The 53,398-nt window shown below is 54.6% G+C and overlaps 1 protein-coding gene and 1 long non-coding RNA gene across 11 annotated transcripts; one reads left to right on the forward strand and one right to left on the reverse strand.

Annotated features, from left to right (window-relative positions):
• Positions 1-2,365: 2,365 nt before the first annotated feature.
• On the reverse strand, positions 2,366-26,630 carry LDLRAP1 (low density lipoprotein receptor adaptor protein 1). Of its 4 annotated transcripts, none has more exons than XM_058718577.1 (9): positions 26,457-26,630; positions 17,233-17,375; positions 16,277-16,389; positions 14,239-14,353; positions 8,671-8,743; positions 8,185-8,271; positions 7,509-7,639; positions 6,039-6,070; positions 2,366-4,436 (listed from the first exon to the last, which is right to left on the reverse strand). In XM_058718577.1, the coding sequence occupies exons 1-9, from the start codon at positions 26,542-26,544 to the stop codon at positions 4,292-4,294; spliced, it is 927 nt and encodes a 308-aa protein (XP_058574560.1). In that variant the 5' UTR covers positions 26,545-26,630; the 3' UTR covers positions 2,366-4,291. The 4 variants fall into 4 exon arrangements, with proteins under 4 accessions (XP_058574560.1, XP_058574559.1, XP_058574562.1 ...); XM_058718576.1 differs by having other exon boundaries at positions 6,039-6,073; positions 26,457-26,628; XM_058718579.1 differs by lacking the exon at positions 26,457-26,630 and adding an exon at positions 20,599-20,902 and having other exon boundaries at positions 6,039-6,073.
• Positions 25,488-52,690, forward strand: LOC131505253 (uncharacterized). 7 transcript variants are annotated; one of them, XR_009258328.1, is made up of 8 exons: positions 25,488-25,903; positions 29,347-29,423; positions 37,535-37,715; positions 40,007-40,063; positions 40,602-40,784; positions 43,349-45,283; positions 46,457-46,674; positions 51,385-52,690. It is a non-coding gene; the product is annotated as an uncharacterized LOC131505253 (long non-coding RNA). The 7 variants fall into 7 exon arrangements; XR_009258330.1 differs by lacking the exon at positions 25,488-25,903 and adding an exon at positions 26,692-26,786 and having other exon boundaries at positions 29,347-30,997; XR_009258329.1 differs by lacking the exon at positions 25,488-25,903 and adding an exon at positions 26,704-26,786.
• Positions 52,691-53,398: the final 708 nt, after the last annotated feature.

Below are 53,398 nucleotides of genomic sequence, written 5' to 3' on the forward strand. Positions count from 1 at the left end.
CTCAGAGACCCCCAAGCTCACTCTGGCCACCCCTTCCCTGCCTGCCACAGGCTGGGCAATGCCCACTGGGGGGTGGGGTGGGCACTACCTGGCGCTGACGTGAGGAGACACGGCTGCCAAGCGTTCAACTGGGCATGTCCGGAGAAGCAGCCCCACAGGGCAGCTACCTGGTTACAGGCAGGCAGGACGTGTTCGGACCAGTCTGGAAGATGGCCCCTGTCCCAGACCCTGCCACTCTGCCCGTGGATGCCCCCACTGGCCGGCAGCTCTCATCTGTCCCCTGGGAGAGGCTGCCCATTGCTGGGTGCGGGCGGCTCGGCTTGGACTTGCCCTTCACTCCACAGGGTGGGTAGTGCCGTGTAAGTACACAAGCACCGCAGTCGGGCCACCCCCCGGGGTGCGAATCCAGGTCTGCTCCTTACTGGCTCTGAGACTTGGCTCCACTCATTTATCCTCCCTGACCCTCAACTTGTCCCATCTTGAAAATGGGACCGCGACCACCCATCTCCTAGCACGGTTGTTACAACCAGTATCACCAACGTTAGATGTAGAGGACCTAACAGGGCCTGGCAGGTATCCAACACTGGAGAAAGGTTCACATCCTCTAACAGATAAAGGGGCCGCCTGCTGTGATCTGTACACATGCGGTGGCAGTGGGGGAAGGCCCAACCCCAAGCCCTAACTGAGGGCACGGAATCCACCCCAATTCCTTATCTGGGCTTGTTGAGAAGTCTTTGGAGAGGTTTAACTGGGATGGTATCTCCTCCTGGGAGAGGAGACCTCAACACCCACCCGGTGAAGCTGAAGGTCACATCAAATCTGAAAGGCGACTCTGTTCTTCCCGGCTTCATCCGTTATGCATGAAAGAGCAGACGGCGGGTGCTCGGGATTCATAATTTGAGACATCCGGAGGCTAAAGGCACTGGCCAAATTTAAACCAAAAGATGAACTTGTTGGGTGTCTTTTCAGATTATGGGAGAAGAAGAAAGGAGAGAATTTCTTAGTCATCTACGATCCACTCAGAATTCACAGTGAGTCTGCCTGACCGGCTGACATCACAGGGACCTGTGAACCACCTCTGGGTTCCAGGCATTTTAAATATCACTGTTTGGAAGGGACAAAGGGATAAATGTTGGACACCCCCACCGGAGCCTGAAGAGAGGGGGCTTTCTGTGGCAGACACCGTGGGGCTCACAAGAGGCTAGGAGCAACAGGACTACTGGTGTGGCTCCAGGGAGGTCAGGATGTGGTGGGGTCAAGGGTCAGACAAAACTGAGTCTGCCCTATGGTTCTGCAAAGTACTGGGCACATGACTGACTTTCTCCCCAGCCTTAGTGCCTGCAGCAAAGGAGCTAAAAAGCACCTGGGCTCAGATGAGATTAAGTTTAGCACAGCACCAGGCACATAGTAAGAGCTCAGTTAACAGCAGGTGCCTTTGCTATCAATTTTACTTGGACTTCCTTAAATGTACTTAGCCCAGGGGCACCTGGGTGGCTCAGTCAGATTCCGACTCTTGGTGTCAGCTCAGGCTTTGACCTCAGGGTTGCAAGTTCAAGCCCTGCATCGAGTCTTGATCTCTGGGTCATGGGCTGAAGCCCCAGGTCAAGCTCCACACTGGGTGTGTAGCCTGCTTAAATGTATTTGGTCCAAATGCCTTTTGCTCTGAATGAGCTTTGAGCCATCTCAGTAGCCACAATGACATAATGGTCCCCCCCCCCCCCCGAGTCTCACAAAACCCAGGGAGGGTGGGGGGCATGGAGCTTGTTGAACCCTCTTCCCAAAGAGGGAAACTGAGGCTCAGGAAAGAAGTGACTGATCCAGTGTCACAGCCTGAGCTAGACACTTCCCACTGTCCTCCACCCTGGTCCCTAGTCACACCAAAGCCACACCTCTGGAGTCCGTTTGGACCCTGTCTGGACTGCCAGCCCCAGCACGGAGCCCCAAGCCCAGTTGGTGTTTAGCAATAGAGTCCATCGAATGAATGAATGTCACGGACCCATGTGAGAATGAGATGGAAACGATGGTCATCCTCCCCAAGAAAAGCGCACATGTGGACACACACGTGATCATATGCACATTCGATGGGTTCATAGACCCCTGACCAGGACGCCCCGACCTAGGTCTCTGTGGCCCTGGATCACTGGTGTGGCCTCTCTGAGCTATCCAGGGACGACCTCACCACACCCCACATCTGCTGGGTGAAAAGGGGCTCCCAGCTGGGCTTCCACCAGGGGACCACAGAGCACTCCCCACCACCACATCTCGGCCTGTGGTCACTGCTGTTATAACCACTAAAACCAGGAACTGCCAAACCAACCACGCTCCCACAGGGCCCCAGGCCGCTCCCTGCAAGTGCTCTTTGTCCTTCAAAAAGAGAACCTTTATTACTTATTCTTTTCCTCATTAGAACAACTTTAACAGCAACACAAAGTAAAGCATAAGACTTATCTGCAGACACACTGGAGCATACCCAAAGGCTTATCAGCCAAAGACCACTGTGAAGGTCAAGTGTCAGTGTCTCTCTCTCTCTCTCTCTCTCTCTCTCTCTCTCTCTCTCTCTCACACACACACACACACACACACACACAAGCATGGCCTCTCTTGGGGCTCCCAGATACATACATACATACATACACACACACACACACACACACACACACACACAAGCATGGCCTCTCTTGGGGCTCCCAGATCCTCCTGCCAGGGACAGCTTGTCAGGCCCAACACGTGCTGCCGCGTAACAAATCCAGGGGCCAATACCAAGGAGGTCTGGGGTGGGCAGCAAGGTGCAAGAGCTGGGCAGGGAAAGAAATGACCCCATATTCTGATAGACTCTACAAACGCCACCCCACTCCTTGCCCAGGCCCTTCTGTCTTTGTGCTGATTCAAGTGCTTGGACAAGCAGATTCTGAGAAATGGTGTGTGTGTCTCCTGGGCTGGTGAAACCTGCTCGAACTGTGATCAGCGACTTGAACTTAGCAAAGCCAGGCCTGGGAGGCACCTCTGATGGGCGCCCCGAGGGGTGACGTGGGGGGGGGGGCGGGAGGGGGGAGGAAGGGAGACTGAGGACAGACTGCTGCTGACATGTCCCGACCCAGGGGTGAGAGTCAGGAAGAGGGTGACGCTTCCAGAGTTTGGTTTTGTTTCACCCTCCAAATTAGCATCAGTACTTCCATTAGCACGGAAGTCGGCAGCCAGACAGCTAGCAGGGCACGGAGGCTCAAGCCAGTTCTGTGTGGAAAGGCACCAGATGGTTTGTTATGAAACACATTTTGGTCAGAAAATAGCTGGGGTTTTTGGTTCCTGGGAGGACAACAAAACCAGAAAGGAGGTGCAAGCTGGGAGAAGGGAGGGTGAGAAGGCAACTTTGGCATGGGATCTGGTTCTAGTGTGCGCTCCACCCCTTCCACGTTTGGGGCCCATTTCCTTGCCTGTAAAACGGCGACCAGATAGTCCTGACCAAGTCTAGGTGTTGGGCTCCACGCACTGTCCCAGGGAGCATGGGGACTCGGGGCTCAGACAAAACAGGAGAGTGGGCACAAGCTCATCGACGGGGGGCAGGGCGGGGCGGGGGACGCCGACAGGGCAGTCACACAGAGATGATTTCCACTGTTGCAGTCAGACCCTGGGAACCTACGGGCAGCCAGACAGAAAGCTCTATGCCAACAGCACCATCGAGGAGCCCCCAGGGGCCACACCTGCCGTGTGTGCTTTAAAGTGCCAGCTACACGTTGTCTTTGGTCAGGGGCTGCCCCTCTGTCTCTCAGAGCCCGGGGGGGCCAGGGGCTCAGGCCCACACCTGCTGGGACCCCGGCACAAGACTCAGGGCTCCCCTGAAGCCACAGGGCCCTCCTGTGCTCAAAAATGACAGCTTTCTGTAAGGCGTGGGGATGCCTCCAGGGAAATTTGGGTCCTTAGAAAAAGAGAAGGGACAAGAAATGCTTTGGTCACCGTCCTGATACCCACAGCAGAGCAGAGCTTTCTCAGGACAGGGCAAAAAGCTGGTTAAAACACTGCTCTTGTGCCTGATGCAAAACTGGCTCCTGAGGTGAACCAGGAGTCGCTGAATAAATATTCAAGGCATCCTTCAGTTCTTAGGATAAGAGTGTGGCAAAAAAAAAAAAAAAAAAAAAACTTTTCCTTTCCCCCTGCTTGACCGGATGCGGCTTTGATTTGCAGGCCAACGGTGCTGCCAACCGGAAGAGGGTGGTTGGGGGCCCTGGAGCTGCCCCCCCCCCACCCCCGCCACAAGAGGCTTTGGTCTGTCACGTGTCCCGCCAGCCCCGGGACCTCAGAAGCTGAAGAGGTCATCCTGCTCGGCGCCGCTGCTGTCAGGCTTGTCCCAGTCGACAGGTGAGAGGCACTGGGCGTAATGGATGTCCTGTGCTGTCAATCCAGTGTCCAGGACCTGAGGGTTCGTCCGAGACTGGGCAAGCCTGGAAGGCAGAGCTGTGTGAGCCGAGGGTCCCCGAAGGGGCTGGCGGGGGCCTGAGCAGCCAGTCCAGGGTCAGAGTGAGAGGGCAGGGATGGGAGAAGGCCAGGACACCGGGCCCAGAAGGGAAACCCCAGGATGTCAGGAGAGGTGGAGCCTCTGACCAGAGTCTACCCTTGAGGGCTAATGGCTCAGAACACTGGAGGGCAGTGGCATTCCCGCCACGGAGAGAGGGGCTCCACACCCCCGGCTCCACCAGGAAAGGGCAGGGAAGGGCCGTGCTGGCGAGGTCAGTGAGGGGCATGTGCGGGACGGAGGCGGTTCAACTAGGAGACTACTGGCTAGAACTGTGTTCAATACAGTGCTGTTCAAAACACAGACTTAAAAAGGAAGAGAACCCAAACATCCAAAGAACAGGGGGGAGTTAAGTAAATTACGACTCAGGTCCTTAGAAGCACATGAGGGAGTAGTGAACAAATGAGGTGTCTACAAGGAGTTGTTAACAGCCTGGGGAAACACTCCTGGTATGTCAACGGTAGGTGAAAATCGGGATCCCCAAATGCAAATACCATGAGCTGATCAATGCCAAAAAAAAAAAAAAAAAAAAAAAAAAGAAAAAAGAAAAAAGAAAAAAGAAAAAGAAAAGTGTATATGTATAGGATTAGCGTGAATTAAGCCCAAAAGTCTGGGCTGTGGGATTATAGGATGGTGTTCTTTCCTGTTTAATGCTCTGCTGATTTTCGAAGTTGTTAATAAAGGGCACATGATACTTAAGTAATCTGGAAAAAGCGAACGGAAGATTTTCTTAAAATGAGGGGGTTGCAGTCAGTTAGTGAAGTTAGTGAAGCAGGGAGGACAGTGAAAAGAATGTCTTTGCCTCCACGAAAGGGCCAACCGTGCTGACCCCCCCCCCCCCAATCTTCCCTGGGCTGCGCCGAGGGGTATCTACCAGGCTCCAGCAGGAAGGGGCTGGGGAGGAAGCAGAGGGCTGCAGGGGGCTGCCCAGGGTCCCCAGGGAGACAGGGGGTCCTGACTGCCCAGGCCCAGTGCTCAGAACCCTGAGCTGCCCAGGCCTCTCTTCAGCCCAGCCTTCTCAGTGCCATGTCCCCAAGCTGAAGGTAGTCATGGCTACAAGGCGGGCCCCTGGGAAGATGGGGAAATGCCACCACCCTCGGGCAAGACCAAAATACCTCCTTGCTGTGCCTGACATCCCTCCTCTGTGTATCGCTCTACGGGCTTAATTAAGCATTGCCCCCTCCCTGCCCCTTTCCACAACTGCAGAACCTCTGGAGGGAACAAAGCCTGCAAAAAGCCAGGTTCTGAAGGCTACACCAGGTGCAGGGCGAGGAAATCAGCCTGAGCTGCGGAGTGTTCAGTTCAGCTCAGGCTGTGGTAGAGAAGCCACAAGGAACAGCTTTTGATTCAATAGCAGGAGCTTTTTAGCAGACACGGGCAACCCCGGATAGTGAGTTCCCCATCCCTGGAAGTATCCGAGTTGAGATTTTTGCTCTGGAGAAGATCAGAGTTCATGTTCTCAGACAGGCAAAGGACCCCGGAGAGCAGCCCACACCTCCTTCCCCAGCACGAGGAGCCCAGCTAACGTTACCTTGAAAATGCTTCATCCAGGCCGTCATCCAGCTCCTTGGGGAAAACAAAGCAGGAGATATGAACCCTCAGTGGGGGAACACATGCTCACAGCCAGGGTGTCCCAGCCCTGGATAAGCCACAGGGACTCTGGACACAAGCATAGGGGTCTGGCGGGTGCCTGGGGAAAGAGGCACAGGCAGACCCCCCACCTGGCGACTGCCGCAACCTGGGATGCGGAACAGGAAAAAGAGCACAATTGGGTGGGTACAATTCCCAGCTCTGCCACTAGTCGAGTGACACCTTGGGCAAGTCGCAGCTCCTCTTTGGGACTCAGCTTTTCCTTCCGTAAAATGAGTGGGTTGGATTGGATGAGGTCTATGGCTTTCAAGTTCCAAGAGCAAGAGGGTAGGGAAGACGGTGTTCTTGCTTTCATCCACTTCCAAGAGCCATGCCAGAATTCCAAGCTCATGAGGGATTAAATGATGGCAGGAATCCCAGAGCCTAGGTGGGAAAACACTGGCAAGGGCTCCCTGCAGCCTCCCTGAGTGGATGGGTGAGTGCCAAGGGTGGATCCCAGGCAACAGAGAACAGGTTCGCGGTGCCTACAGGTGGCCCCCAACAGGGACCAGGATATGAGTTTTCAAGTCTGCCAACATTCCAGATTCTTTAAAATTAAACAGACATGACAAAATAACGATTCTGCAATGGATTCTAGATGAGGAAAAGGACACAGGGAGGCGGTCGGGGGGGGGGGGGACACGTGGAGAAATGTGACTATGGCCTGTAGATTACGTAACAGTATCAGATTGATGTTAATGATTTTGATCACTGTAACGCAGTGATGTTAGATGCTGACATTTGGAGAATTTGGATGAAGGGTGAACAGGAATGTTTTGTACTATTTTTACAACTTTTTTGTAGTTCTAAAATTATTTTCAGACGAAAAAATTTTTTCACTTTTGATAAAAAAAAAACAACCCAGGTTCCTCTGGGAGACTCTGCAGGCAGGGGTCATCATCTTTATTGAAGGGATGAAAAAGTTGAGACACAGAGAGGTCAAGGGGCTTGCCTGGAGTCACAGAGCGAGTCAGAGGCCAACTGCTGACCGCCAGGCCTCAGACTCCTCCTTTAGATGGTGGGGCGGGGACGGGTGTCAGGAGCAAACTGTGCCCTCACCAAGAACAAGGGAGCCTTTAGCTGGTCCTGTGGTGGGCCGACTATGGACGCTCAGACCAAGAGGCTGGCCATTGTGAGGAGACAGCTGTGTTGGGAGCCACGCCTGCTGGGGAGGCAGCCCCGAGTTCAAAGGGGACATTGTTTGCCCCCCACCCTGGGCCTGGGCGCTGCTGGGCTGGGTCTGGCCCGCCCAGAGGACTGAAGTCATGCGTGCCAGGTCCCAGGTCCTGGAGCAGCCTTAGGCCTCAACCAGGATCAGGCTGAGGCTCGCTGTGAGATCCCTATGGGGTCCCCAGGCCACATGACCACTCACCCAGACAACGCTGCTATTGTTCAAGGCTTGAGGCCTCGGTGCCTCATCCATGTTAGTGGTATTAGCGCTGACTGTGGACAGCGGGGCCTTGGCCGTCTCTTCCAAGTCCAGCAGGTTCCCAGTGGCAACCACTATGAGGGGTCCAGTCAGGTGTGTCAGTGGGAGGAACCGCCTGTTTCCAAGCCCCATCTCCCAGCCCGATCCTGGAGCCTCCTGGGCTGTTGTGGTCTTGACTCCCTCCTCAGGCATGGCCTTCCCCGGCCTAACAAGCAGACCACCCAGAACCCCACCTGGGCACCTCCCGAAGCAGCTGGACGGTGAGAACCTCTACCCAACTAACATTTTAGGTTGAAACTTTTACATTCGCAACAGGTGTTAAGTTTTTTTTAAGCGATCACATAATAAGATGTTAAATGTATACAGAGAGATGTATACATACATTTATATAGCTGCACAGGAACATATTTGCAAGAACATGCACCAAAATGAGCAATCTTCCCTTCTAACAACATGTTCTAATTTATCTATAATGAACATGTATTATTTATTTAACAATAAAACACAAATAAAAAACCAAGGGTTTGCCCCAGCCCAGGAGGGAGGGGGGCCCTCAGGATGAAGGGCAGACCCAGAGACATGCAGCTGATTCTGGCCCCACCCCCTGCCCAGGACTCACAGCTCTTCAACGATGGGGTGTTGTCACGGAGGCCCCCACCCAGGACGTCCCCTCCTTCTTGGCTGGCTTTCTCCCTCTTCTCCTTCTCTGTGGGACCAAGGCACAGGGCGTTGGAGCCCCACTCCCAGCACTCGCTGGGCAGGGGAGGTCTGTGGCCACTCTCAGGGGGCAGGCATTAGATCTCCAGCAGAGAGGAGAGAAACTCTGTAGACTTAATCCTCACAATCACCCTGGGGGCGGGGTGGGGGGGGGTGGGGGGGGGAGAGCTGTTCCCATTTCTTCACAGGGGGAACAGGGACTCACAGAGGTGAAGGGACCTGTCCAAAGTCACCAACCAGGCAGCTGATGAAGTGGAGAGTCAGGCCTGGACTCCAGGGACTTTACCACCCACCCCACCCCCTCCCCCCCTCCCGCCAACTCCTCTCTACTCTGTCAGCTTCCCCAGCTCCACCCCCACCCACCACAGTGTCCCTGAACAAGGCTCACCTTCCTTGGACACCTGCCAAAACTCAAAGGCAACTTTGAAGGCCTGGGCTACTGTGAGGGTGACAGCCTGGGCCTGAAAAACAGGAAGCGGGGTGGGGGAGGAGTACAGGTCAGGCAGGTAACAGCAAGTGAGAAATGTACGCCCGGAGGCTGAGGGTCCGCTCCTTCAAGGCTCTGAACTTCCAGACAGGCAAAAGCAGAGTCCTGGCCCCGCCCAGGTCACCAAAGCAGCCTGGGGTGTAATGAGGCCAGAACCACTCCAGGCAGCTGGGGGCCCCAGGTTCAGCACCTGTAGCCCAGCCACGGCTCCCACCTCTATTCCATTCCCAACCTTTGCAATGACTGCTCACCTCCACCTTTTCCCCTTCCCTTTGGGCTTCCCTATATTCAATTAACTAGGAGGCTTACTTCCTCCAAGAGCCCTCCCTAATTACCTGAGGACTTCACACAGAAACTGAGTCCTTGAAATTAGAGAACAGAAAAGCCAGAACTGGAAAGGGCCCAGTCACTGCCTGAATGAGCCACAGTCAGAAGCAAAGGTTACACTCTGGTTAGCCCTATGCTGGGTTGGAGGGACTTACAACTGGATCCCAAAAAAGGGAGGAGGAGGCTTGTACATTGCGTGACAGGAGCAAAATGTCAATGTGTACCTGTGTCAGGGTACCAAAACCATTCAGCGCCATATACCTGTAAGAGGGGGCCACATCTTGGCCTTTCACCCCTGAGGAACTCCCATCCACCCCTTCGAACCCGACTCAGACGTCACCAGGTCTCTCAGGTCACCAGCACTGGTGCCCCACAGCTCCACCTACCTTTCTCTGGCATCATGCATATGGAAGTGTCACCAGTTCACATGCCTGTGTCACCCTATCTGGGCCGCTGCCCAAGGGCAAGAATCTAGTCTAAACACCCCTGATCCCCAGAGCAGGCCAAAGCCCTCCAGAGGTGCAATAGGCTGGCTGCACTCCATCTGCCCAAGGGGCAGGCCTCCTGAGGCCTCGCTTGGCCAGGACCTGCCCCAGCCCGCATTCATCTCAGCCCCTTCCTCTCTCTGCTTCCAGTTCAGGGTTAATCACAGTCTGGCTTCTGGGAGCGGGAGTCCCAGAGCTCCGCTGTAGCCGGAAGCGGCATCTAGTTTCTGTCTGACAGCCTGGGCCTAGGGAAGAAAGCACCAGATTCTTTCAAGTGCACAAGTTCAGGCCTAACCAGTCTCAGACCCACTCTCATACCATCCACCAGACAACTTGGTTTAATTGAGAAATGAAGCTGTGGCTACTGCCTTCAAAACGCTTTTTTTTTTTTTTAAATTTAAAATCCTTAAACAAGCTGACTGATCCATGCCAATTAAACTTCACGAAGTATAAAATCTCATTTGAATGTCTCCGTCATTTACATTTTTGATGGAAGTACTGGCGCTTTATGGCAAAAACCTAAATATGGTAATTAAGTATGAAACTCTTCACAGCTGTTTACAATTTAAGCTGTCACGTCTGAATCAAGTTTAATAGACCCAGTTACCATTGAGAATTGCCCATGAACTAAAAATATGGGCTGATTAGCAGCCAGAGTCAAATCACTATACACCCAGGAAAGGGCTGGTCACCTAAGGTGGCAGGGAGATGGAAACACCCCGATTTTTGCCTCCAGGATATCTGCGGGCACAAACCTGATACTGTTTTTGCATAAATCAACTTGTTCATTTGCATACATCCCCGCCCTTTTGCCCCGAAATCCTGAGCTGTAAGTAAACCAAATATAACCCGAGATGCACATGTGTGCAGGTGGCTGCAAGCCCAGGCTGGGCAGGGACTGGGAGCAGGGTGGGCCCGGCTCTCTGGGGCAGCATTACAAGAAAGGACTGCTAGGGCCTGCCCACCCCCCAACCCCCGGGAGGCCTGCCTTCCCTCACTCCACCGGCTGCGAGCCCAGCCCTCCTCAGAATGCCTCTGGCCTGTGGCGTTCTTCTCACCAGGACTGGGTTCTAACACCCAGTGTTTCATGTCCCTGTCTCGTTCCCAGTAACCAGGCTGTTAGCTTCTTCAAGGGGCCAGGTCTATCTAGCTCAGGACCCCCCAGGATCCCAGATCCTAGCTTGGTACTCCCACCAAGTCGGGCCACGTGTCCCTTATGGCCCTGCTGCCCCAGAAGCATAAATCCTGCACAAAAGGATTACCCGAGGAATGCCAGTGCCCACGTGAGGGAGAGCAGCTCTGCCCCCCGCCTGCTCGGGGTAGAATCAGGGGGTGTCACCTTGCTTGCTGTCAGTCCACCTGCACTGTATTCCTGGGTCCCCCACTGAAGCCCTAACCCCACCTTCACTTCAGAACCCAGAGGCAGGCTGCAGTGCTGGCCGAGGCCTCCCAGCTGGGCAGATGGAAACATTTCCTTGTAGAGAAACTCATCCTGGCCGTGCCTAACAGCAGTCACCGGGAGAGGGAGGCCTGGTGGCATGCCGCCCGAGCTAAGCTGAACCGGTGGGTGACCCAGAAAGGAACCCCTTCCCCCGACCCCGGGTGGCCACAGCTTCTCACTCATGCAGGCAGCCAGTCGAGAAAGAGTGGGGAGGTGGAGACTGTGGGCCGCCGGCCAAAAGCAATGAGGGCTATGTCAGCATCCAAATTCAAGTTCCCCCTGGCGGGCTGCCTCTGCTTTGCCACACCCCAGCTCCAGTGACATGGAAGTCCTCACCCACCAATCCTACCATTTAATTCTGCACCTGTCTTTGCACATGCTGCTTCCTGTGCCGGGGTGCACGCGGCCTTTCACCACCCTGACCCCCCTTCTCTTGGCCGGCAAACTCCCACTCATTCCTCAGCTCTCAAAGCTCGATTCAAAATGTCTCCTGCTCTGGGAAGTCTTAGGGACCTCCAGTGAGACTTAAGAACCTCCACCCTAGAGCCACGCCCCCCAGTTACTGAATCCTGGCTCTTCCCCCGAAACCATCTTGTTGGTGTCTCCATGGCCGATCCCCTGGGGCCCCAGTGCCCACCACAGGGCTCAGCCCCGGGCCAGGCAGCAGTGCCGTCTGTGGAGTGACAAGTGACACTTGTCAGCAGGTGGGCTGCAGAACCTGAGGCCCTCGTTTCACCTCTGCCTCCTTCTCAGATGTGTCCACTAAGCCCTGAGAATCTCAGCATTTCCAACGTGGCCAGGCTCCTGCCAGCTTGCGCTCGGCTGGGGCCTTAGGAGGGGCACAAGAACACCGCGTCTGCATCAGGTGGCCCGTACACTGCCCTGGGCTGGGCGGGCTGAGGGGCTTCCCCGAGGCTCCCTGAAGGGGGAAGGCCAGCTGGGGAAGGATGGGTACGCTGTGATCGAGCCAGTCAGCCCCTGGCACAGAGGACAACATGCCGGGAAAAGTGAAGAGCCTGGGCCCAGGCGGCCCGCAGGAGCTGTTCCCTCTGCCGGGTCAGGGCGCTGTTGTCAGCACCAAGCAGCGGGTAGGCTGTTTTCCTCAATAACCGGCCTCTTGGCCTGGGGCAGGGTGATTTTGTTCAGGCCTGTCTAAAGTCCTCTGGCCCGAGGGCAGGCCTCCCTTGAGCCACTGGGCCAGCATCCGCTTTCTTTTGCCTCCGACCTTCCCTTCCCAGAGGAAGCCTCTGCAGCTCAGAGCCCCTCCGCACCAGGGTCCACATTCTGCAGCAGTGGCCGTGGGCCAGCTGCCCCAGCCCAGCGCCTGCTCTGGTCAGTGGAGAGGAAGAGACAAACAATGGAGACGTAATGAGCCTGTATTTTTAAGTCAGTGTGGCCTCATAAGAGACAAAGCCAAGAGTCACTGTGACAACAAGGCTGTCATGGGAGAAGCCACTGTAGCTCAGGGACCTGGGGCATCACGAGGCCTCAGGTGAGTGTCTGGCGACACTGAGTCTGCAGGAAAGAAACAAGGTGCACACAAGAAAGGGGCCTTTCAGAACAATCCTGGAGGTCACTGAGGTGACCTCTTCATTCTGCTGATGGGCGGGCAGCCCACAGAAGGGCAGGGTCTTATCCACAGTCACACAGCACATCAGCCAGGATCAGACCCCTAATCGGTCTCGTCCCATAGTGCTCCCTACACGAGACCTGTGAATCACAGCCCCAAAAGATGTCCATGTCTAATCCCTGGAACCTCTGAGTGCTACCTGGCACCACAAAAGGGACTTTACAGGTGTGACTGAGTGGAGGATTTTGAGATGGAGGGGGATTATCCTGGATTCCCTAGAGGGCCCAATCGCAAGGGGCCTTGTAAGAGGGAGGCAGGAGGGTCAGAGCTAGAAACGGCAATGTGACAGTGGAAGCAGGAGGGAGACTGGAAGGGGCTTCACCGCTGGCTCTCAGGTTGGAGAAGGGGCCCGGAACCAAGGAATGGTGGCCTCTAGAGACTAAAAAAGGCAAGGAAGTGTGTTCTTCCCTAGAGCCTCCAAAAGGAACACAACCCTGCCGACCCACTTAAGACTTCTGACCTCCAGAACTGTAGCAGAATAAATCCAGGTTGTTTTAAACCACTAAGTTTGTGATTTCTCACAACAGCAATAGGAAACTAATACTATATCTCAAGCAGGCCCTGATGCAGAGCAGGAAGCCTGAGGGGCACTTAAAGACTGTGATGTCCTTGACGAGTCCTGGATGAGAGGGGTAGGGGAGAGGATCCCGTCTCCTTGGCTCCAAGGACCACTGGGCATGGGGACTGGGGCTCTGGACTCTGTACACAGAGGTCAACGGAGGCCAACACTCAACGAGTAAATGTCAGGAACCTCCTCACAGAGCAGATGCTCAGACCTCAGGGGCCTCCAAAACGAAAGCCCCAACACCAAAGGTGGACACAGCCTGGCTGCTTGTCCCAAAGTTCAAGACAAATGCCCAGAGACCACCGAGGCCCCGCCCATCTCAGCCGGACACGGCCGGGGAGTAGCCTGGAAACTGGGGCAGGGAGCTCGTGGCTCCTCACGGTCGCGCCGGGAGGGGAAGAACATGGGTTTGAACCCTCATCTGCCCAGCTGGTTGTGTCATCTTCAGCAACAGCTGACCTCTGTGAGTCTGCTTCCTCATTAAAGATAAAAACAATAAAGACAGTAACAGCCGCCACCTCACAGAGGGTTAAACAAAAAGATCCCTTAAAGCCTACCACTGAAAGAGACACATCGTAGATGCGAAAAACAGCCATTTCCCTCCCCACTCTGGCTACAGCAAGCCAGGTCCCTCTGCCATTCCCGGGACCCTCTGATCACCATTCCCCAAGGACTAATTCCTATAAGACCCTGCACCCCCAGACCATACTACAGACCGCCCCCCACCCAAATCTCAAATCCAATCACTCATGTTACAGAGAGGAAGGCGCCAGGGCACTCACTGGGGCCACGGGCCTGTCACCACCCACAGGCCAGGCTGACCGCCTAGGGCAGCCCACTCTGACAGGGCTGTGGCCTTACTCAGTGCTCTCAGCATCGTCTTGGGGTCCCCGGGGATTTCACACTTCCTGTTAAGTGATGCCATCTTTGGGTCCTGCCTCCCCTACCACACAGAGCCCCCAAGGGCAGAGCTGCCAAGGCAAAGCTAAAGCCTGCCTAGGCCCAGCCTCTCCGCACTGACCATTTTCCGCTTGGTGCAGAGGAAGGCATGGCACTCGAGATTCTCGTTGTGCTGGCTCTGTGCGATGTACGCAAACACTTTGTCGTGCATCTTGTCTGCTGTGCAGTAGGAGATCCTGAAAGGCAAGTGGGAAGTGTCACCAAATCCCGGCATGGGGCCTGACCACATCTGGGATGCCCCATAGGGCATCTCCCCTGAGTCCCCCAGAGCCTGCTATCCCACTCCCTGAAGGTAAAACTCAGGAGATGTGGCCTTGACCTCTGGGCCTGGCATTCTGGGCCATTGATGGCATCGGGGGGCGGGGGGGGGTACCCAGGCTAGGCAGGAAGGAGCAGAAGGAAAGACTGAGGGCACCTCCCCCCGCCGCCCCCCACTGAGCCACACCTCAAAATGGTAATAGCTAAGCCCTTCTTTCTAGATATCACTTCATTTAATTCTCAGAGCTGCCCGAGATGGGCTCCATTATTATTCCCACTTTTCAGATGAGAAAACTGAAGCTTACGGTCTCAGACCACCAAGCTAGTGGCAGAGCTGAGATATGCATTCACCTGAGGATTCCAGAGGCTGGAATCCTTCAGGGCTTGGGCTGACTAGACAGGGAAGGGGAAGCTGGACACTTCCCTGCCCACTGATGCCCTGCACCAGGCCTCCTCTCCTGCCCAGAGGTCGGAGGAGTTCTAGGTCCTCTCTCCCAGGGTGACTGAGACTGCTGGCAAATTCTCCCGGAGCTGTGAGTAGCATGAGGGTGAGTGAAGACGGCCAGACCAGGAGCCCCATTGGGTCCAGGAGGAACACAGAGCAGCTCCCTCCTCTTGGAAAACCTGCCCTCCCACCACCCCCCCCCCCACCCCCAGTCTGCTGCCTCCCTGCTGGCTGCTCATCCTGAGAATCTCAATCTGAGAGGAACTGGCAGCCCAGAGGTGGGACAGGAGCTCAGCAGACTCTTTCCCCAGTGTGGCCCCAGCTTTAATCAGACATGGACATGGGGATCAGCACCATTAAGACCCCCAGGCCAGCAGCTCCCTCTTCTTTATCTCAGGGGATCAAGCTTCCTGCCACCTCCCCTGGGAGGCCTTCCCAGGTTTCCTCAGACAGGCCCCTTCTTCTCTGCTCTCTTGGGAAACACTCTAATCTCCTATTTCTTCCCCTCCATTCCCTCCTTGAGGGCAGAGGCTGAGGCCTCCCCTGGTTAAAGGAGGCAAGCAGAGTCAGAACGGTGAGAGGAAGACACCAGCCAGAAACTCTAAAGCCACACCCTCCAACACACGCCCACCCTCAACGCCCCCAACACTGCTTATGCTCCAGCGGATGGAACCACCTGCTTGGAGACAAAGCAAGAGGGTGGAGGAATGCCTGGCAGCTGGGTGCCTGCCGGACAGAGCTCCAGCCTCGGTGCTCCCAGCTCAGCTACTACCTCACCGTGGGGCCCTGGGCAATTCCCTGGGCCTCAGCTTCTCCATCTATAAAATGGACTGTCCCTTCCAGGGCTGAAATCCTACAACTGATCAGCCAAGAGAGGGAGTGGGAAGAGCTTGAGGTTCCAAGGGCTAGGCTCTGTCTCCTTGAGAATGGCCACCCCCCCTGCCCCCATACCATTTATACTCTGGCCTTGGACTCTGCCTTGAGGCCTCCCTGAATGCCTGGCCAGATGTCCAGAGCTGAGCTGCTATATTCACAGCGGAAGGAGAAGGCAGCGACTCCGCAGCCCTCTGCTCCAAGCCTGACTCAGCAGCATGCTTGCGGAAGGGGAGTGGGGAGGAGGGTCCTGGCCCTGACTAGGCCTCAGCTGCCTGCTGCAACCAGCAATAATGACAGCAGCAGCTGCCTTTTAACCAAGCACCCACTGTGAGCCAGGGGCTGTGTACTCAGCACTTCCTAACAGCACTGGGAGGTGGGATCTGGCTCCTCCCCCACATACACACAAGGAAACTGAGGCTCCAAGTTCACCCAGACAGGAAGTGCTGGTGCATGGATGCAGGAAGGGCACCCCACCCACCGCCCCAAGGCACAGAGCGAGGGTGGCCAATGCTGAGCATACCTGTAAATGGACACGTTCTCAATGAGCTGGTTGGTGATGTTGTCGGTCAGGATAATCCCCCGTGGTGACACCTTGAGAGTCACTTTCTGCAGCTTCTTCCCGCTGGCCTTTGCCTTGGGGCAGACATGGGTCAGAGAAGCCTGCCTGCCTCACTTCGGAGCTGCTCTTATGGGCTACACCTAGCTGGTCTAAGTCCCAGACCTGAGGCCCGTGTGAGGTCTCAGAGACAGCAGACAAACCGGGGAAGACATTAGTCAACAATGCTCTCTTCTACTAAACACAGGGACAACTGCTGTTCATTAAGTACCCACTGTCTGCCAGACACTGGAACTTGAGTCATCTTATAGGCAACAGAGCTCCCCGCCGAGGAGGAAATAAATGAACTCAGAGAGGTCAAGGGACCTGCCCAAGGACATACAGCTAGGAGGGACTTCAGGCTCTGAGTGCTGAGTGGGCTATCTCAACCCAGCAGGATCACTCCTGGGGACTCTCCACTCTACCCACTGCACCTGTGAGGGTCTGAGCTGAGGGGTCTGAGACCACCAAGGGAAGAGCATTTCTAGGCCACGTTTACTCAGGAGGGGGAGTAAGGGAGTGGGGAGATCTGGTCTCTGGTGGGCTACCCTGTCCCTCGGGCCACAGGGCAAGTGGTTGGGTGAGAGCAACCTCCCCACTACTCCTTGCACTAAGTCACTAACCCTCAGGCAGGGGACCCGAGTTGGGGGGAGGGGAGACTAGGAGGGGCCATGGCCACAACAACGGGAGAGGAGGACACTGACCCTGACCCCACAAGCCCAGTGGCTCCTGTCTACCAGAGTCCCTAGGCCAGATGCAAGGGGACTCAGGGCAAGAACAGCTCAGACGCATCCAATCAGGGGAATGAGCAGGGGATGAGTGGCACCCCAGGAAGAAGCTGGCCCTTGGCTCACGGCTCCCCCACCCTGATCGGGGCTCACCGTGGCCACAATCCTCTTGACGGCAGCAGCCGACAGCTCCTCGCCCTTGGGCTGCTCCACCAACGTCATGCCCAGGTACTTGAGGCTGAAGAGCATCCCCTCGAGCAGTGTCTCCCGAGTGTCCGTCCAGTTCTCTGGCAGCTCTGGGCAGGACGGGGACAGGCCTCAGACCCTGTCCTCCCGGCCCGCATTTCCTAGGAAGACCTAGCAAGGCGCACTGGGGTCGTCCATCTATCATTACTTTTTATCTATAATAAAGGAATAACCCACCAAGCACCATGGCAAGAAGTCTTATGTAAAATATTCTCATTAATCCTTAGGACAACCTATGAGGTAGGACACTTTTATCATACCCACTTACAAAGACACTGAGGCCCAGGGAGGTGAAATCACCCAACCGAGTCCACTGAGCCAGCAAGTACAAGAGCCAAAATCGGAACCCGTATTTTCAAGTTCAAACTCTTTAACACAAACTTGTTGAGAGCAAACTATGCTATTTTCTTCCTGAATCTTTCATACAATCCTGTGAGATGGATTTTATCCTCACCTTACAGATTAGGAAACTGAGGCTCAGAGAGGCAAAGTCATCAGACAAAGTCCACGTACAGTGAGTAAAGGGCTGGAGTCAGAACAGAACTCAAACCCAGGTGGTTCCATGGCCCCAGCCTGCTCTGCAAAGCCACAGAGAGGAAGAGAGGTGCGGTTGTGGTGGGGAGGGGGTGATTTCTCAAATGACATTGTATGAAGGCTGCCTGAATCAGCAAACCTGGGTTCAAGTCCAGAGCAGGGCACATGGGAGGGGTCCTCTGAAAACTCTACCCACAACTGAGGTCAGGAAGGTTGGAAAAGGCCGGGGTGAGGCCAGCTCACTGGGTAGGGGAACAGACTGGGAGAGAGAACTGGAAAAGCCCCTACGTAGCCCTACTCATGTGAGAGAGGACCCTGGTCAGACAGAGGAACAGGAGGGCAAGTGTGGTCTTCATGAGTGGTTTGAACCATCCCCAGGGTTCTTCCTTAGCAGCTCAGGCCCAGAGGCACGAGATCACTCAGCAGGGAAGTAATGAGGACAGAAGAGGAAGGAGGTTTCTAGGAATCTTTCCAAGCCCAATCAGCAGGACGAATGAACACTCCACGATCCTGTCAGTCAGCATCTCTGATGCTGCAATGGAGGAGGTATTATGATTTTACCCATTTTACAAATGAAAAAACTGTAAGCTCTTCAGCTCACACACAATCTAGGACAGGGCAGGATGCAGATAGGAATCAGTTTCCAGGGTCCACCACAGAGATGGCCAGGGCCAGCTTCTCTGGACTACTTTTTGGGAGAGGAGCTAGGACAATCCTGTGCCCTCCCTGCTCTTCCAGGGGCCCTCAGTGGCTCTGAAGGAAGAGCCATAGGAAGAAAGCTCAGGACTGGGCATCGCTGGTGCCAGGGCAGTGGGCCCCACCTACAAAGCACAGCAGGTTCCGGGGTTCCTGTGCTATGGGCCCAGCTGGAAGCACTGGGCCCTCTACCCTGTCTGGGCCCATGCTGCTCCTTACAACAACCGTCCTGGAGTTCTCGTCCTCCAGGGGCTCTGCCTCCTTCTCCACCAGCCAGAAGGAGCCTTGTATACCCATATCTCTCTGGGTTTGATTTGAGCAGGCCACTGTCCCTTTCCGAGACTGCTTCCTCATGACAAAGAATCCATGTGTGTTGAGGGAGGGTGGGGGGCCACCACCCCAACACGAGGCCCAGTCCCTGCTGAGAAGCCCCCAAAGTGACCTTATCCTCTGCTGTATCAACCATGAGGCCTATTTCATTTGATCTTCCAAAAAAGAATCAGAAAGTCCCTGAGGTGTCCCAGTCCTGCGTTGGGTGACGGGGGCCCCGGAGCAACTCAGACCCGAGGCTTGTTCTTAAAGAAACCAAGAAAACCATCACATCATCAGCGCAGAACAGAACTATCAAGTAACACAGGCAACAATGATAACAAAGCAGCTCTTACCATCACTTCTAACATTCACAGCTGCCTTGCAAGCAGGCATTCTTTCATTCCAGTTTCACAGAGGAAAGGGAGGCTCAGAGGACGAGTAATTTGTCACAATGGTTGACTCTCAAGTTCAAGCTCCCGACCATTAGCCGATACTAACTTCCCATGAGGCAAACTACCTTCATTTTAGCAAAAGGTTAGGAGGAAGTTCCTAGAGCCAGAGATATTTCCTCCCACAATTCCTAATTCCTTAGGCTTCCTCTCTGTAGGTACTCAGAACAGCACTTTCAACCCAACACGCATCTAAGCAAGAACGGCAAACTACATGTCACCATGCCTATCACTAGTGTCCTTGGCAGACATTGCCAATCAATTGCAGCTCTATTCCTTCTGATTTACAGGCTTTGGACTGTTTCTCAATACAAGGCTCCAGGCAGGCAACACTAATCAATCAGGGGTGGCCTTGTTCATCTGCCTATCCACCCCTGCTCTACAGCGAACATCCTCGCTCCCCCCATTCGTATGTCCCTACTCTCCCATTTCCTCAGGCTCAGCCTTTCCTGGCCCCGCTCCAAAGCCACTTCCGCTCCTTCCATTCCAAAGGGCCAAAGCTTGCCAAGGTCACAGATGACCTTTTTGCTGTCAAAATATTCCCCAGTCCTCCCTGACCTCTGAAATGTTTGTCATAGTCTGCATTCTTCCTTCCCTGGCCTGACCCTTCCCCTATTCTATGGCCTCCTGCATGAGGAGGGCCCCAGCAGACTGGTTGCCACTCATCAGCCATGGAGACCCTTTGCCAGAACTCCTCACATGACAGATGATGAAGCTGAGGGCCAGAGAGGGATGGGACTTGTGCAAGATCACACAGCAAGTCAGAGCTTTCTCCCCCTGCACCCCCACCCCCACCCCAAGCTCCTAATCTCACAATGACTACTGGGGAATGACAGTCTCCTCTCCCACAGTCTCCTCTCCCACAATATCCCTGCGTGCACAGACAGGCACATGCACACCCAACACAGAACACACACACGGAAGCTCCAACCATGTAGAACTTCTTCCTCCTGATGTAACATTTACTTTCCCACTCCTACGCCTTTGCTCAAGTTCCTTCTACCAGAAATGCCTTTCCCTTCGTTTGACTGAAACCCCTTGCATCCACCCTCATCCAGGAAGCCTTCCTTAAGGGCAAAGGCCTTAATCCTAGAACCCCAGTTCTGACACTGAGTGATCTTGAACGAATTAATTCCCTTCCCTGAGCCTCAGTTCTCTCATCCATACAATGGGGGTAACAACAGTCCCCAGCTCACAGGGCTGCTGTTTCCACCCTCTGGTGAAATAATAATGAAATTATTAAATGTAATGCGCTTAGCAGAGGGCCTGCCCATGGTCATACCTCCTGATGGGGCCTCATCCCTCCTGTCAGGGGGTTGCCTGTGCCTCTCTCGAGCGTGGACTTCCTTGTCCTCCTCCTACAGCCACATCACCCATAGCCAGCAGCTGTCTTCCATCTGCCTTCTTGAAAGACTTCCAGTCACGTCTGTCTCCCTCAGCAGCTGGAAACGGTGAACTCCTGGCTAATGTTGCTTGCTCTCCTTCGTCCTCGTCCCCGTTCCCATTACGCTGCCCTCCCAGGCCCAGCAAGATCCTCCTTCCCCTCTAAGGAGGGAACCCTGCTTCGGCTCCTATACTACGTCTTTTTTTTGAATGTTTATTTTTGAGAGACAGGGAGAGAGAGAGAGACAGAACACAAACGGGGAAGGGGCAGTGAGACAGGGAGACACAGAATCAGAAGCAGGCTCCAGGCTCTGAGCTGTCAGCACAGAGCCCGATGCGGGGCTCGAACTCATGAACCATGAGATCATGACCTGAGCTGAAGTCTGACGTTCAACCCACTGAGCCACCCAGGCGCCCCCGAGGCTCCTGTACTTCTAGGTATGACTCATTTTTTCTTTTCTTTTCTTTTTTTTTTTTTAATTTTTTTTTAACGTTTTATTTATTTTTGAGACAGAGAGAGACAGAGCATGAACGGGGGAGGGGCAGAGAGAGAGGGAGACACAGAATCGGAAGCAGGCTCCAGGCTCTGAGCCGTCAGCCCAGAGCCCGACGCGGGGCTCGAACTCATGGACTGCGAGATCGTGACCTGAGCTGAAGTTGGACGCTTAACCGACTGCGCCACCCAGGCGCCCCTGACTCATCTTTTCAATATAAGGTCTCCCACACGCTCCCTGAAGAAACCAACACGTAAGAGCACTGGATAAAACAAACACAATTCATGCCTGCTCACCATCCAGAGACTAGAGGCCACATGCTCCTCCCTAGGAAGAGCCTGGGACTTCAGGAAGAACTCCCAGAGGCCCCTGGGCAAATACAGGCCTGAGTCCACAGCCCTGTTCCGGTCCTGGTTATTTTTGGCCCTGTGGTGGGTAATGACTGTGCTATTTTAACTTAGCAATTTTACAGATGACCCTGCTGTCAGAGTTGGCTGGGGATGGACCATATGCCCAGTCTTACTTGCGGCTGCAAACGTGTGCTCTTTCCTCATTAAGTTCCCCTGCCCAGGATTCAGAGCTGGGCGAGGGGACCCTGTGCCCCTTTTGCTGCCCAGGAGACCCAGCCTGGCTGGTGTCTGGAACATCAGAGCTGCCAGGGGCCATGGGGAAATCTCGAAGGGCCTTGGCCTCCAGCCTCCTCCAGCCTGGTGGGGAGATGGCCTCAGAAGCCACAGAGTGACATCTCAGAAGGGGACTCAAGCTCTGCCATGACCTGGAATGCGGTTGCTTCTCTAGGCCATAGCCTTCTTGTCTGACAAATGGGTTCAGTCCCTCAAGAGCATCATTCAGAAACGGGTTCAGCATGTAAAAAGTGCCAGGCAAATTTCAGAAGTTGTTAAGATTATCCAAAGAAAATTATTAAATGATAATGGCACAAGCTCTCACTTCCTAGGCACCTCCTTAGTCTGTAAGAGAAAAGCATGCTGTCAAGGTTAAAACCATGCGGTCTGGAGATGGGCTGTGGGCTTCAGTCACGCCGCCTCCCTGGTCCTTAGTTTCCTCACTTAAAAACTGGGACAAGAAGCATGTCCACCCCATGGGGTTGCTGTGAGGATGAAATGAGTTCACATGCCAGGTGGGCTTAGAATCGTGCTTGGTACACACTGAGGGCCACTGAAGTGTGAGCTACTGTCATCACCACGGGTCAAGTGCAAAGAGCTTGGATGTGCACGTAGCCACCTGCAGTATTTTGTCAGGAGAGGCAAGGATATGCAGGACTCCCACTTCACAGGTAAAGCAGCTCAGAGGAGTCTGGCCATGACTCATAATACAGAGCTGGTCTTGGCCTCCCACAGTGCTGTGCACCCACTCCTGCAGCCCACCAAGCCCCTCCCTCCCCGGGCCACGCAGAGGTCAGAGGGGCGGGCATCGTGTCCTGCACGGCTGCCTGGACAGAGTGCCCTTCAGTGGGCAGGGGTGACCTGACTCCTGCAAGGCACACGTCCCTCCCTCGGCCACCAGACCTGTGAGAAGCAGAGCCCCAGCCTCCAGTTAAATGTCCCCTGCCCCTGCTGTTCCCTCTGGCTGGAATGCTATTCCCAGATTCCTCCCTCCTGTATTCTCATGTGTGCTCCAAGTCACCGTCTTGGAGAGGCCACCCCTGTCTGCACTAACACCGTCAGGGCCCCCCCTCTACCCCCTCCCTGGGTGCCGTTTCCACACATGTCACCTGACGTGCCACCTCTCTGCCTACGGCTCTCTCTGGCTCCTGGAGGTGCCAATGCCCACGCAGACTGGGGCATGAAGGGCTTCCAGCCCCAGCACCCTGTGCCCACCCCTGCCGGGAACTGCCCCTCGGATGGAGTTCCCGAAGAGCACATTCTCCACTGCCTCCCAAAGCTCTCCACAGGATGGCACTCCAGTCACTCACGCTGGTGACTTATCCACTTTTTGGACTCTCTTCTCACTTCTCCTAAAGGTATTTCTTGAGATCTCTTCCCAGATAGATGGCTCGCACTCAGATCCTTCTCTCGGCATCTGCTTTCTAGAAGAAGCGGAGTGGTCATACCAGTCTACGGAAGCTGTCCCCGTTTCCGCAGTTCCTCGATCTTTCTTCATAGTGCCACCACTACTTATGACCATACCTTCCGTTTGCACCCTGGTCATTCTGTCTGCCTCCTCCAACAGACGGCAGCACGATGGGCCGACAGACTGGCTTATTCACCAGACTCCCCAGTACCTACCAGTGCATGACACATGGTCTGTGACCAATAAGTAATATGACTAGGGGGGTTATTTATAATATCTTTTATTGTAAATATTACAAGTAAGTACAAACAGATCTTCTGTCCCCCACATACTACCATAAACTAGCTTTACTGGAAACTGTGCCGCGTTTGGAGTTCTCTGACAGCCTGGCACAACCCATGAAGAAGCAAGTCTGAGGGTCAGAGGATCTCTCTTGGAAAAAAGGGTATTGTGTGGCCAGGATAAGCCACCTTTCCAGGCAGCTGGAAGAAAGGAAAATCCCTGGCCAGGGACTGAGATCAAATATTCAACGCTCCCGAAGAGATGGGAAAAAGGCCATGTGTGGGAGAAGGAGAGTTCTCCTTCAAACTCAGGACTAGTTGGGAGACAGAGGGCCATGAGGTTCACAGCAAAAAAAAAAAAAAAAAAAAAAAAAAAAGCCTGGGGTTTTAGCTTGCTGGGACCTCAAGCAAACTGCCTCCCTTCTTTGGGCTTCAGTTTCTCCACAAATAAAACAATGATCATGCTAATCCCAGCTGAGGATCTTGAGGGGCAGGAGCAAGTCACAGCTGATAGCAGGTGTCAAGTCTATCCTTAACCCCACTGGCTTCAGTTTGGCCCCAAAAGTCAACCACAGGGCTCTGGCCTTGAGGGATGGGCCCAGGGCCTGTCTGGAACACCACCCCAGGCCAGGCTACCCCAGCACCTCCACCCCAGACACACCTCACGGCCTCCCTCTCTACCCTGTGGCCACCACTGTTCTCAGAGACTGTCAGCACAACCTGGGGTGGCACCTGCCCCAGGAGGCACAGTGATAAGACCCCTGGGCTGGGAAATTTGGAGGGCTGCCTCTAGGAAGCTGTGTTGGAGCCTGAGGCTCAGGTTTTTTGTTTGTTTGTTTTTTATCTCTGACAGGGGTGACGGGGGGATGTCTGATAAGAATCCCTGCTCTATCACCTGACATGAGCGAATGAAATAACAGAAGCAAAAACACTGTGTAAAACATAAAGTGACAAAAGCAGTTGTTGTTATTTTATTGAATTATTTTGCCATTCCAGGCAAGCACTATTTCATTTAAGACACACACACACACACACACACACACACACACACACACACACACCCCAGCTGGGTACTACTGTTATGGACAATTTACAGATAAGGAAACTGACACTTAATAACGGGGGACAGGTGAAGATCCCACCCAGATCATTCTGGGTCCAGAAGGCTCAGAACAGCACTCTGGGGGTCTGCAGGGGACAGGAGTTCTCCTCTCCTTTCCTCTGCAGGTGTAGATGGGCTCTGAGCCCCCAAAACTTATTCCACCAGAGCAACAGTCCTGTTGAGGGTCCACATGACAAGAAAGGCGAGTGTGGGACAGAAGGAAACCACCAATTAGGTGCCAGGAGGAAGCATTATCAATAACTTTCTCAACACCCCTGTCAGGTTAGAATTTTCATCCCCATTTTGCAGGTGAGGAAAGAGTCAGAAAGGAAAATGACTTGTCCAAGATCACAGCAGCAGGAAAAACTCTCTTCCACCATCCAAGGTGGCTACCTCTCCCCTTTCCCCAGAATCAAAGAGGCCTCTAAGTGTTCTTCCCTTACCCAGCACCCCGTCCCTCTCCCATCCCAGGAAAAAAACTGTAGGGTTCCCCCGCTGAAACAAACCATTATTCTCAGAAGTCCTAGTCAAATCCCATAAATATTTAAAGGGGCTGTTTGGGAGGCCAGTAAGGGTGGGAGAGGGTGCATCCCTGGCCTGGCCCGGACCAGCCCTAATGAGTCTCTGACCCTACCCCTACCAGCGGTCACCAGCCCATGCTCTGAACGCCAGTCTCCGTTTAGGGGGTGGCCACAACTGGAACCGCAGAGTGGGGGCAAGAGGGAGGGGCAGGGCGGGTTCTCTAGGCCCAGACACGCTGGCACTCGTGGTTCGAGGGAACTCGGGCTCCCCTGGCGGAGCCCTGGAAAGAAAAGGAAGCGGGGTGGGGTGCAACTGTACTGTCAGTGGTTTCTAGGTGCAGGGAGAAGCCCAGGTGTTTGACAGGAGGGTGGGAGGGTACGGAAGTCCTGCTTTGGCTCCATATCTACCGGGAAGGCCTGTGTGACCCCAGGCAATCCACGCTCTTTCTCCTGGACAGAAAAGGAAGGACTCGGGCTGGGTTTCTCAGGCCTCAGGGGAAGGTGCCAGGTGACGGGTTCCCCGAGAGTAATTCGAGACGAGGAGAGGAGTGGGGGACGGCCTCCCGGCCTCCCAGACGCCCCCGAGAGAGGGTGGCGGCGAGCCTGCCATTCGCCTGGGCGCCGCGGGACTTCGGAGGCCCGAGAGGGAAAGTGTGAGAGAAAACAGGTTTCAAAATCAGCCAGGACGTGGGAAGAGGAGGGGACGCAAGGGTCTGGACGGCTCGGTGTGTGCTACGTCCTGAGACCCCAGGCTGAGCCTCGCCCCCAACCTCAAGTAGGTACCTGCGAACCCCCGCTCACACCTGAGTCGGTTTCTGGGCGTCTAAAGACGACCCCAAGGGCTGGACTGCGGGGAGGGGGCACGTGGCCGCCCGCCGGCCGCGCACCGAGCGGCTGGGGCGCGGGGTGCGGGCATCTCCCCTAAGCCCCGGTGCCCACTCCTCCTGCCCCAGGCACCGACGCTGAGCTCCGGTCTCCCCTCAGCTGCCCCGGGCGGCGAGGGGGTCAGGTGCCGGAGGTCGCGCAGGTCTCTTCGCCTCACCTGCGGCCCCTCCGACTGCCGCTTGCACCTGGGGATCCCGAGCTCCGCGCTCTCCCCCGGCTTCTGCCCCTCCTCCCCAGCCGCACAGAGCGGGCACAGGAGTGGGAGCACAACTTGACCCCGGGCGACGCCCCCACCCCGCAGGACCCGGCAGGGCCGCAGGGCACCGGGCGGGCAGCGCCTCTGTCCCCGGCACCCGCGGGAGGCCGGTCCGCGCGGCCCGAGCCCCCCCGCCCTCCCCACAACCCCGGCCCCCGCCCGGCCCGGCGGACGCGCACACACTCACTCCGATGCCGGCCGCCGCCCCCCCAGCTCTGCTTGGCGAGGCTGGGGCTCCGGATCAGCGCCCGCCCCGCGGACTTGAGCGCGTCCATGGCCGCTCCGGCCGCCGCCGCCAAAACTCCGTCAGGGAAAACTTTCCGCCGGGGCCGCGCGGCGCGCGGGCTTCGCGCTCCTCCCCCCGCGGCGCGAGGGCCGCGCAGGCGTCCGACGGGGCGGGGCGATGGTCGGCTAGCCCCCGCCCCTGGGCCCGCCCCCGACGGCCCAGCCTCGCCACGCCTGGCCCGGCTCCTGCTCTCTCCTCCCCGAGGCTGTCCCGGTGAAGGGCGCCATTGAGGTAGGGAGCCTAAAGCCCAAGACGCCCCCTCTTTTCTTCCCTCTTGCAATCTCCTTATTCCTAGGATTTCTAAGCGGCCCAGCTGAAAGGTAGTTGGGGGCCATTTTACAGATGGGTAGACTTAGGGTGGGAAAGAAGAGTCTTGTCCGAGGCTTAGGAGAGTTGGGGTATTAGAACTTTGCTGAGTACTGCGCAGGACTATAAAAGTTTGCCTTAGTAAGACCAGTTGGGGATTTTACTCCTCCAACAGCACCCAGGATGCTCTCTGGCACCACCTGGGCATCTGGGCTGTCCCACCCCACCCCCCAGGTAGTGATACGACCTGGGTGTTATGCTCTGACACTGACTTGCTGTGTTACCTTAGGCAATTTCTTCCCCCCCCCCCCCCCCACTATGTCTTCATCTTTATCTGTCAAAGGAAATGGGATCCTATTTCTAGCCATCCTTCCAACCTGGAAGGGCCAGGTGCCGCATGACCTTGACCCAGACCCTGCCATGGTTACTAGGAGGCATTTTGAGGGGAGTGTGGATTCTAGAATTCCTCAAGCACAGATGTTCTAAGGCTAGGATTTAGGATTCTCTCTAGGATCCTATGCCTTCCCGTTACGCTTTGTGGAAGGGAGTCAAAAGAGAGCACTTGTCTTCATGCCACAGCCTTGCTCCTTCTAGATGGGGATGCTTCAGCAAGGTGAACTTCAGCCTCTAGGACTGCTCCTCGCACAGAAGACAGGAGTCCTGTTCCTGTGTTGAGGGGGAAATGGGGCTGTGCTATCCCCAGCTGGGTAGTGAGGCCCCACTGACATTCCTCTTTCAGAGTATAAACCAAGTGCTTTTTCAGCCATTCTGTCTCATTCTGTCCCACGCTCATGGGGATTTGAACCTGGCTTTTCTTCATTTGGTGGTTGTGAACTCACCTTTCCGAGCATCATCTGTAAAAGGGACAACAACACCTATTCCACAGGGCTGCGGGTAAGAATTTAAAACTTGAGTTGGAAAGGCAGACACCTTTTCTTGAGAACTGACCTATGAAGTTGCCTCCTCCAGAAAGCCTTCCCTGAGTGGATCTAGTAGGCTTCTCCCTTTGGGATCTCACAGGCCTGAGCTCTCAGCATTGCAAGTGTTTCTGCTGCCTGTTTCTACTCTTGTTGCCTCCACTAGACTCTGGATCCTTCAAGGGCAGTGCGTTTTTCGGATTCATTCCTGAATGCCTAGCAAGGGGTCCAAATGGAGTTGGATTACAGTCAGTGTTCCTTCCTGTCTTCTTCCCTCCCTCCCTCTATCTTTTTTACCGTATGAGGCTGTCTTCTCCCCAAAGGGCTGTGGCGATGGGTAGATAGGTCCTCAGGGCAGAGGCCCCCAGCTCTCTTACCCTGAGCCAGCTAGGTTCCGGGGCAGCAGAGAGAGCATTCTGGAGCCTGAAGGAAAAGCAGTCACCCAGGGCTGGCAGGTGAAGGGCAGCTGGTGGTGTCCAGCTGGCAGGGGGCACCATATGGGCCTAGCGAGCAGGCGGGCCTGGGAACGCTGAGACTGCAGTGAAGGCTGTTTCCAGGGCCATCGCATCGTCCCGGAGGTGGCTTGCTGGGAGCTGTCAGCCATGAATCCCCCGCAGAGGGGCAGCCGGCTCGTGCCCCTTCTGCCAATCCAGGAACAGAAGCAGAAACAGAAGGTCAGAGCGGCAAGGGGCCTCCTCTGAGGTCACCGTGTCCAAACCCTCATTTCGCAGGTAAGGAGCCTGAGGCCTAGGGAAGGGCAGGGACTTGCCCAAGGACACACAGCAAGCCAGCATCGGAAGCCAAGTCTCTTGCTTCACAGCTTGGATGCTTATAAAAACCGAGAGGGAGCAGAGAAGTCTTGAAAATATACCGGTATTCAAGGAGGGGTTTTAAGGCGATTTTTTTATTCTTTTCTTTTTGCTCATCTGATCTAACTTTGTAAAAATTTTTGCAGTGGTCGTATAGCCTTTAGCAATCAGAAAGAAAAATAGAAGCTCCTGGGTGGCTCAGTCGGTTAAGCATCTGACTCTTGATTTCAGCTCAGGTCACAATCTCCCGATTCCTGGGTTCAAGCCCTGAGTAGGTCTCCTCACTGACAGTGTAGCACCTGCTTGGGATTTTCTCTCCATCTCCCTCTGCCCCTCCCTGGTCACTCTCTGTCTCTCAAAATAAATAAATAAACTTTAAAAAAAAGAGAGAAAGAAAATAAATAAAAGGGAGGGAGAAGCTACCTGTGGTTATAACTGGCTTTTGTCTTTAGGAAAAGGGTGCCAGGATTGTAATCTTACTGTTTTCTCCGCCCTGGGCCCTTTTGGGACCCCAGATGAGATAGTGGGTGCCAGGGAGGGCTCCCTCCCTGGGAGGGCTCTCAGCTTCTCTCCAGCTATCACTCGGACTTGCACTGGGACCAAGACAGAAGCCTAGCCTACGTCAGGAGCCCCGATTTCCTCCAGTGATCTGTCCTCCCTCCTTGCCTGAGCCAGTCCCTTTACCTGGCTTGGCCTTAGTTTTTCCATCTGTAAAATGGGAGTCTTTACAGCAGAGTGTATTTTCTTTTCCCCCACCAGCAGAGCACAGTAGTTAAACACATGGATACTGGCGCCCGGGATCCTGTCTCCCCCGCTTCTTTACTTCGTGACCTTAAGTAAGTCACTTAAATTCCACGGACTTCAGTTTCCTCATCTGTAAAGTGGGGATTATACCTCATGGATTAGTGTAGGGATTAAAAGAGTTAAAGTTTGGAACGTATTTAGAATTATGCCTGGCCTATAATGAGTGCTATATATATTGTATATTTTAATAAAATCGGAGTCACTCTCCTGACTGGCTGGATAGTAAAGGTGGAATGACTGTTCTTATCATGGTTCTTGACTGGCCCCCAGGGAAGGGAACCCTCCTGGGTTTGGGACCTGGCCCAGTCCGAGCTGCGGGTCGTCCAGCCTCACCCCAGAGCCCCCACCCCCTCTCCCGACTGGAGAGGTAGGACTTCCCCCTCCACCTCATGCCCAGGTCTGAGACAGCCCTCTCCCCGGGAATCGGAGGGAACTTGGGTTACTGATGAGTCAGGAGCCCACACATTCCTCCTGAGACTTGGTTCTGACTTTTCACCTGACCTGCCTCCTGTGTCCCACTGATCCAGCAACTCTAACCAATTTGTTCTGAACCCTTCCCTCCTCAGACCTTTCTCATGATGCTTCCTCTTCCAGAAACATCCAGCCAGATTGCCTCCTCAACTCTCCCAGCCTACCCACCTTTGCCCTGAAAGTCTAGTTGGCCTCCTCCCCAATACCCAGTCGTAGCTACCCACACACTTGTCTTCCCTCACAAGCTTCCTCTTCTCGCGCGCCCAAGCTCTCACTCTCTCTCTCTCCCCTAGTCAACTGTTTGACCTTGGAGTTCTACATACTTGGGCTCTGAACCAAATCCTCCAGGGGCGCCTGGGTGGCTCAGTCAGTTGAGCATCCGACTCTTGGTTTCAGCTCAGGTCATGATCTCACGGTTCGTGAGTTTGAGCCCCGCGTCAGGCTCCACGATAAGATTGAGAAGCTTGCTTGGAGATTCTCTCTCTCCCTCTTACTCTCTGGCCCTCCCCCACTCACTCTCTCTATCAAACAAACGAAAACTTTAAAACCAACTTCTCCGTCTATATCTATATCTATATATATGCAATCCTAGCTAACGGGCTTCAGTTTCCTCATCCGTACAGCAGGAATAATACCCACTTTAGAGGGCTTTGTAAGGCTTCTATTGGATAACATGTGGGAAACGCTTGGCCTAGTGCCTGCCATGTGGCAGGTGCTTAGTAAATGGTAACTCTGGTTGTCATTCATGTTTTATGGCTGAACCTGTTTGCTTCCCCCAGCAGCGGGGTATGTCTCAAGCCTGGGGGCTGGAAATCATCATTCACCCCAGGGTTCCCTGGAGCAGCTGCCCAGTGCCTGGCACCGAGGCGGTGGCCAGTACGCATCTAAGGACTCGACTTAAGTTCTGTCTTCTGGTGCTCAGCATGTGCCCAGCAAGTGGGTGGCCCTCTGCAGTTGGAGAAGCAGCAGCACCTAAACGCGTTGGGGAAAGTGCTCCTGGGGGACCCCTACCCACCCAGTCTGTCCCCCCTGGGTAGCACCAGCCGCTGTCTTCTGCTTCCACGGGGAGGTCTTTGCCTATGGAGCCGCTGAGCTAATTAAGAATGACAAAGCACTGTGTAATTGCCAGCAATTGGTGTGTCCCCTGCCTCCTCGTGCCCCTCCCTCCCTTGCCCTCCTTGGCACTGTCTGGCCTAGAGGTCAGCGCACAGGCACAGAAGCAGGCGGAGTGGCGACACTGAGGACAGACTTGTGTCAGGAGCCCTGGAGGCTGGCTGCTTCCGCCAACCTCGGGCGTGGGACCCTGGGCAAGGAAGTTCCCTTCTTACAATGGTGCCATTTCCCCCCACTGCAGGGCTCTTGACCTTGTGTTAAGAGCAGGGACAAGGCTACAGGGCCAGGCCGGAGGGCTCTGCTGAGAGGGTCTGGGCTGCACCCGGCAGGTGGATTGAGGCAGACAGCCCTGGGTTTAAATCCTAGCCCTGCCTCTCACCAGCTATGTGATCTTGGGCAGGCCACTTTACCTTCTCTGGACGACAGATTCCTCATCTCCAAAATAGCATTTGTTTGGCAGCGCTTGACTCTCACGAGGAGAACCCTTATTTGTCCTAGATGTGTGCCTATAACAGAGACTGCCTGGACCAGCTCTTTTCTATCAAAGTGAACGCAGAAACTAAGGGTTGAAAACTTGTAGCGCAATCCGATAGAGTAATCGTAGGTCTTGAATCTCATCATAAAAACAAATGGCTGTTTTTTTTTTTTTCATTTTATTTTTCTAGTAATTCATTTTTTCCTTGTATTTTACAAAAGTATTGGTCTGGGACAGATTAGAAATTTTTTAAAAAATGGTCCTTCTCCACAGATGGTTTGAGAAGCATTTGCTCCAGGGCAATTTGTAAAAACGGATATAGTAGCAATCTCGCCGAAATACTTACAACGTTCTCGGATATGGGTCCCAGGACCTTCCACTTCCGTGACCCCCAAGCCTTTAGGATAAAAGACCACATCTCTTAGCCTGGCATTCAAGGCCCCTCTCACTAAAGTCCCACCTACCTTCCCATCTTGCCTGCTTCCCCATGATATAACCTTGTAATCCAACCGTGTTCTCTCTTCCCCCAAACTTCCCATGCCCTCTTACTCCTCCATGCCTTCTCCTGGGCTTCTCCTCCCATCTGGAATGCCTTTCTCGGCGCCCTAAAACTGGCAAATTCTTATTCATCCTTTAAAACCCAGACTGAATGTCACCACTCTTGGGAAGCCTTTCCCACTGCCAGCCCTGCACCTGCCCCAGGCATGCAGCATGGTGTGTGGAGGCAGGGTGCTGCAGCGGTTAAGGAACTTCACACAAGCTCGAGGGAGAACTGTGTGGCTTTTGGACGTGACTTTGCCAGCCGTGTGATCCCGGGCAGGTGACTTTGACGAGCTTCGTTTTTCCCATCTGTGTAGTGGGATCGGCCGTGAGGAGCGGAGGTGATGGGGGAGAGGTTCCCAGCAGCATGACCCATGGGAGGGGCTCAAGATACAGCAGCTGTTGTTAGCATTATTTCCCTGGTTGAGAACATCCCAGGTTGTGGTTTTTTTGTTGTTGTTGCTGCCTCCCTACAGACCGGTTGCTCCTTGAGAGCAGGGACACTTGAGTGTGTCTGATGTACCTGGCTGTTTCTTGTGCCCTGCACAGGAGGGTGTGTTTTGGATAAGGGTCTCCGGCCACCGTCCGCCCCATGATGCTAGTGGCTGTGGCTCCCTTGTCAGTGAAGTGCTGATTAATCAGCTCCGTGGAAGAATTAAAAAAAAAAAAAAATCCTTGATTTTTTGCCAATTTCCATGCTGTGTAAACACCCATCAAGGCCAATTTCAAGTTACCAAAATTTAACAACCGGCTTACAAAGTTCCTGAATATGTTTACAGTCTGCTCTTGTGAGCCCGCCAGCTCCAGCACCCCTCTGGGTGTGACTGCTCTGGGGCCCGTAGCAGGCCGCCTCCTGTCCCCTCTGCCCAGCCAACCCATTGAGGGCCACCCAGGGAAGGGCCGTGGGTCACCATGCTCCACACGGAGGTCCTGGCTCATCCCCTCCCCCAAGCCTCCAGGCCCTTTTGTTCTCTGTGAAATCCGCCCATCCACCTCCTCCCTCAGCAGGAAGAACTCTCCGGGGGCCTGGGCAAAGGGGGCTCTGCCTGTGCAGCCAGCAGGGGCCTCTGCAATAAAGCTGTCCCCACAGCTGTTGCAGGCTGACGAAGCTAACCTTGGTCACTTTGTCCTTTGGTCCCAGTGGGGAGCGAAGAAAGCTGGTGCACAACCTCCTCTTGCCCTCCCCCTCTCCCCTTTTCCTCTGGTTGTGCCCAGCCCCCAAGTCTTTGCCTGTGCAGGTGCCTCCATTTGGAATGCCCTCTCCCTCCCTCCCCACTTTCCACCTCCTTCAACGCCCGGCTGCAACATTACTTCAAGAAGTCATTCACCAGCAGAAGGCTTCAGGCCCCTCTGCAGGTGCAGCTGATGCCTGTCTCCTGTGCCCCTTCGCCAGCTGCTTGCCCAGCTGCCTGCCCCTCCCCCTGCAGCAGAGGTTCCCGTGGGGACATCTGTTTAAGATGCAAACTCCTGGCAACACCCTCTGAGCTTTCCAAGCTACTAGCTGCTGGTGGGGCAGGAATCTGTGTCCCAGGACATTTGGATATAGAAGACTGAGAACCTCACTTTGAGAAGCCCTGTCCTAACTCGCCCGGACTGTGGCTGATTCACACGGAGGAACCCCTCACCAGGATCAGATGCTCAATATGCCTCCGTTGGATGGAATCCAACGTCTGCTTCTGAGGCCACCCAGTCTGGAGGGCCCATTCCAGGGGCTCAGCTAAGGGCTGCTCTGTACTCCTCCCCTGGCGGGGCTGAGCACCACGACAGGCAAGCACAGGGCGCCTCCTTTCTGCGAACACTGCTGCTCGGGCTTCGGTCTCCTTACTGTGAAATTGGCAGAGAGAACATCTACCTCTTAGGATGACTGTGACAGTTAAATGAGATGATGCCCGTAGGGTCGTTAGCATGTGCCTGGCACATAGGGAGTGCTCAGAAATGGTCAGCCCTTAGAGTAGAATCCAGATTTCCTGGCCTAGTTTGTAAGGCTGTGTGAGCTGCCTGCTGCCCGCCTTGCCCACCTGTGTCTGAAACATTCTCCCCCCGTGCCCACTGGCCTTCTCTTTGCCTTGCCTCGGATTGGCCAAGCTCATTTGCCGACTCAGGGTTCTTTGGACTGAACTGTCTCTCCCCAACCTCAACTCATAAGTTGAGCCTATTGAAGCCCCCCAATGTGGTTGTATGTGGACCCAGGGCTTTTAGGGGGCAAGGGTGGTTAAGTGAAGTCAAGAGTGTGGAGAGCTAATCTGATAGGATTGGTGGCCTTATAAGAAGAGGAAAGAGGGGCATCTGGGTGGCTCAGTCAGTTGAGTGTCTGACTCTTGATTTCGGCTCAGGTCGTGATCTCACAGGTTCGTGGGTTCAAGCCCCACGTCGGGCTCTCTGCTGCCAGTGTGGAACCCACTTTGGATTCTCCGTCCCCTCCATCTCTGCCTATCCCCTGCTCTAGCTCTCTCTCAAAAAATTAAACAGTTTTTAAAAATAGGAAGAGGAAAGAAAGAGAGAGATCACTTGTAGGTGCTGTGGAAAGGCTATGCAAAAACATAGCAAAAAAGGTTGGCCGTCTGCGAGTCAGGAAGAGAGCACTCACCAGGAACTGAATTGGCGGGCACCTTGATCTTGGACTTCCCAGCCTTCAAACCTGGGGAAAAATAATAATAAATTTCCGTTTAAGCCACCCAGTCTGCAATATTCTGTTATGGCAGCCTGAGCTGACTAAAGCACATGCTGTGTCCTCTACTTGGAATGATTTTCCCCGATCTCACGGTGGCTCCTTATGTCGCTCAGATTTCAGCTGAAATGACATGTCAGAGAGGCCCTTCTGTTTTGGTTTATCGTCTGTTTCTACCTCACTGGAAATCTCCACAACAGCTGGAACCTGGTGTCTCCTGCTTCATTAATCCCCTGAGCCTTGACCATAGGTGGTGTACTGGGGGCTGAATAAATATGTTAGAATGTTACCAAATACCCAGGTTCTGACCACCCATCCTTAAAGGCTGGTGGTCCAAGCCACCGTCATCCCTCTCCTGGGTTATTGCCGTAGCCCTTGGCTTATTTCCCTGCTTCCTTCAGTCTAGGCTTAACCCAGCAAGAGCCCCTTGGAAACTTAAATCTGATCATGTCACTCCCCTATAGAAAACCCTTCCTTGGCTCCCCCTTTCTCTCAGACCAAAAGCCCCAATCCCTTAACTGTCCCCCAGGGCCTTGCACAACTGGCCCCTAACCCCTCCACTCCAGCCGCATGGGCCTCTTGGCTGCCCCCTGGATACATTAGGCACGTGCCCAAACCAGGGCCTTCGTACGTACTGTTCCCTCTGCCTGTAACACCCTTCCCCCTGAAATCTGAGTGGTTCATTCCTTCTCATTCTTCAAGTCTTTGCTCAGACATCATCTTTTTAACAAAGCCTTCTGGGAACATTTGTTCAGAGTGACAACCTCTCCTCCCTCCAGGGCTGGCTTCTGGGAGCACAGCCAGCACCCCGACTCAGGGGTCCTGTGCTCAGATGGGTCCCACACATTGCATTTTATGCTCCACTATCACTGTCTTGAAATTCTTAATAATTTTATCTTTGAATTTGTGTTTTGTAAGTGAAGTCTGATAGGACAAGGGGATATGCGCCAGGAACTTGGCCTCAGCTCACATGTGCCACCTGGCCCCCTGCCCATTAGCACCTCCGGCCCCATTCCGCCTCCCCTCTCTGGCCCTGCTCAAAGACTATGGCTGTCTTTGGTGGCTGGCAGCACCCCGATCACAGACCCGGGACAGGGGAGGGGAGGTCAGGTGCACACACCCCACAGCATCTTGGGACAGGGCATGGCTATCCCCACCCTGCACTGGCAGCATCGTGGCGCGTCCAGTAGGTGACTGGCCAGAAAGGCCACATCTCAGTGGGGGCAAGACCCTGATGCAGGTCCTGAGCACAGCCCAGAATGGAAGCTTAAAGACCTTTGGGGGTTACCCATTTGCCAAGGGTTGGAAGAGTGGCCCCGTGGGAAGGAGAGGCCAGGCTTGAGTTCCGTAGGCCCCACCCTCACCTGGGTGCTACCCATCAGTCCTGCATCTGGGGGGAGGGACAATTTGGTAAGGGGAACTTGGCAACGGTCAGGCTCTGGAGAGTGGGTGCCTCCACCATAGTGTGGCAGGGCCCGCGGGTACCCAGGAGACTTTTTACCCCAAGGGTATCTCTGTTCCCAGAAGAGCTCACATAATCTCTAGCTGGGCGGATCAGCTCTTCCTCTCTCCAGGTCTTTCTGTTTGGCCTCTTCTGGCAGGCTTGGGGCACCCTTGGGGACAAGCCATGAGATACAAATTGTGTAATTTCTGTGACTCCACGTACGAGTTAAATGCTCTGATATTTTCATTTCAAAGCTGGCATTGTACAATATAAAGATGAGTGGTAAAACCCATGCTGGTAATTTAAGATTTGTCTTTACTTAGAATGACATTAAACAGCAAATAAAAACACAGTGACAAGTTGAGAGACAGAGAAAGAGAGAGGGAGAGAGGAGACTGCAGAAAGAAGGGAAAATTTCCTGTGTACCTTTAACAGCTCTTTTCTCTGCCTTTGGAACAAGGGCCCCACGTTTTCGTTCTGCGCTGGGCTCTGCAAATTACGCAGTCTGTCTCATCTCCGTCACTCCTGGTCCCATCGTTTTTCGTTTTTATTTTTGTTTTTTGTTCTTACTGCATCTTGACACTGCAGAATTGACTTATTTCTTGTGGTTGTGTTTTACTGTCTGCTTCCCCCACTAGCAGGTGGGGCCCCTGAAAGATGTTTTGTTTGTTTTTTTTCCTGTTTGGTTCATGGCTGTATCCCTAGGGTACAGAGGTGCACGGTATACTATAGGTGCTCCATAAATGTTCAGGGAATGTTGAAAAGAAAGGACGTTACCTGGGAAGATTGGAGGCCCATCAGGTTTTCCTTCCCCCTGGCCGTCTGGGCTCCAGGCCCTCCCCAAGGCCATTTTGTCTCTTTTGGCTCAGACAATTCACAGAACTTTGTGGTTCCTGCATTTCCTTTTCAGACCTCAATGTTTCAGCCTTGGCGTCTTCCTCCAGCCCTAGCGCCTCCGTCAGTGTGAATGGTGGCCACTCAGCAGGCTGTGAGGAACCCCGCCAGGTGCCTGGACCGCAGGCTTCTCTCCTTCCTGCAATTCCTTAGGTCATTTCCATCCATTGTCTTTGGCCACAGCTTCTTGAGTTAATCTTTCCACCTGGGGAGGGTTCCCTTGCTGGTTTCCCCATCTGCTTCCAGGTTCAAATCCTTTTTGGCTCCAAATCCCTTCTTGGGGTTTCCATGGCCCTTCCGCCTCTAACAGCCGGGGTGACCTTGGGCAAGCCTCCCACTCTCCTCTGGGGAGGCCCTTGTGAAAGCAGGGGGCTTGCTGTTGTCCTCCCCTCAGGGAAGGCCGGCAGGGTAAGTAAGAGTCCTGTAGAACAGTGGCAGATAGAACGGAGGTTGTTTCTGTTGCTTTTGAGGGTCTGACAGCACTGAACCCGGATGCCAGGTGACCCCATTCTTTCCCCTTCCCCTTTGGTTACACAAGAAACCGTCATCATTCGTTTCTGCTGGGAGCACCCCTGGCCGTTCCGTCATTCCACCAAGTGTGTGATGGGACAGAGCCCGTCGTGTGGGAGGCCCGGACTCCGCTCGCCCTTTCTCCTGGAGAAGATTCTGGTTGTAACCGCTCAGCCAGCCTCTCCCCTTCCTGGCTCTCTTACTTACGGGTAAGCCTACACTGCTCTCCGCTGGGGCAAAGACACCCCAACACAGAACAGCATAAGGAATATAGAAGTGTCCTGGCCTCTCGCACAGCAGGCCCCGTGCGAGGACACCGTCTCTCATACAGGAGGCCCTGGCCATTCAGAGACCCTTCCGCGGTGGGACTCTTCCATCCCATAAGCTTCATCGCCCCCTTTGGGGGTTGTCGCCATGGCCGGCTGCAGCCAAGCAGAGAGGAAAAAGAAGGCACCGGGTGACTTAAGGCCTCGGCCTCAAAGTGGCCTCCCTCGCTTGCATTCACGTTCCGACGGCCGGGACTTAGTCCCGTGGCCACTCCTGCCAGGGAGGCCGGGAAACATCACGTCTAGCAGAGCAGCCACGTGCCAGTGAGGGAGAGGGGGACAGGGTTGGAGGACAACCGGCTGGTCCGCTACACCTGCCCTCCCTCTGGAATGTGACTCCGGCTCTTGGACAACCTAGTTTCCAGGTTTTGTATCACATAAGCAAGAAAATAGGTGGAGAGGGCCTGAAATGGAAAAGAGAGAGAGAAAGGGACGGGGACACAGAGGGAAAAGGATTGTAAGGGTATTAGAGGGACACAAGTCACAGTTGGCATTATTTTTAAATTACTTTTGCTTAATGGTCTGTGTCTTATTAAGTGCTCTGGCCTCGTGGCACCGAGCCTGGGTCCCCAGGGTTCCCAGGAAATGTGGGTGATGCACGCCCAGCGCACTTAGAATTTACCAGGCCGTGTGCTGAGACTGAGGCCGCGGGACACAGTCTCTGCCCTCTAGGAATCCGCAGTCCAGTGGGGAGGACAGACGTGGGATTAGAGGCCAGCCCAAGCTGCTTGAAAAGACGTGGAGGGAATTAACTCGGCCTTGGCAAGGCGGGGGAGGGGCAGGCAAGAAAGGGCATAAAAGGGACATCTGCTTTAGACTCAGCTCTGCCTGTGCAGAGCACTCAGTCGTCTAACATATTGTACTTGAGCGGTAAAAAGTAAAGGGAAGATGAAGTGAAGACTCAAGAAACTCGGGTCCTGGTGCCCTGCTGTTGTGTCCCAGGGCAAGTGCCTTCCCTCTCACATCACCTTTGCTTCATGCTGTCTGCAGGGCCATCACTAGCACATTCCATACTCTGGTGGGAGGTACTGAAAGCCTCCGTCACCAGCGGGTAAAACACAACCAGGTACCCCCTTTTCCAGGGTGACGCAGGCCCCACGCTCAGACACACAGAGTGGAGACAGGTGGATTTCAGCCACACTTACCCCTTGGCGTCACACCCTTGTTCAGTGCACACCCCACGCAGCTGTGTTTAGGCAACAGCCTTGCTCCTGGGAGATGTTGTTGTAGGATCCCAAAGGGGTAACTGCTATGAACATTACTCAGAACCCCAGTAATCCCCGGAACATCCTTTCACCAGCAGGTTTTCTTTCTCCTGTGTTCTGCAACAGGTGTGGGACTAGGGTGAGGCAAGTGAGGTACCTTGGACACATAGTTAAGGAGACACTCCCCGTCGGGGTGGCCACTGAGAATGGACGTCTGCATAAATTTTGCACCCTGGGCACCTCACTATCCTCACCCTAGTCCTGGCCCGGCTCTACAGGGGTCCCACAGATCTGGGTGGTGGCAGTGGTGGTGGTAGGGTTTCAAAGGAAGGTGCCAGAAAACCACATCAGACTCGAGGGCGGCTTCCCTGGGCAGTGGGGAGACAGGGAGGGGACTGCACCTGGGAGAAGAAGCACAGGGAAGGTGAACCACGGTCCAGGAAGTAGGGTGCCAGGGAACCTCAACTTTACCTACAACGGTAGGGAGTGAGAGGGAGGCCCAAGTAATTGGTGGTTTGAGGGGTTTGTAGGAAAAGCTGTGGGGAAGGGGGGGTAGGGAAGAGAGGAGGATGACGGTTCTGGGTCCTGGGCCGCAGGTGACAAGGCAGCTCACACACCCAGGAGGAGGCAGCCTCCGAGGGAGGGTGGCCTCCACCCAGGAGCCCGCCTTCAGGGCCTCCAGTGCCCACCCCGGTGTTGCTCTGCAGGCAGGGAGCCTGAATCTGGATGTTTTGCAAGTCAAGGGCTCAGGCCACCGAGAGTCAGTTTTGACAGGTCTGGGCCGGGGTCCTTCCAGCAGGGGAAAGCCAGGACTAAGTCAGCCCAGCCTCCCAGACGCGGAAAACCTCCACCGACTGCTTCCCAGACTCCTAGACATTCCAAACCACTTTCCTTTCTGCCCGTGCTGATGGCCACTCAGTGTTTCTAGAAAAATCACCTCGTCTTTACTTAAATAATTTATTTTCAAAGGAAACTATGTAAACGGAGGACTTGCGTGATTGCCACAAGTGAAAGCGAAGCAGTCGTGTGAGTTTAATGGTAATCAAGTAGTGTCCTTAAATCCCAGCGCCCTGGCTGTTCTCAATCTGAGGGCCGGTCTTTGCGTTCGAAGGGAGGTTAGCAAAGGTCAGAAAGGTCGGAAAGACAGACAGCATCCACTGAGACTTTCACGTCAGAAATGGAACCCTTTTCACCCTCTGTGAGTCTGTGTCCTTTAATGTGGCATCTGTGCCCGCCGGCCCCATTTCATGAATGTGTCCCCTTCTCCTCAAACACTGCTCCCAGGGAGTCCTGAACATATGACAGCCAGAGCTACCTCTCGTAGTTGGGGTGGGAGTGGCGGGGGCCCCCGGTTCTGTGGGCCTGGAGCAAGAGAGAGGGGGGGACGTGCTCCCAGACAGAGACCAGTGGGAGGAATGGGTATGCACGAAGGGAAGCTAGTGGGTTTGGCGTTGCAGTTTTGTGGTGACAACTGTTTCCCACGACCAAAGCTGTGAGCAAAACAGGAAGTAGCAAGCGGCTGGGACCCTCCTCGTCTGACTTCAGCTTTCCTCTATCCTGCCAGCCCGCTGTCTCCTGCTTGTCCTCATGCACCTGTCTGGTGTGAGGACCTCAGAGAGGCCCCGAGAGTCTCCCAGTCGTTGCCCAGCCCCACCTCCTGCCCGCGGACGTGCCACCACCATAGGAGGGACACCGGGTGTACCATGGGGCACCTGGGTTTTGGGTCCAGCTCTGCCACCATCTCACTGTGTGACATCAGGCAAATCCCTCCCCCCGCCCCCAACCCCCGCCCCTCCCCGGACCTGGATTTCCTCATTACTGAATGGAAGGGGCTGGATGGCTGATGGCCAAGGGCTTTTCTATCCCAGGCATCCCATAAGATCCCAGGCAGCAGGAGGGCCTGGGGAGACTGGAGAAGGGCGGTCGTCCTGTGGCAGGATGTGACCCCTACCCGCACGTGGTGTGGGCATAGTTCTGTCGCTGACAGTGAAAGAGAGCACAGGTCACACGCTGAAGGGCGCCCCCGGCCAGGGCGACACCAGCCCACAGAAACGACAGCCCAGAGATGAGGATTATAATGGGAGCTGGCAGTTTTGGGGTGAAGGTGAACAACCCTGGAGGGGGAGGGGGATTTCCCCATTGTTTATTATTTATCAGCATTATTATCTTCTTAATTTTTTAATAATACTGAGATCCTAATTTTTTTGTAATATTGAGATAGAACTCATATAACAAATTTCACCTTTTTTTAAAAAATGTGTTTAATGTTTGTTTATTTTTGAGAGAGAGAGAGCACAGGGGAGGGGCAGAGAGAGAGGGAGACACAGAATCCGAAGCAGGCTCCGGGCTCCGAGCTGTCAGCACAGAGCTGGACGCAGGGCTCGAACTCATGAACCATGAGACCACGACCTGAGCCGAAGTTGGACGCTTAACTGACTGAGCCACCCAGGTGCCCCTCTCAGGTGCTATTTCAGGAGTTATTCAGCATTATACCAGGTAGCCCCTCGCACCAGTCCTTTGAAGTAGGTACTATTCTACGCCACTTTATGCAGACAAGGAAGGAGATGGGCTCCAGGATGTGCCTCCGTGCTGTGGGATCTCCATTCAGACTTGGTGACAATGGCACCCGGTTGGCTCAGTCGGTTAAGCTTCCGACTTCGGCTCAGGTCATGATCTCGCGGTCCATGAGTTCAAGCCCCGCATCGGGCTCTGTGCTGACCGCTCGGAGCCTGGAGTCTGCTTCCGATTCTGTGTCTCCCTCTCTCTCTGCCTCTCCCCTGCTCGTGCTCTGTTTCTGTCTCTCTCAAAAATAAATAAACATTAAGAGAAGAGAGAGACTTGGTGAGGATGTGAGTCCCTTCCGGGCCATACCACTTTATTGCCTGAGCTCTCTTCCAGAGCCTTCTTTTCCTTGGCTACAGGAACAGCAACAATTGAGTTGGTAGTTTCTCCTTCAGCCTATGTGCCAGAGTGCCTACCATGGGCAGAGCTCCAACCAAGCCACGAAGGGCGGGGACAGTGACCGAGAGAGCAGCCTTTGTTGTCCGTAGCCACTGAGATGTGGGGGTCATCTGTTTCTGCAGCAGAGCCCAGCCCTCCCCGACTGACCTGGCGTTTCCGTGGGCTGGGACCCGAGCAGCCTCTGTGCACAGAAGCAATGCTCGCTCAGACTTGCTTACACACACCCATATAGCTTGGGTATATTTTCAAAACTGAGTTAAACACCAAACTGGATAAAAATTGAGGTCAAGCAGTGTGGCTTGAATTTCCAGAGGCTTAGCCTGTACATTTGGGGAGCTGATTTTCATGAAAATTCTGTCTGCACAGTGGATGAAGCTTTCCTCGGATGAGGCCCTCAATCCTGGATAAGGCTCACCCTTGAGATTGTTTCCAGATGCCTCGCAGGCTCCTTGAGAACAACCACTCACCTTGGCGGACAATCAGAGTCAACAATAAGTACACACTGAGAATTTACCAGATACAGCACTGAGCACGTTTCCTGCATTTTAACCTCCTAATAGGTACTATTATCGCCCCCATTTTCCAGATGAGGAAACCGAGGCTCAGAGAGGTAAGAAGTCTTGCCCAAGATCTCAAAACAAGTAGGTGCAAAAAGCAGAGTTTGAACCAAGGTCGGCCTTCTTCTAGAGCTCACATTCAAGCCACTATCTTTTGACCACGAAGGTCATCGTGATGACCCATGACCAGCTCAGCATCTGCCAGTGTCTCGTGCTGGAATTTACCATCAGATCTTCTACGGGAGATAACACCATAGTATAGAGACAGAGCCCAGAGTTAAAAGTCAGGAGCCCCGGGTTCAACTTTCAGATCCAGTTTTAGCTTACTCCATGGCTTAGGACAAATTCCTCCCCCCACCCCTGGGCCTCAGTGTTCGCAGCCGTTAAGTGGGACATTTTAACTAAATCAGCAGTTCCAGTGTTAGCTGGACATCTGAACTACCTAAGCTGGTTAAAGATACTGAACGATGGGCCCTTCCCAAGATATGCATTATCTGTGAACCCTGAGTTCACAGATGATTCGTACCCAAAGAAAGCACTGGGAACCCAGCCTCTAGGAACCTTCTATAGCTCAGCCTCTGTGAGTTCATGGAGGCAAAAAAGACCAACCCAGTAACCATGCTGGGCAGTCTGAGCCAAAGACCAAAGAAAAACCGTTTCTGGATGGTATGTCGTGGAAGAATCTAGAAGAGAAGGAAATTGGTCGGACTGTGGAAGTTGGGGTGTGGGGGTTGCAGAAGCAGAAGCTGGCTTTGGTTCGTTTTCACGGTTTCGTTTTCTCCTCGGTTTTCAGTGAAACTACCCTTCCTGGCCCCCTTGCAGTCAGGAGAGGCAGACCTGGCCATCGAAATGGGTAGAAGTGATATGCATAAAACTTGTGAGAACCTGTGCTCGCTCTCTCTCTCTCTCCCCCCGTCCTGGGGTGAACTTGGACATGAGGCATCCATGATGGAAGGAAGCTGCGTTCCTTCCAGGGGGAGCAGAACCGCCCCCACTCCACCACCACAGGCAGCGGTAAACTTAGATTGTGTTTGTTGAATGACTGCGGCTACGGGGTCATGTTCGTCGTAGCAGCTGGCGGTGCTTCCCCTGATACAGCCTGGAGGAAGCGGCACCAGAGCAGCCTCTGAAAAGGCGAGTAAGGTTTGGCGACGTGGACAGGCGGGAAGGGACGTTCCAGAGGGAAGGGACGGGGGCAGCAAAGGGGTGGGAGCCGGAATAGGACGATGTGTTTGCACCCTGCAGAGAAAGTCAGCATGATCGGTACTGAGGGCTGCCCTGGGCTCCAACCAGTGGTGTGTTGAATCCAGCCCATCCCGGCTCCGGGCAGCCGATGGTTAGCATCGTTTCCCAACTCGGTGCTCAGTGACAGCCATCACTGCGGTAGCATGACATCGGCCATGGTGGGAGTATTTACGCCATGGCAACCGGCAAACCCTCTAAGCCAGGGCTCTTTCCTCCTATTGTTATCCAGTTATCAGCATGCTACTGCTTACAGCTCACGAGCAAGTGGACCCTGCCCATCTGAGAGGCCGTGCAAGGACCAAAGACCCTGCCCCCTCTGAGCCCTTTAAGCCTCACGTTCCTCATCCGCAGAATGGGGCGCATCACCCTGCCTGCCTCCTCTGCCAGGCTGACCGCGGGCAACAGGAAATGAGATCGTGCACGTGGAGCCCTGCCTGCGTCCCCTCAGGATCATCGTTCCCGTGCACAGGACAGCCTCTGAGGGCTTTCGCTGGCCAGAGGGGCTGCTCACCCACACCGGCAGGCTGGGGGAGTGCTGGGACCTTGATGTCTGCGGGAGCAGACCTCGGCCAAGGGCAGGTGGGAGCTGAGGGGGTGGGGGTGGGGAAATAGCCCAGCCTTCTCCCCTCTTTCTTGGGACAGATGTGAGGCCCATTCCACCCCATCTCCTGGAAGTCTCCAGAGGGGCGGAGCCTCAGCTGTCCCCGCTGCGGCTCGTTCACCAGCGCGTCCTGACTCTGGGATTCTTCCTTCCCTGCCTGTTTCCCCCTTTCCCTACCGGCGCATCCCGGGATTGTTGCAGGATGCTTTTTTAACCTCGATGCCCAGGATTCGTTGTCTCGCCGCAAAGAATGAAAGGGGGGGGGCACCGAATAAAATGAGCAGCCGGCAAAAGTTTATTAGAGTATAAGGTCAGAAAGCAAGAATAGTAGGAGAGCTCTCTTTCCAGAGAAGGGAGTGAATGCCCGCGACTACAGGCAAGGGTCCTTGTTTTATAAGGTTTTGGTCGCCGCCCCCCTTCCGCCCCCACTCATTTCTTCTCTGGTTTTACCCTTATCGGCGTGATAACTCTAAATGCCTAGTCATTCCTTTTTGATTGGCTGGTTTCCATCGTATGAGGGGTGGTCTAGGGCCACACCATTCCTTGTGGGTCATACATTTTATGGTCGACTGCTTATTTTTAGTCAGGTCTTTGGTCAAATTCCTGAGGGGAACCTGAGGGGGAGCAGGCGGTGTCTGTAACATTCTTAAGAGGAACCTTATGCCCCCGGGAGACTGCTGTGGTCAGAGACTCCCAGCCTTGTTTCAAAATATGTGTTTTTCCCCACCCAGGGATCTCACGGCCTAACCTTTCCCTCTCTGCCTGTTTTACCCTCTCTTTCCCTATCATAGGATCACTGCCCAAAGGAACTTCTCTATTCTTATCTCAGGGTCGGCTTCTGGGGGAACCCAACCAAGATGAGCAGTGACCAGGATCACCTCTGTAAGTGCATGGAGATCACATCTGCCGCTGGCTCCGTCCCTGCAGAAACCCCAGGAGGCAAGCAGCGGGGCGTTCTCCATTCCATTTTGCAGATGGAGACACTGAGGCTCAGAGAAGAGCAGTGATTTGCTCAAGGGCGTACCACCGTCAAGGAGAAGGGTTAGAACGAGGGTGCCCATATCCCAGGGTTTTGACTTTGACCTGCTCTGGGCTCCTGGGGGGCCCTGAGCTGGCTGGGAGGATGGTCTCTACCCCCTCTGACTCCTGTCCCCTGACAGATGGGGCTGACTCTGGCCGTTACATGGGTCCGGGACTGTGAAGGGCAAATGGGCTGGCGGTAGGAATGGCCTGTTATTAAATCCATCCATCACCCTACAGGACTGACCTCATTCTGTCCTGGGAAAGCCAGTTTTGCCTGGGGGCAGCTTCAAGGGTGGGGGTGGGGGGGTGGGATGCTGACCCAGCAGGAAAGGGTAGGTGAGGGCCATGCAAGGCCAGAGTGGCTAGGGCGCGATGAGGTCAAAGACAGCTCCTGGCTATCTGCGTCCCACAGTGTGAGGACAGCCAGGGGCCCAAGGACAGGCAGAGCCATTGTAATGCTGATGGCCACCGGCACCCCCTGGGGCGGTGGCCTGAAGGGGGGGCCTTTTGGGGGGGGGGTCCTGCCTCTATTCCCCATCACTGCCTCAGCCCACCAGTATCCCAGTATCCCAAACCCCAGAAGATGGGAGTCCGGGGCCATACAGGGGCCGTGACATGAAACTTGGACGTGCCCAAGGGTGCCCACTGGTTCACTATCCAGTGAGGGCACTCGACACATGGCTCGTGTCATCCTCAGGCCACGGAGGGAATGTCCGGAGGCAGACAGACCCGGGTCAGGTGTGTCTGAGCCCCTCCTCGCCTCGCTAACCTTAGTTTCCACGCTTGTGAACTGTGGTTAGTAGTAACTGCCATCTCGCGAGAGGAATGGGGGAGGATTTGATGATAGGTCCTGTGTACAACTTGCTCAACTCAGAGCCTGGCATAGGGGACCCTTATTAAAGTGGCAGCAACAATGATGACATCAGCACCTACGGTGTCCAGGGGGCTGTGCTGAGCACGTTACATGGATTATCTTTTTGTTTTAATGTTCATCTATTGTTCAGAGAGACAGAGAGAGGGAGAGAGGGGGAGAGAGAGAGAGAGAGAGAGAGAGAGAATCCCAAGCAGACTCTGGTCGTCTGTGCAGAGCCCGACGTGGGGCCCAATCTCCTGAACCGTGAGATCATGACCTGAGCCGAGATCAAGAGTCAGACGCTTAACCGACTGAGCCACCCGGACGCCCGTTCATGGATTATCTTAATCACGGTCACGCCGAGGGAGAGGGACTATTGTTCGGCCTCCTCTTACAGGTAAGGAAGCCAGAGCTCAGAAGGGTGAAGTCACTGGCCCAAGGTCACACAGCTGCTAGGTGGCAGAGGTGGGATTTGAATCCAAGTCTCTCCGCCTCGAAGATCTGATGAGCAACCCCCCCTGGGCCTCCCCTTTGTACCCCCAGCCCCAAGTGAGGTCAACAACCCACTGGCTCGTTCATCTCATTGGGCCTTTGAGAGAGACTGCCGGGTGAAGGTTTACCGGAGGCCCAGAGAGGTCAAGGTACCAGCGGGGGGCTACAGACACGATGGGACCGGAGCTGGGACTGAACCCCAAGGCGTCTGGCTCTCTGGCCGGGCCCTCGTTCAGAAGCCTGGATGTCATCTGCAGCTCTGCTCTGGCCTTGCAACAGCCCTGCGCCCACCTCGCCCTCTCCCTTAGAAAGGCTTGGGCCCCGTGGGAGTTCCTGCATTTTTCTTCCCCCCGGCCACTGAAGTGTGGGATTGAGGCCCCATTCTTTTCTCTTCCACTGAGAGGTAATTTGCCTGGAACACGTTGAGCACTTAAAAAATTTGGTCACATTGCCACCATCTAGGTTACCATGGTGACCTGACTTTGAATTTTCTTCCCAGGGGGAGTTGGTAATAATTAATACAGCACTCAGCTCTGCTGCCCACAGCGAGTGTGGGGAGCATCACGGAGCTGCCCTGGGACTCACTTCCCCAGGGGAAAGCAGGGTCTCCCCCTCCCAGCAGGGGCCTGGCGTTCCCCAGGGAGACAGGGAGGGGAGAGGACACCCCAACCCTGCCCACCTCTTCAGCAGCCCTGGTTGCCATGTCATGGGAGCCCGACTAGACCTAGACTGGAGAGCTCCCTTTTACCAATGGAATTTGCAGCTCAAGAGAGGAAGTGACTTGTTCAAGGCCACACGACAGGATCCAGGCGGCAGCAGCCTCGGGCTGGAAGGCTGGATTCCCGAACCGTTCGTGGCTGCCAAGGTTGGGGAAGCCCAGCTCTGAAACTCTTCCCTCCCAAGTGCATTTGAGCCATTTGAGACGGGGGGAAGCATGAAGCATTGCCGTCTCTGGAGCCCAAGGCAGGGCCAATGGCCCTTTGCTCAGTCGCTGTCCCTTCAGAGCTAAGTGGATTATAAGACGGTGCAGAGTGTCAGCAACCAGGCTCGGAGAGAGACTGGAAGAGAAAGTGGATGGACTGGACGGGAAGGGGAACCTGGGAGGTGGCCCCAGGAAGCAAGCGGCCTTGGGCATTTCTGCAAAGGGTCCCAAGAGGGGTAAGTGCAACGCAGGGGCATTCTGCCTCTCTGCTCCACTCCACCCACTCCTCCCCTTCATTTCTTGGTCCCCACTCACTCCAGCTCTGGATAAAGAGAAAGCCACGGAGTAGAAAGAATAAGAAGTCTCTTGAGTTCCTATTTCTCTGGTGGGGGAACTGAGGCTCATAGGGGCCTTAGAGAGGTCCACAGACCCATAGCCAGTAAGTATTTGAACTCACAGGAGTCTGTAGTGTCTGTGCTCTTTCACTGTTACCACTGGGGTAGGTTCTCTCCCTATTCCCACATCCCCCTGGTGGGCAGGGTGGCGGGCTTAGGGAAGTGTCAGCACCGAAGGAGGAGGAGGAAGTTGACTTCTCAAACTGGAGCAGGCATGGCTCAGGCAAAAAGCTAAGAACTTGGGAGCTTCGACTATGGCAGCCGGGTTGCAGCGAAAAGATAGGGAGAAGGGGTAAGAGGGGAATGGCTCTGAGATCTCTAGTCACATCCCAAAATCGGGCCCGCAGTGTTATGTTACCGCAAACAAAATAAAACAAACCTGGGACTTTAGTATGCTGCCACCAGGTGGCGTTGTCACTTGGCGGCTCATAACATTAACTGCCATTAAAATAAAAATTTCACTCATTTTTCAAAAAAAGATAAAAGTCTAAAGAATAAGATTTGCCATTATTTCACATAATTTTTAACATTTAAAACTGTTTATTTTTGAGAGAGAGAGAGAGAGCGTGTGAGTGGGGGACGGGCAGAGAGAGAGGGGACAGAGGATCCAAAGCAGGCTCCACACTGACAACAGAGAGAGCCCGACACAGGGCTCGAACCCAGGAACTGTGAGATTATGACAAAGCCAAAGTCGGGACGCTTAACTGATTGAGCCACCTAGGAACCCCTCACATAACTTTTAAAAACCAATATAATATTTCAAGAGAAAAACACCTGACATACAAGTTGGTTCTTTCCTCCTCGACCTTCAACTTTCATGTATCTACCTACTCTAAGCCCTGGGCTCTCTGGTCATTTATCTTCCCTTTCCTGTCTGACCTGGGTCGACAACTGGAGCCCATCCCTCATGGTTTCATGCCAACGCACCGGAAAGATCAGAGGACATGGGCTCAGCTCCTTTCCCTCACCTCAATTAGCTCAACTCGGGAGGTGGCTGTTTACACCCCAGGACACCCCGCACCCGTACAGCCGACTTTCCATATACCGCGGGATCTCTTCCCGCTGGGTTTTAACTCTTGACTGCCCGCCACACCAGAAGGTTGATTCTCCCAGGCAGAGACCAGAGCCCGTCCATCTGCGTCCCTGCCTCAGATCCTCACCAGACTCCCTGGCACAAGGTGATGGCCAGCAGTCTGTTGAATACATGAATTCCCGTTTCACCGAGGAGAGAACTGAGGCTCCAGAGGGAAATGAGGAGGATGGGGATGATAATTATAATGATATTTGCTGTGTGTCTACTGTGTGCCAGGCGTGTAGCAATTCACTAACTTCCCACGAGAAGTCCAGCAGGTAGAGACGAGTATTACACCCATGTATTAGGGAACCGAGGCTCCTTTGGGACGGGGAGCCGAGAGGAGGTATCCTTCGTCCATCTATTCATTTATTCGGGAAAAGTTTACCGCAGCCAGATGCCGGGTGTGTCTGGGATCCCTGGTACGTGCTGGTCCTGTGGTCAGTGAGCACCAGGGAAGCACCGCCCTCTGTCTCCTCTTCAGCTCGGCCAGCCCTCGCGTGGGGCTCTTCCCGCAGTGCCTCCCGTACGGCCCGCGACAGCAGACCAAAAATGGCTGCTGCCACCTTGAACTTCATACCCTCGCACCCAGGGGCACTTTGGGTGTGAGAGAAAGGAAGGCTCTTGCCCAGAAGACGGACAACGTTTCTTCGAATCCCTTTGGCCCTCGCTGGGTTGCGTTTCCATCCCTGAACCAGTCAGGGTGACCTGAAGGACGCCTGGGCGACCTGAAGGACGCCTGGGCGGACTGGCTCTGTCCCCAGAAGCGGGGAGGCGTTGATTCCGGCCAGAGTGCAGGGAGGCGAGTCCCCTGAACAAAAGGCAGGGTCCGGGGGTGGGGGGGGGTGGGGGGGAGAAGCAGGTAGATGCTGGAGGTGGCCACACCTGCCCGCTCACTCCTGTTTCCGGAAGCCGAGAACTTGCACTGACCCCCCGCCTTGCTCTAGGGAACTAACTGCTGGGCCCTCCGAGTCCGGGAGCTCCCTGACTCCTGCCACCCAGCTCGTCCTCTTGTCGGCTGGGAGCTGGAGCCCAGACAGGGCCTCCGTCGGCTCGCCTGCCCGGAGCTGTGGTGACGGTCCACCCAGGAAGGCCCCTCGCCCTCCAGACCCTTCCTTGCACGTGCGTGATGTTCTGATGGGGCTGAATCACACTCCCTCTGCACACCTGGGCACAAAGCCCCTCGCCCCGATGGCTGAAGGAGGAGTCCCAGCTGGGGACCCAGGTGGGGGTCTCAGGGAGGCTGGGAAATTGGGAGCCAGATGCTTCTCTGCTTCCTGTCTGTGTGACCCTGCCTCGCTGTGCCCCAGTTTCCTCACCCAGGGATGGCCTGAGGGAAGACGGGTTTGGGTCAAATCAGGAATTCAGTTTAAACGTCCTGAGTCAGAGATGTCAAGAGGCATCTGGAAATACAAGTCTGGAGCTGAGGAGAGAGGTCTAAGCTGGAGATTATGAATGTGGGTGTCATCAGCAAAGAAACAATTTAAAACTCTAAAACCCAGGGAGGTGAGATTGCCTGCGGTGGGGGGGGGGGGGGCGGGGGAGTGGGAGAGGTGATGCAGGCGCGTGTGCATTAGCCCCTGTCCTCCTCGAAACTAACTCCCCCGCTCGCTTCTCGTATTTTCCTCCTGAATCAGTGGTGAGGCGGAGGGAAGGGAGGGGTGAGCTCAAGGGCTAACCAGCCCAGTGTCTGGCAGGGACAAATCCACTGAATCTGGGGGCCCTCTGACCTGGGGACCGTTTTCATCATCCCCATTTGGCAGATGAGGAAAGTGAGGCACAGGGAGTTTAGGTGACGTGGCCCAATCTCTTTCCAGCAGAAAGCATCCCGGGATGGGTGGGCGGGTCATGTCAAGCCCCTCTGTTCTCACAAGGGATTTGGTTTATTTGCAGTCAGGGCTGCTTAGCGGGCAGAGAGCAGCCTTACTCACAGGGCCTCCCCGGAGAAGCCTGTCTGTATCCGCTGTGCCAGCCTGCCCTGTGCCCAAAACACACCCCATGCCCCCGTTGGGCCGGTTGCTGTGGTGCTGGACGCATCTGTGGCTTCCCGGGGCAGTGGCTGGAAGGACACGCCGTCAGGAGAGCGAGCATGTTAGGCGGCCCGTTCCCACCTGGGGGCCCAGATCTAGAGGCCTGGAGGCTGCAACATGCATTCCCAAAGCTGTTTCTGGTATTTCAGAAAGGCTGCGCGGGTGACTTAAAACGTTGAATTCTCTTGCTTTTCAGCTCCACTGGCCACGGCGGTCGATCGGAACTTCTATGGGCTGCATTCTGAACACGCACAACGTTGCCAGTAACGGATTCCTACGTGTAGTCACTTCTGTTTGTTGGCAAAATCCTGAAAACATGGAGCTCATGGGAGACGAGGATCTTCAAGGGGCTGGGGCGGTGGGAAGGCCAGGACCCCACTGCCCTGGGCTCTGGCTACTAGAACGATTAACGTGTGGGCTTCTTGTTCTCCAGCCCCACGGCATCTTGGTTTCTCTTCTGTAACCACGTGTGTGTGTGTGTGTGTGTGTGTGTGCACACGCACTTGTGCTGGGGGCATAAGCTCTGTCTCCCACGTGGAGCTGAGGGCCCAGCACCTCCTTCCCCAGGCTCCTCTCTGTCCAGGGATCAGCCAAGGGGAGGGCCTAGGACCCAGGTATGGACTCTTCCTCTGTATTGGTCGGCTTTTGTTCTAGTAACAAATAGCCCCCAGATCTCAGTGGCTTTTTGTTTTTCTTTTTGGCTCGTGGGCATGAGGGTTGACTTTGACCCCACTCACCTCTCAGCCAGGCATGAGAAATACTGTTCTCCTGGCAGACGGAAGCAAGAGGCTAACCTGAACCACTCAGGTGCATTTAAAATCTCTGCTCAGATTGGGCCCATGTGATGTCCACTCACATTCCACAAGCCAGTTCTGACACCGGGGAGGGTGGAGGTGGAATTCTCTCCGTGCGGCTGAAGTGGATAATTGGGGAACAGTGATACAAGTCTACCACAGTCTCCGGACTCTTGCTCAAGCCTCATTCACCCCAGGGGCAGGGCCCCGGCCCGAGAGCAGTTTTCTGCCTCCCAGACCCGAAGCTGGCTGACCCCTGTCCCTCCCAGCCGGCTTCTTGGCTTCCTGGACGTGCTCGCCTCCCTTTCCACTCAATTCCCTCTTGGATTTACACTGGCCACAGTCTGTTCATATGGCTTGCGATATAAAACACCTCAGATAAGAACACAAAATAACAAATTCGAGATGATGCTAGCAGAGTTTCTTTTTGGAACCCGGAGGGCCAACACTTTAAGTTGGTAAAGATCGGTGGGATAAATGTGGTTGGCAAGGGGACTCAGGACACGGGCCTTGGAGGGAAGCCCAGGGGTCACGAGGAAGGAGGGAGCTGACAAGGGTCTGCACAGGGAAGGCAGGAAGACAGACCCCCTTCCCTCACATCTCAACTTGGCCAGCTAAACACCCAAAGACCTGGCCCCAGCTCCTGGTCCCCAGTTGCCCAGAACATATCCTCTGAGGCCCCAGCCAGGACAGAGGCTTCCTCTTATACTCGAGTTCATTTCTCAACCTTGGCTGCATAGGAGACATCTCTGGGGAATTAGCAACAACAACAACAACAACAACAACAACGTTGTTCCTCCCCAGATTCCTCCACAGCATATTAAATCAGGTTTTTTGGGGACCCTGGAGACCAGGGTGTGCAAAGAGCTCCCCGGGTGACTCTAATGAGCAACAGGGTGGGGACCCGAGGCCCCCCCAAGCTCCATTGTGCCTGGAGAGGGATGTCAGCCCCTGCGATTTCAGATCTATGGATATTTCCGCAGAAAAGAAAAAAAAATCTGGATAGTGTGAAACCTCGCCATTTTTATTTTTTTTTATAATTTTTAAATGTTTATTTATTTTTGAGACAGAGAGAGACAGAGCATGAACAAGGGAGGGTCAGAGAGAGAGGGAGACACAGAATCGGAAGCAGGCTCCAGGCTCTGAGCTGTCGGCACAGAGCCCGACGCGGGGCTTGAACTCACAAACCGTGAGATCATGACCTGAGCCGAAGTCGGACGCTTAACCGACTGAGCCACCCAGGCGCCCCTCGCCATTTTTAAATGTTAGCTCCAAGTTACTCAACTCTATGCAGGTCAGACAAAATGCGTCTGCAGGCCACTGATACGGAACCTCTGGGCCATAAACCAAGTGTTAACAGCTCTGGGCTGCTCCCATCTGCTTGGCCGGCAGGAAGCCCTGGTGCGTGAGATCAGC

Source organism: Neofelis nebulosa, chromosome 2 (assembly GCF_028018385.1).
Source record: "Neofelis nebulosa isolate mNeoNeb1 chromosome 2, mNeoNeb1.pri, whole genome shotgun sequence".
In the NCBI taxonomy this organism is placed as follows: domain Eukaryota; kingdom Metazoa; phylum Chordata; class Mammalia; order Carnivora; family Felidae; genus Neofelis; species Neofelis nebulosa.

Bases quoted from the DNA above. Each gene is read 5' to 3' on its own strand.
- LDLRAP1 (XM_058718576.1), bottom strand. From the start codon at position 26,544: ATGGACGCGCTCAAGTCCGCGGGGCGGGCGCTGATCCGGAGCCCCAGC. The intron at 16,390-17,232 runs GTGAGCCCCGAT...GTCTGCCCCAAG, and splicing joins TCAAGAGGATTGTGGCCACG to GCAAAGGCCAGCGGGAAGAA. The intron at 14,354-16,276 runs GTATGCTCAGCA...CTTGCCTTTCAG, and splicing joins GAGAACGTGTCCATTTACAG to GATCTCCTACTGCACAGCAG.